The sequence below is a fragment of the Perca flavescens genome, chromosome 7 (assembly GCF_004354835.1).
Source record: "Perca flavescens isolate YP-PL-M2 chromosome 7, PFLA_1.0, whole genome shotgun sequence".
Taxonomy (NCBI): Eukaryota; Metazoa; Chordata; class Actinopteri; order Perciformes; family Percidae; genus Perca; species Perca flavescens.
The window spans coordinates 29,890,555-29,953,267 of NC_041337.1; the positions used below are offsets into that span (position 1 = coordinate 29,890,555).

Below are 62,713 nucleotides of genomic sequence, written 5' to 3' on the forward strand. Positions count from 1 at the left end.
CAGGAGATGGAGAAAAGTAAGACAGGTGGAATTCATGCATTGCTCTAGTTAGACATTGATTTTATGACATCAAATATGAGTAAATGCACCAACTATCCTGCTCTGACAATGCAAATCTCCATGCTGTTTAAAAGTCCAAATTAGACACATGTTTACCTGTTCCACATTTCTATTATTCCGCTGTTGACCTCCAACCTTCCATTATTTGCACGGCTGTCTTCCATCATGGGGTCTAGAGCTTTCAGCTTGCTGCCCCCCTTCTCTGATAGTCACTCTCACAAGCCATCTGTGACACTGACTTTCTCCCAACATTCAAATAACGTATAAAAACCTACATCTTCAAACTGGCCTACTCAGTGTCATTTTATAGTATTTGTCTGTTGTTGTGTATTTCTTCGTATTTCTGTGTGGTCTTTGTTGTGCATCTGTTTTTATCTTTTACTATTTGTAGATTTAAATTGTCCTTGAGTTTCGAGAAAGGCGTCCTTAAATAAAATGTCTTATTAATATTATTAAATTATAAGCCAAATTCCTTGCAGGAATGTGTCATATTTTTGTTGACTGGAGAGAGCTAACCTGAGTCATATCAACTTGTGATTTTCTGTCATGGGTTGAAAAACATCCTCCAACAGCATCTGCCACTGGAGGAAGGCCAGAGTGATATATCTGTTGCTAAGAAACCACTTTGACTCCTATTTTGTTGTGCAGGACCACTAACTAGATTTTCAGTCAAGGTTGCATCAGGTTAGTTTGATTCCTGGAAACGCTGGAAACATGCAGAAATCAAAGATGGTGTTATTGATGTGTCTATGTTAGCTCTCATTACCAAATATATAAGAAAACACAGTTAATAATGCATGAGAACATGGAGAAAATCAAGTTGTTGATCTCGATGCATTGTTTTATTTCTTACTAGGCCCTGAATCCCTGTGCAGTCCTCATAACTGCTTTCCCCTTTTTCTAGTTGCTTCTACTTAGGCATTCTGAAGAGTTTCTTCAAACTATTTACAATCAAAAATGAATTACTTAATGGTCCCATGGCATGAAAATTTCACTTCATGAGGTTTTTTAACATTAAAATGCGTTCCCCCAGTGGCTAGAAATGGTGATAGGTGTTAACCGAGCCCTGGGTATCCTGCTCTGCCTTTGAGAAAATGAAAGCTGAGATGGACCGATCTGGAATCTTGCTCCTTATGAGGTCATAAGGAGCAAGATTACCTCCCCTTTCTCTGCTTTGCCCACCCAGAGAATTTGGCCCACCCATGAGAGAGAGACATCATGGCTTTCAAATGAGCAAAGTGGCAGTTGCCCAAGGCCACTCCCCCCCTCCACCTTGCCCCCCCCCCCTCTCCTCCTTAATAGCTACAGACACAGAAATGGCACATACTAAGGAACGTTCATTGTGGGACTGGCTCTAGTGGCTGTAATTCTGCACCAAGGCTGAATTTTAGGAAAGAGACTTCAGATACCGTATTAGGGGACCACTAAGGTCTATATAAAAGCATCCAAAGAGCACCATGTCATGGGACCTTTAAAAGTGGAGTGTATGACAACCCCGACCAAAAGGGGCCAAGCCAGTTTTTGGGGTAATCTTTCCCTTTTATCTCAGGCTGTCTCAGAACAATGTTGCAGTGTCATAAAACACACAGTAACAAAAAGTAAGTCACAAACATATTTAGCACATAACTGCCGCAGCATAAAAAAACCCCAATCTTTACAAATGATGTCATCTAACTCTTGTTAAATGCGACATGGCAAAAGTCAACACAATCTATTTCCCAAAGTATATTAGAGTCATAAGTAGAGAGCTGTGACATTCTATTGTTCTAAGTATGGAAATATTAAAATCTCATTTCCAGCATTTTGTTGTTTGTGACAGGCAGGTAGCAGAGAATAATTCTCCTCATATCTGTTGTTTTGACTGCAGCAAGGAAAGCTCCAGATTGTTTTTGGCAAGTTGCTAATAGAGTGCAGAGCACAGTTTCAGCAATGACAAGTGTCTCAATTTTACATTACAGACAGGACAGACCCAGCGTGTCAAGTAGCAGAGAGGGAGCCTGGGAAATTTCCACCTGTGATATGAAACTGTTCACATAAAAAAACTATAAAAATAAAAACTTGGATCCAATATATAGCTTTTGAAGGAGGGAAGGGAGGAATGTCTCAGTAAAATGATCTTGCTGTCTGGATTTTCTTGTCTTTGTGAACCGTGCATTTTGTGTTTGAATAAGTTTCAACTATTTGACACATTTTCTCTGAATACCTACAATGACCCCTACCTGCCACACCATTTTTTTTTACCCCTGCTGCCGAGGGAATTGAATCCTTTCTCTTTATGAGCCCCTCTTTCATGCTGTTTCGGAAATAAAAGACACTGAGGAGAATTAACAAACTTTGCTTTTCTTCTGTAACTGTGTGTGTGTGTGTGTGTGTGTGTGTGTGTGTGTGTGTGTGTGTGTGTGTGTGTGTATGTGCGTGTGTGTAAAAGTGCAGCCGGAGCAAAAGTTTGTGGAACAGATGGCCTGTAAAGACTGTGTGGCTCAGCAATATTTTGTACAGTTTAAAGCTATACTTTCACTTGATACATTTGTCATGATGAAGAAGTGTGCAGTGTTTGGCGACTTACCTGAAAAAATGTTATCATAGTAGTGGCAATTTCAGGTACTCAGTCTGTAGAGACTTGGCTTGGCAACTGGAGGGTAGCTGGTTCAAGTCCACCACGGTACAGTACAGAGCTGGAGAGGTGCCAGTTCACCTCCTGGGCACTGAGGGGGCCCTGGGCTCTTCACATTGGTGTGTGTGTGTGTGTGTGTGTGTGTGTGTGTGTGTGTGTGTGTGTGTGTGACAGTGGCTCAAAAAAGCATTTTGCCTATACACAATCATTGGAAAAGGAGCAGCTGTAAAATGATGAATAATTTTTTTTATTAATATAATAAAAAAAAAAAATTTTATTTTATTATTATTTGATCCACTTGGTCCATTAACATCTGGAAAATCTAGAGTCGTATGATTGAATTACTGTATTTTATCCCATTCATGATTTGATTCTGTTCCTGTCTCTTACAGCCAAAAATAAATGTATTCTACAATGAAATTTCACTCACAAGTTAGAATTCTCACTTTCTGTTTTACAAAAGCTACTTTCCTTTCTGACATCAGGACTGGACATGGAGACTACTTCATAACAGGGGTGGCATGTATGCTTACTATAGTGAAGGAGACCTCTTTAACATTATCGGTGAGGAAAAACTGGAGTGGTGATGTACCTGCTGTGTACCTTGAACACAGTGCCCAGTTCTCAACTCGATGTATTAATTTATGTCATAATATAATTGTATATATCATAGTAAATAGTGTCACAGCAATGCATATTATAACCCAAAAGGTGCTTTTATAAGCTTTAGTGTAATATTTTGTACACTGGTGGTTGTTTTTGTTGTGATCAGCAGAGGTCATAGTTTAACCACCTTTACCAGGATTGGCCTCAGACCAGTTCTGGCTTTCAAGACATATTTAATGTGAACAGGCTCTGGTTTTCATTGCACTGACTGACAGAACTGGTCATGCCTGTCATTTTTTATTTCACTCAATATTCCACAACGCAGTCATATTTGATCAGGCTGAAACCGATTTGATTCTGTTCCTGTCTCTCACAGGACAAACGGCTGCTGTGCATTAAAGTTTTCTTCCAGAATCTCAGATACTGTGTCCTGTAAATCCACAGGGACTCCATAAGGTAAAGAGTCACAAGCCTTCTTCTTTGAAAACTCTCGTGGCTTTTATGTAGACCTTTGTACATGAAACATGGGGTAACATGTTGGAAGCACATGTTTCCTGCCTCATAAATCATGTTTATTGTAATATTTTGTAGTACAGTCCGTTGTTGTTACATCTGTCCCCTGAAATGAATGGATTTTGAATTGCAGCTTGCACATGACATTGAATGCAAAGACATTGTCTCACCCGGATGCATCTCGTTAAGTATTTTTTGTTTGTATGTGGCAGTCAGACCATCTCCACCTCCAGAGAAAAAGAAGATGAAGGTTTTGTAAGATGCTCATTGCATAGAAGCAGCCAACTGATTGTTTTCCCACTTATTTGAAAAAGCAAACATGAGAATAAGGAAAAAGTTGCGACTGCTGTAGTGTTAATTTCGTCAGACGAGACGAGACTAAATATGTTCGTCAACGACCTTTTTTTCCATGACTAAGACGAGATGATGACGAGACTGCGCCAATGTCCAAAAACGCTGACTAAGACTAAATTAATATGCATTATTGTTGACAAAAAAAACAAGACTAAAATTAAATGCACTTAAATGCCTGCGCTTCTGCGCTTGTCTCTGATAAATGGACATTAGAGTCAACCGAAATATCGCTGCACGGGACGCTAGTTAATACTACACTTGGCAGCAGGTAACGTTAGCCTACCGTTAGCTAGTTAACACCACACTCGACAGCAGGTAACGTTAGCCTACCGTTAGCTAGTTAACACCACACTCGACAGCAGGTAACGTTAGCCTACCGTTAGCTAGTTAACACTACGCTCGACAGCAGGTAAAGTTAGCCTACCGTTAGCTAGTTAACACTACACTTGACAGCAGGTAACGTTAGCCTACCGTTAGCTAGTTAACACTACATTCGACAGCAGGTAGCGTTAGCCTACCGTTAGCTAGCAGCTGGATTAAACACGGTTAAAATGCTGACAGCTAAACGGTGTAAAAGTGTGTCTGTATTTCACTGTAGAGGATTCCAACAGGGGGACGTACGACAGTCTGCAGCTGCCGTTGTCTGAAAAACAAAACAGATGTTGCGTTCACTTCAAACTCGCCTCGCCAGCCTCGTGCTGCGTTCAATGTTATTGTAAAATATCCTTTTCCTATTCAGTGGTTGTTTTTGTCGTTTAACAGGAATTTACTGGTGAAATAAGGAAGAGGCTCGGTATTTATATAACTTTATATAATTTATTTTTATATAACTATTTGACTCAGAAATCAGAAATAATCTCAGAAATAATTTATTTAAAAAAAAGACTCAAATGTTTTGACTAAAACTTGACTACGATATATTGAGTTCTCTTTTGACTAAAACTAGACTAAAATGACGAGACTTTTAGTCGACTAAAACTTGACTAACAAAAAAATATATGTGAATGACTAAATATGACTAAAACTAACAAGGATATTTGGCACAAGACTAAGACTAAATTAAAAATCGGTGACAAAATTAACACTAGACTGCTGAGCTACAAAACAGAACAGCATGTGTGACTGTTTGACTGCTTGCTATCCTGCAGGAGGTGTGGAGATCATATACCAATCACAGTTGTTCTGGCCACTGAGTATTTTCAACTTGAAACAGATGTGTCAAGGGACAGTACTGCCTATTGTTGCTCAATCTAACTACTCTTTTTTTGTGTTTTCTTGTTTGGATTCTCTGCTGCTCTTGGCTTTTGAAACAGAGTGAGAGAGTGACTGGTTAGCTGTGTATTAGTGGGAGGAGATGGATTGAAGTGTGGACAGATCCTTGTTCTGTTAGATCCTCAAGGACCCAAACAGGTGGTCTGGATGCCACATGGAGTACACGTGCTGGACTGAACAGTTATCTAACTTTGGCTACTCCTCTTCCTTAACTAGCAGCAGCCTTTTGGATAAATGTTGTCAGTCATCTTTTTTCTTCTTTTTTCGGTCCGTCACTCTTTCTGTCTCCCTCTCTGTCACTCGAACCTCATCAACCTCACTCCTGTCTTCCCAGCCTGATGGTGATGTCTGTGGGATGAACAACAGTGCCTCCTGGTGGTACAACTGGGCATCTGTCCAAGCTGTACACAACATCTTTTCTATGATCTTTTATAGGGCACCCCAAAACCATTAAAAAAAAAACATAAGTTTATGATTTAATCCGGAATGAAATTAGTTTTTTGTAGTATTACATTTTTCTTGAATCTCTCCAATGTAAATGAGAAATAATCCAACTGTAGAGTTGTCTAACAAAAATGGCAGAGGAAGGAATAAATAAGAAGGTTTTATGTGCAGTGAATCACATACAGTTATTCTCAATGTTTGATTCTAGAATGGATGGTCCGGAGGGACAGCGAAGGCATGACCCGTCCGCGATATTACGAATCCCACTATGGCCACGCCAAGACCCGCCCTTCAATAGCGTTCAGACACTACTATTGGCCAGGCGTCCATGCTTACATGTACAGGTCCTATCCCCTGACCAATCCCCTAACCCTAACCTTAACCACTCGAGGTGAAATGCCTAACCCCAACCAATCGAGCTGCTTTGTAGGGCGGGTCTTGGCGTGGCCATAGTGGGATTCGTAATTTTGTAACCCGTCCTACTCTGCCTCTGATTGGCTTACCCTGATGCCGTAGGGCTGTATATCCACAGGAATATTGTGTGTTATAATGTGAATTTATTAAAAGTAAGCTGTGAATTTAAAGAGAAATTGTTTGCAATATCTTGTCGGAGCCAAAATGAAGGACATATATATGCATGTGAAATGAAAGTCTGGCCCTAAATCATACATTAAGGCAAATATCTTTAGTTGCACTGTTGAGAGCTGGAAGAGATGAAAATAAAAGTAAAATGAAATATTCTGGTGTACGGATGATTCTTTCAAATCACTTCAGTGTACACTTTTCGGTAACATGTTACTTGAAGGTATCTACATAAGAGTGACATGACACTGTCATGAACACATGACACTCTCATGACACATGAACCCTAACCCCCTAACCCTAACTCTAACCCTCTCCAGGAAGACTGCAGCAACGAAAAGAGCTGCTCACTCACGTGAGCTAAATGTTCGCTACGACGTTTCCTAAGGCGTTTCCATATCCCATTTAGCGAATCAACTCTTTTTCCACAAAGGCAAAAACCACCCCAAGCGCGCGTAAAACCTTTTTTTGTGCAAGTTTTATCAAATGTTGCCGTTTCCCTACTTTTCTAATGTGATACTTAAAAATGTGCATAAATACACATGAATGGAAACTAGGCTTTAGATGAGAAAATTGTTACCACTTTCATATTTGTATATTAAATATGAAGCCCAAAGACTGGAAACTACTCTGTCCAAAAGTTTTTTGTATGGATTTAGCAAAAAAAGATATAACGTGTTAGATAGTTCTCTAATACATTTTGAAATGTTTTAAATTACTCTTTGATGCCAGATGTCAATCTCCCAATCATTTTACCCTAAAGTCCTTCATCTGGAGGATTTGCTTTCCCCTTGCCTGAATTGGGCATGCATATCCCTTAAAAGTTATTCTCTTGTATAATACTGTAGCTGATTCCTAGCAAAGTTCTACTTTTGTAATAGCTCTTCCATTTAGTAAACATACTCCTTAACTTACTTAAGTAGTTTAGATAGTACCCAAACAGAATGTCAGTTTGTAATCAGTCCATCCTTTGTGGTCACTTAAAGAGAAATCAATATTTCTTCTATTCTAATTAAGCTACACTTGTGTTTGATATACCTCATCCTCAGCTCGGATTGCTTAGGCCTGAGTGCCACATGAGTGAAGTTGTGTACTTTGGGAGCTATTTAAGTGGTTTCACTCTGGTTAGACAACCCATTTGCAATATACTCAGTGTAGTTTTACCTTCCAGCTGGACTGAAGCAGAATAAAGCTGGGCTTTATGGACGAAATGCAGAGGCATTCCACAGCCATGAGCTCCTCCAAACATTTGGATAGGTATGAGCAACAGTTTGCAGTGTCAGTGTTCCTTGTCAGCAATCCCAAGATAGTAATTCTGCTTCACTCTTGATGCACATAGACCATGTGCAGTAGCAATCAGGCCTTTTCTGCATAGGGTAATCTCTCCAAACTCGATTAGATCAATTTAATGACAAGCCCTGTGCCCTGCTATTGATGTGGCATCATAGAAAGTACCCATGCCGAAGCTTGGGCTCTCATTAAAGTTGGTGTGCCAAACCATTAGCTAAAATGCAGCATGTGGAAGTACTTAGGCTGTGTTAGGGCTACTCCCCTCTGAAGACCACCTATTACTGCAAAAGAGATAGTCAAAGCTATGTGGGGTAGCACAGATGTACTCGATGTGACACTTGTTGCCCTTTTTGTGTGTTTGTGTGTGTGCGTGTGAGAGCGTTTGTGTCTGTGTGTAAAATCCAGAGTTTATAGAACTATAAATCACGGTGGATAGTGTGTTCTCCTTTTTTCCCTTTACCATGACATCAATTTCTTAAATTCTACTTTCTTAGGTAAAGGTATTACAACTTCTTAAAGACACTCAACCAAAACCTTTTGAATGACAAGTCATATTCTATTTTCTTCTCACCGCCAACAAATCCTATTTAAAAACCAAACTATTCTCTGTGCCATAGAGCTCCATTGTTGTCCAAAAACTGTTAAAACACCTAAACCACACCATTGCACTGGGTGACATGCTCCTTCATTACTATAGGATACAACCACTGTAGTAACTTTTGGATCAATCCAACATACACTGTTCTGCTGCCGTAAATACTCACTCAAATACTGAATGTGTATTAATCCGCAACAAAAAAAAATAGTTTCAAAGAACTGCACTATTTACTCTTATTTGAATGTTTGTGGAAAACTACAGTGCCCGGCTGTTTAAGAAAATGTTTTGGTCTTTGTTAAAAAAAAAAGGATATAGTTGTTACATCCTTTTTTAAGAATGACATCTTCAGTAGGAAAATAAATGGGCTTGGGGATGAGAGCCACAGACAGAGATGTGTTAACAATATAAGAATATAGAAATTCAACTTATTCTTTAATTTGTAAATTCAGTTTTGAAGCAGGTGGTTTTTCCAAGGGGGTAATCGAGCGTCTGGCAAGCGTAGCTCCTATGGCGCCATTTTGATGCTAACAAGCGATCACCCACCGTTAGAATTCCATTGACTGCCATTCATTTTGACGTCACTTTGACAGCGAATAACTTTACATCTGAAGCATTTAAAGACTCTATTTGTCCATTGTTTATTTCTAAAGAAACATGACAATGTGTAAAGGCTCCATTATCTTGTACCTCACGTTATGGCTCTGCAGCAGACGTTTTTGTAACAATAGGCTAACGATTGTGTCATAACCACGCAACTTACTTTCGCATAGTAGAGGAATTACGGTATAGTACAGGAGAAGCTTGCAGGCAGTTTCAACTTACATTAGCTGTTTAAGTTTAATTACTAATGTTAACTAGCATTTTAGTTAGCAATAATTAGCCTGTGGCTATGTTATCTCCTTACATACACCTACGCTGTCCGTCTCTGCAAGATTGGGAATGATTGAGATTTCTCTTGGCACAGCTACCAGAAGACTTAACATTTTTCAGACAGGTTGCTCACGTCACATCTACGTCTTCAAGCTCAGTTGGAGGCTGCATAGTAATGCTCAGCCATCACCGGAAAAGTGCTTCTAATAGATTTCACTGGTCTCCGTCCAGAGCAACGGGATCTGTTGGTCCATTTATTTAGCTGTCTACTGACTTCAAATGTTTTCTACAACTTTGGTGTATTACTGTTTTCTGTTTGTCTAAGTTACCAACCAGTCAGTATCTGCTTTATGTTGGAGGTGTTCTACTGCGTCTGCATTTATTTTATTGCTGTCAGCTGCATCTTTGGTCAAAAAAGTGTTAATAGTTTAATCTAGCATCATCCCGAGCCTGCAGCAGGATTACAAGCCTGTAAAATGTTGAAGTCATATTTGGCAGATGCAAGTTGCCGGGTTTAAAAAGGCTTTTAAATGCCAAATGCTTGTCCAGTCTGTGGAAGCGTATTTATTTTCTCTGGTAATGTTTATTAAAATGAGGTCGAGCAGAAGCACAGGGATCTGTGGAATATCACAGAGTTTGCCCTCATATAGTGTAAAATGAAATCATAATATGCATGATTAATACAAATCCTGAATTCTTGTATTTAGTAGTTCAACCCAACTTTTACGTGCAGCACATATGAAACATTTTTACATTAGCATTGCCACAGATAATAAAGATTTCCTAGGAAACCTACAAAAAGCTATTCATTGGACAGTGTTTGATACTTTTGCTTTTGTTAGGCACGTCAGCATTTGTGATGGGTAATATTTTCTTTGTTCACAGGAAAGATCTGAAGTATTCATCAAGACAACACGTACTGATAGGGTTGTGGTGCACAAAGCCTCTACTGCAAGTTGAATCTGATTAGTTTCAATTTGCTTTTTCCCCATGCAGTCCATCAGAGGCAATATCGGAAAGGCTGCAGTGAAAAAGGCCATTAATAATCCCAATAGACATAGATTGTTTTGTAAGAGGCTGGCCGGGATTTAGTCATTGTTATAATTCTGCCACTATTAGAGGACGTAATAAGGGACAAAGATGTCTATGCTCTTTCTCCTGTCACGTCTTTAGCCAAACCTCCAGCAGTGGTGGAATAGTTGGCCAAGCACAGTCCTCATGTGAGAGCAAGCCCTGATCCAAAGACATAATGTCCTTGAAAATCAGAGACAGCCCAGAACTGTCGATGGAATTGTTCAGAATGTTGGCAAATAACACTTATTAGTTTTCTTGCCAAGAGAAAATCAATACCACTCTCATATCTCTCTCTCATATTTTTTGTACTGATTTAACAAAAGAGATGAAACCTGTTTATTGGTGAGCTTTAGAGGTGTTGCTGGGCTCACTGTTTCCTCTTGCTTACAGTCTTTATGCTGAGCTACGCTAACTTTCTTCTAACTATAGCATCTATCTATCTATCTATCTATCTATCTATCTATCTATCTATCTATCTATCTATCTATCTATCTATCTATCTATCTTCTTGATTCATTTGCACCAAAAAGAGCCAATACGTATTATCCAAAATGTCAAAAAACATTTTTTAAAAGAACAAGAAAGTAGCATTCCATAATGGAAATACAAACTGTAGAAGATGGCATGACTTGCTGAGAAATGCAGAAGCCAATCATGCTCTTGTATAAATGCAGAAGCCAATCATGCTCTTGTATAATTTTCCAACAAGGTAGATTAGGCTTGTAGTCTCTGTATTTATGCATTTTAAACAGCAATTTTTGTGGTGCTGTTGGCTTTTTAGTTGTTTTAAAATTCCGTTAAATTTTTTTTATAGTGTCAAATCATACCAGACGTTATCTCAGAACACTTTACAGATAGAGTAGGTCCACACTCTACAATTTACAGAGACCCAATAATTCCCATTGCATTTAGTAGCCGCATTCGAAACCACTCACTATTCCCTATATAGTGTTTATTAAATAGTGAACTTCATAGGGAACGACCAAACGAGATTCCGGACACTCACTGAAAACATATCGTTGCGTGACTTGCGTCAGGAGATGCGCCCGTTGTTTGTGTGATATAATTATAGCTGTGGGTATAATGATGAACAGTGGCTATTATAGTAACAGTAATGATAATAGAACTATGACTAATAACCAGGCCAAGTCCAGAAAGCCCAAGGACTCCGGGGAAGAAACTAAGTTAGTAACATGCGTTAATGGGCCATGGATGCATACAGATGGAGAGAGAGAGAGGACGAGAGAGGTGCTCAGTGTGTCATGGGAAGTCCCCCGGCAGTCTAAACCTATAGCAGCATAACTAAGGGCTGGTCAAAGGTAAAGCTGAGCCAGCCCTAACTATAAGCTTTATCAAAGAGACAAAATCATTTGAGAAAGCTTACAAGACGAGGGAGGAGTTGGTTTATATTTACAGCTCACAGCAATCCCGACAGAGTAATTCTTTACATTGTGGTTGATATTCAGTCTTGACAGGCCAATAAAAACATCCATTATATTTTCAGGCTAACATTGATTGATGTGTAAGAGATGTGTAACTTCTGCCTTTTGCTGTATATGCGTCCTCAGTCAGGCATTTTTCATAGTTTATCAGTCAAACTTGTTTTGCTCTTGGCTCTTTGCTTTTTCATATCAACTTACTATGTGTTGCACTTTCAAGTTAATCCTGAAAACAGGTTTAATCGAGCACCTAAATGCCAATTTAAATGCCATATTTTATAAAATCAAATCTGAAGGCCACGCTTTGAGTATAATGATTAAGAGTGCTGGCAGCATAGAATGGATTGTTAGTGGATCAATGGTGCACACGGTCTTGGAAGACCTGTGCAGAACAGACCACAGATGACAAGTTCTTGATTGACTTCACATGTGTTGGGATCCATCCAGTCTCTGTTGTTGGATATGTATTCAGCTTTGATCAATGTAGAACTTGTGATGCAAGGTTAAGTTCAGACCCACAATAGGCCAGACCACAAGAGGCTACAGACTGCTTAAAGAGGTTGAGAGACCCTGATGGCATTCAATGCACTGCATACCAAGCCAAGTCACACAAATCAGTCAACCAGGACACATCCAGCCTTCTGGAAAAGGATGGCGGTCTTGAATACCAGCTCCTACCACATTGAAGGTGTGGTAAACATAATCATCTTAACAGATGTTGCTTGGGTAGAATGAAACAAAAATACATATACAGTAAATGACAATCACATGCTGCCTTTGGCATACATAGCTGCAGAAATGGTAGCCCGATATCCCTAGGAGTTACGTTCATATTGGACGACTCAACACTTGCCAACGTTCAGAGCCAATGCAGTGCAGTCTGTCCGTTTTGTAGCGGAACTGAAAGGAATGGTTTGTAGGTTGGGTTGGTTGATGGGCGTACACTGTCTTATCTTTTTGTCTGCTAATTTTTGAAATCTGGACTAGAGGCTATGCAGCTTGAAAATCTTTCTACTATTGGTACAATTTTGGTGAATGAAACTTGCACACAAACGGAGCAGATCAGTTTGCCTTAAATGGACATTTTAGGTGCGTCAAATTATGCTAATGACAAAATCTCAAGTGCACGTGACCTGGCACACTCGTACAGGAAATGTATGGCTTTGGAGAGACCCTTAAGGGTCATGCAAGAGTCTGACGGCATCCGATGTCTATGAAGAATTCAGAGGGAGTATTTGGCTTTAACTCGTCATTTCCCCTTCATTTCCCTGATTTGACTGCAGTGGAGCTAATAGGTAAAGTCAGTAGAGGAACAATTGCTTCAGGTTAATTCATGTGGCATAGCGCTTTACCCAATTAGCACACCCATCTAGCCTCAAAATAACCACAGTATATTGTTAAGCTTTTATCAGGTTGATGTCTTCTGGCTGATTCTGGCTGTATTGTGAGTAAAAAAAAAAAGCATTCTCTTTCACGGGGAATGTCAAGATCACCTGCTTCTTTGTGATTGTAAATGATTTTGTATTTTCTGATGTAAAGGAAACAAGCTTGTCAGGTTGGAATTGTGAATTTAAAATGAAAAGAACAAGTGGAAATTTCAAAAAATCGAAATATAATATTCCATGCATCCCTGCTTTGTTTGCTCTAGTAAACCTTCCAGAGTCACTTCACACATCCAGCAGGACTGTTGGCTCTGCCACCTTCATAGTTTCATGCTCACACTTAATATGCAGCCAGTCTGTCAGACATACTTAACCAAAATGTGACGTACCCAACAAATCATCCTCACATGGATATTCTCAGTTCTTCAGAGGACCAGGGCCATTCTGTGTTCTCACTAAGTACCTTCAGTAGTGATTCAAGTCTTGATGGGTGTTGAATTTTGCCCCTAATCTGCAAGGGCCACAAATGGTCACCAAATAGTTTAATGGCCAAAACTTATGGCCCCTCAGATCTTGACCTAGCTGAACACTTTAGGGTAAGTCTGGCGTGCCATGCGAGAGATAGCATTAGTTGTTGTCATGGTTTGTGGAGGGATGGTCTCCAACTGAGTTCCAGACACATATTGAAGGTGTTTGGCATTGTTTGAAAGTACAACACCCTATTAAGACATAGTAGACATGTAGTGCTGGTCCGTTTTATTTTGGCAGTTATCTGCAAGTCATAAACACACATGTTCACGACGCCTTCCAGAGAAAGTCCCTAAGCTTTTTTGCAGCAGTGTACAGGGTGCTGTTTGCTTAATTTCTTCTTTTGCAGCTTTTAACATGTACCGATAACAGCTGAAAGGAAATGAGTGTGTGCACATTCACACACATTAAGTGATTCATGCTTTCCATGGTGCAAGTAATGGTTTAATAAAAGTGCTTTCACAGTCCAGTAATTTCCTAAACAGCCTCATCAGAGAGGGAAAAGAGTTCAAATTTCACAGCAGTGTTAGCTAGAGCAGTGGTTCCTAACCTGGGAGTCTGGGCCCCAACAAAGGGTTGCAAGATGAATCTAATGGCGGAGATATACTTGCTTTTTAAGTACACATTTGCATAGACAACCGCGTAGCGTTAATTTCTGAGGACGTGCACAGCCAGAATGCTTTGGCATGTGATAAATGACCTGAAGTCTAAAGTTTATGAATGTTTAGAGTCCTAATACAGCAGAGTTCAGAGTTCTAGCATAGTCTGACACACACACACACACACACACACTAATAAATAGTATGATGTGCTACGTGATGAGGATGTCTAACGTCAGCATTATAATCCACTAATCAATTAATATGTATACTGCACCATACACAGATTGCAATACAGATTACCATTTCTTATAGCCCTGACCAAAATACTATCAGGTCCTGTAGTTTGGGTTATTGTACTATCCCTCTCATTTCTTAAACAGTCTAATTGCTGAAGAAACAAAAGAGTTGCTAAACCTGTTCTTATTTTCCTTTGCAAATTCCTTCCATTGAAGGACAGCTTTAGTTGGAACTTGTTGTGCAGAGGGTGAGTAAGGGCATTGAAGATGCACTCAGAAAACCCCTAAGAATGAGTTCTTTACAGTTGCAAAACATAATAATCCATATTAAAACTGGACAGTTAAAGTGAGAAAAACATACACTGTTGCAGTTTTTTGACCTTTGCAGTGGCACACACATTAAACCTTAGCTGGTCGTCAATCTCGAGCCCTAAGTATCTGTAGGTAATACCTCTTCTATGTTTACCTTGGTGAGGGATATGTCATCTCTCTATGAATAGCCATGGTGTTTAATCTCTCCACTGCTTTAGTGTCGGATAGTAAGTAATTGTTAGCCTCGTGAGACCGTCCTGATCTCGCGAGCTCCAGTTTTCCACTCGCAGATCAGTCTGGCATCTTGAGGCAGAGAAAATTTGGAGCCGTTAGCCAAACGACCGGGCCAATCAGCGTTGGTTTTGAGGTGGGTTAGGTGGTGATAGACCGATGGTTTATCCAATCAGCTAACCAGTATTATCAGCCAGCGGTAGCCCTAATTCTGTTAGCCGCTCGCTAATGCTTTTTTTCTCTTGGATCCTTCTTTTGGAATATGGTCCGGGAACCTGAAATGGTGCCTTTTATTCCTAAATTCTCGTTACACAAATGGCAAATATCCTTTACCGACATGTTGTTTGCATGCTGAGCTTACGAGCTATGCTTTGCCTGCAGCAGCAGGGGCGGGCTTGTGGTTGTATTTTCATACGCTTCGTGGATCTGATTGGTTGATTTGGCCCGTCTATCACCAACATAGGTGATAGACAGATGGTTCATCCAATCAAATAACCAGTATTCCGCCCCTTCCCAAAAGTTCTCCAACGGAAAGTTCCCAGATGGATATGCCGAGCAAATGCGAAGCAATCCATCTGGCGGAGTCAGGTTAAGTAATTGTAGGCATAGGGTTATCTTTTCTGGGATGCCAATGTTAAGTCGGTTCTATTTCTGTAAAAAATGCAAACTGAAATGATTTGAGTCCATGTGTACGCTTGCTTATTTTATTTCATTCTTGTGGGACTTTGGCCTGGTAGTGTAGTTTAAGTTTGTTTTTTTCTTGAAGATTTTAGTTTGTATTCAGTTTCAAGCACCAAAATTATTTTCCACTGCTTGTCTCTGTTTTGGTTTGTGTTTCCTAAGCCTGATATGGATTGGTTGTGGCTCCCTCTGCTAGCTGTGGGCGATTAACTCAACCTGTGATGTATTTAATTAAACCCACCTGTGTGTGGAGTATTGGTTGCAATTGCCTGTGCACAGGCTGAGGAAGGGCGCTGCCCAAAATGTCTGTTGTGTGGCAATACAAAATATCAAATTGGAGAGCTGTCCTAGTAACTTTATCTATTCTCTACTACGTCTAACATCTATGACCATTTCTGTTGTTGTATTCACATTGACCTCAAGAAAATTGTCAGAACAATATTTAATGAAGTTCCCTACCTCTACCTCAAAATCACCCAATGATGAGTTGTCAGGCTTTAGAAGCCCCACCAAGGCTGTATCATCTGCATACTTAAAAAAAAGGCGTAAGTGGAGAGGGAAGCTCAACATTTATTGATAAACAGGGTATACAGTATGGGAGACTAAACACAACATGTTTCCATCACTGCCGATCGGAGCTTATTTGTCCTGGGAATGAATGCCAAACCTTTCCCACTTAAGACAAAAGCCAGATGTTAGTGGGTGTTAGTGGGTTTTTTTGTCCAGTGGGAAAGGGGCTTCAGATGCTGTGGACATAAGGCCTGCTCTTGTGACAAAGCACCCCCAACACAGAAGAGTCAACAGTCCATCACAAAGTGGAAATGCCATCATTTGAGTAGTCATCAAGCTGTACCTACGATTAAAAGCACATTCAAATATGTTGATTTAAATGTAAAACATAGACTTGACATGTTTTGAGATGTTTTTGATAGGATTTTAACCCTTATTAGACATATTTAATTACAGACAGGCAGATGACATTCAGCAAAAGCGCTGGTTGGGTACGAACCCCAGGTTATGATGATTACATGTGCAGCAGAGCAACCCTGAATGTAACATGTTTGCATAGGCAAAATCTTTTGGTTGCATTGATGTTGCCTCGATTAGTGGGTTGCCTGCATTTAAAAAGCACATACTCATTACACAGTAAACATTAAAGTACAAGCACGGTTTTTCATGTCATGAGGTTTTTGTGGGAGTTTTTATCTTGTTCTCACTTTGGGGCAGAGGGTTGAAGGCTTGATTGATTGAGGGAGAGTCATTTTCAGTTACCGTTTTCATAATTTGGGACTAGCTTGATGAGCAGCATCAAATGACAGCATACACGTTGATACAGAAGCATGGTCAGAATTAAAATTTAAAATTAGTAAAAATAGATAACAATAGATTTTGTTAGGTTTTTTCACTAATGTGACATGGTGCAGACTGTTTGTCTGAAACAAGCAGATATTATACAGTTGGTGTATTATAGGCTGGCCTTACAGGCTTATGATTAAATCTTTTCTAAGACATAAAAAACAAAAACCTATTCAAGTTCATGTCCAGGAAAACGTCTCTTTGTGCTGTACAGCATGTTTTAGGGCACTATTATTGTCTTTCAGTTTTACAGGGGATGTCTCCACACTAGGCCAGTCGTCCCAGCCCATCACAGCACCAAAAACAGAAAACCATATGAGATCAAAGGCTGGTAATGATGTTAACCGCTAACTGCAGGTCTTACAGCACATGTTAGAAGGAAAACTGCAAATGCTTGCTTCCCTGAATCACAAATTAAATACATGTTAAGGATGTGATTCCTTCCAGCTTGAATTCATTTACCTGCAATTAGTGCTCCTGAATCTTGAATCATTAGCTGTTTATGTTTATTTCTGGGTATACAGTATGTACGTATATGGTTGATTTTGGAACATCTATCATATTGAGGCCAGGGAGTCGATTGTCATATTTAAGCATAAAGATTGGAAGCAAAACAACTATCATGGCTCACTCTAGGGTTGAAAATCTGACTACCAATACCTCTAAAGCTTGGTAGTCATCACGTTTTACCTTCTCTCTTTAATCTGTACACAAACGACAAATTGTAGTTTTTTTTTTACCTTTGGACAGTGCCAAGCTAGCTCTTTCCCCCCTGCTTCCAGTCTTTATGCTAAGCTAAGTGAATCAACTTGTGGCTTTAGCTCCATAGTTAAAGGGATGCTTTGCTAATATTCAACCAACTTTGTCATAATAATGTTGGTATGTGTAAATTAATATGTTAACTTCCCCACCATCTTACTTGTACCAAGATCTCCCTACTCACAGGCCAGCAGAAACACTCCAAGTACCGTGTTTTGCGTCACTTGGAGAGCTAACGGCCATATTAAGCATAATGAAAATTAGATAGCTAGGGCGTTCGCAAATGTTAGCTTAAACTAATGACACAGTTTAGCTAATACTAGTCTGGCTCACCACATTGCTGGGATAAAGCCACGTACCAGATGTCAGGCTTTGTCCCTTCCCTTCCGCTATCTCCGCTATCTATTTTGCAAGAGGACACGGGGCAGCATCCAGAGCTTAGCACCAGCCAAGGACGATTGGGATTGATTTAAAGAAATGCAAACAAGCCAGAGCGTTCCCCCCTCCTATCCCAGAATGTTAAAATGGGTCCAATATTTACTTCGGTGACTATGGGACGAAATAATCGGTTGTAATCTGTGCTCACTTCTCCCATTGGGGTGAATAGACTGCCACTATAGTCTCCTAAAGGGACAGGGCATTGGCAAACCCACATGACAGGAAGGAAGTGTGCCGTCTCCTTTCTGAACCTTCTCTGGTATATAGAAATTACATATATATATATATATATATATATAGCTGACTACATAAATGTAGCTGTCAGAGATTATAACACCAATGCTAAAAGATAGTTGTTTCCTACAGTCTAAAGACACGTAGCCTCAGGCGAAATGAACGTAACATCGCCTGTTCAGAAGCAGCAGCCTTTGCCCGCAGTACTAGCCAGTGGACTGGTGATGATACTCCACCTCCTCAGTCTATGGGAAACTTGTCAGTGACAAGTAGGGAGTAGATCAAGACAGTGGGTGGTCAGTAAACCATCTGCTGGTGAGAGTTGTGTGGTAAAAGCTAACATTGGCCCAAACAACCACATAATTTGCCAAATCATCCCTAACCAAGCCTATCTCCTTCTCAAGGCTGAGCTCTCTGTTAAGTGTCTCCAAGAAACCCAGTAGGCATTGCATGTTTTAGGTATAATTATGGGCATGTGGGTAATTACAGCATTCATAGATATGGCAGCATGACTGGTTTGGTTGATCACACACTGAACTGGCACCTATACTCAGTGGCTCAGTTTCTGCCATGTCTTTAGCCTTTGATCAGGTTCAATCCTGCCTCAGCAGTGTGCAGTTTGGACTATATGTTAAAGGAGGAATCCACTATTAACCTTATAGTAATGTAGCAGACTGCCCATGGCCTTGCTTATATGCATTGGCACTTCATCATTCTGTCACTGATAACAATAACTCTACATGGAAGCTATTGATAAAAACAATCTTCTACAGCGGCCACAAGCTGACGTGTATTCATATTTTGAAAAGTTCCCATTTCATGTCTTACCTGTCATGTGCTGTTGTTCAGAAGGGTATTTTGTCACTACTATTAAAAAAAAAAAAATGGGGGGGTGGTGGGATTTGATCATGTTCAGACGGTGAAGTTATGTTACACTCTAAAATGCTAAGTAAATGTAGGCTACTGTTACATTAGGCTACATAATGTGATGTTTTTTGTAATTAAAAACAGTACAAATTGATGAATTGTAAGTAGGCCAATTATCTCATTCTGAATGATGGTGCAGCCCCCATAAAACGTCTTTATTTACGCTAATTGAACTGCCAGTTGGTGCATGAGATAGGACATGTTGTACCTTAGTCCATGTTGAAATCTCTGTGAACGACTGTAAGGCTTCCTTCATGTGCGTCTCCCTTGCTTCTGAGATCGATAGCCATACGCTTTTTAGCCGCAGACTGTGATGGAAATAGCTACAGTGGGCGCAGTTTTTTTTTTTTAACCCGAAAGTGGTGACACATCTTGCATTCACTATAGGCCTACATGCTATGCACAACAACTGAACGCTGATAGAAATGCGTGATTCTCATTCTACATTCAATATTTCCGACAGCACCCGAAGGCAACGTGCAAACGGACTGAGAGAGAGAGAGAGAGAGAGAGAGAGAGAGAGAGAGAGAGAGAGAGAGAGAGAAAGAGAGGTGGGTCTGACGTCATGGCATGGTGCCCCGTCCATGTTTGGCGATGAATAAGTTTGTGTAGTTTCGACAAACTCTAGACAACACCAGCAACTACAGCTTAGGAGAAAGCAAAACTGTATTTTCAAACCTTTTCATTTTGCTTTAGGGTTTTTTCACATCAACGCAACTTTCTGAAATGTTTTATCAAAGGTGACCTTACTTAATTTGTCATCATTACTAAGTTAGAGTTATCTAAAAATCCGTCAAAGACCAGAGCAGGGGGTTCTGGATCGATGTCCCACTCACCTCAACATTAACGGCTAATTGCTGTGTCGTTCAATTGTGCAGCTAACGTTATACCTGGATGGGCTCTTATGTTGTTTGCTTTTTTTTTTTTCTTTTTTTACGTCTCCCGCAATTAATGAATAGGCTCCTAATTCTTCCTAGAGTCTCGCATCCTCCGCCGGCTGGTCTCGTATGAACCGCGTCGAGGTAGCGACGACGGGTCGGGGGCTCCGCCAGCAGAGCCGGGCTTCAGGATGAGGATGCCCAGAGGAGGACGCCTGTTCCTGGCGACGTGCCTCGGCTCGCTCTTTGTTCTCGTGCTTTACTATCAGAGCATCACCAACGCAGGTAAGACCCGACTCATATTCTGCTACTCGACAAACAGAACTACCAAACCTTATTGTGGGCTAATGCTATTTGGCTGACATAACGCTTTAGTATTTTAATACAACAGCATAAGCTTTAACGTTAGAGATACAGTGCGCTCGCCACAAATAAAGTACAAGTATAGAGTTTGTTGTAAAGTTTCATTCAGTGAAAATGGCACATTGGATTTACGATTATCAAAAAATAAGTTGCTGTAGGAATATTACAATATTTGAATGTAACAAGGATACATACGAACAATATAGGAGTAATAACTAGTGGATAATAGAGTTGCTTTTAAATAGAGCTGTGTGGTCTTACAGTGATCTTGAGGCAATTAGCAACACTGTTACATCTGTCTTTGTGTGTGATCTACATATATGAAACAGAGGGAATGTACAGAGACAGTGTGAAATGAGAATGAAATGAAGGATGAATAAGCCCACTGTGAACAGTGTAATGTTTTGAAAGCCCCCCCTCCTAGTGACCCCCTGCATTCCTCTGCTTTAACCCTCCTCTCCTCTTATTACCTCTGCTCTCCCTTTTGTTTCCTGGGCTGAGCCATTCTAGACATTGAAGGCAGATTGGTCCACAGGGGACTGCAGACTCCCAGGGAGAGGAGTCAGGGAGAAAGAAAGGTAGAGATGATTGGTCTGTGCAAAATGGCACATGGGCATAGAGGAGATGGTGGAAGAGCATTTAATATAAAGGCTTTCCATGTGGATAGTAAAGAAGACAGGAGGAGGAGGAGGAGGAGAATGGTGCAGAGAGGGGAAACCAATGCCCAATTTTGGTGATACTGTAGAACAAAGGGGCTCGATCAATGTGGGTTTTTGTTGAAATAGAAAAGTATTGAGGCGAACTGGGAGATTTTCCACAGCTAAGCACGTCAAGGCACACACTGAATCATCTGCAGTTGTCATATGTGTTATAATATATAAGAGATAATGGTTAAGAAATAGTACAACCTTAAAAAGCATCATTAAACCCATACCTTCACCTGGATTGTCTCTGGCACACACACCCCACGATGGAGCAGTTCACAACCACAGCAATAACTTAAACATGTGTGTTTATAGACCACCACACACGGAATATATGCATAACTGTCAGTGGCAGACACACAAGCCACATGTAGCCAAACCTACAAGCAACACACTTAAGCACTCCCATTGACCCCCCCCCTCCACCAACTAGGTCTATATTACCCTAATAGCCTGCCTTGTTCAGGCTTGTCTGCTTTACAGTCCCACCAGTAGACTCGCAAGCCACATGAGAAGCATGTTGGAGCCACACTAGAGAGGACTTATTTCACAGGATGTCAACAAAGCACAGGGATTCCTTATTTACTGGGTATCTAGTTAGAGACAGTCAAAAAGCCAACACCTAATGCCTTGTTTAGTTCTCTTCTACCCTGGTTATTTCCCTTCCCTTTCATTTCATACTTCTACTCTTTTATATCTGACTGGAGCATTTCTGTAACATTTCTGTTCTCCGGTATAAAAGTTCCATCTGGTATCATGATAGATACTGTGATGAATACAGTTTTATAACCTGAAGGTACTTCAGTAACAACAAATTAAAACCCCAGGATGACTTTTTTTTAAGATTATTTTTTGGGGCTTTTCCGCCTTTAATTTGACAGGACTGCATCGAGGCATAAACCTCTAAGTATATGTGCGCCTGTTCTACCCACTGACCCAACCCGACCACGCGGAAGACAACTTTAAAATGTGAGACCTGATATATCAACATCTCAGACGAATCATTAGGCTGTAACACTTCCTGGAAATATCTTGACCATGACATGATGTCACACCCCAAACTGGATCATTTTGTGCCAACAATCCATTTCCTTTAGGTGTCAAACACCGGTAGTTTTTTAAAATATATTTTCACTGTGTGTTATTCATACACCAACTTTCCATACAGGATTTCTGCACAGCTGTGATCAGACAGCATGATTTAGCATGGTGGAGGTTTGCCTGAAATGTTGCCTGGTTGTTGATGGAGATTGATGATGGGCCCTTGTTTGAGAGAGTTGGCGTAATGTCGTAACTGTCCCAGTTTCACGAGTTACAAAATAATTATATACACTCTCACCTGTGAAGCCCTATAGTTAGGGCTGGGCGATATAGAGAAAATCAAATATCACGATATTTTTGACCAAATACCTCGATATCGATACCGCAACGTTATTGTAGTGTTGACTATTGGTGCTTTCACAAAATATTTACACAATGAAATTTCTGATAAATAATCATCAAGTGGGGAAAAGGCAAATAATAGAACAGTTACAACAGTCTGGTAAGTTCAGAAAATGACATCACTTTACTGTAATGCAGCCTTTAAAATAGAGGTTTGAATCTTCACTGATCTCCCGATTCAATTCGATTACAATTATCAGGTCAGCGATTCAATTCGATTCGATATCTCGATGCGTCACGATACGTCAAATACATTTTTCTATTAAAGCCATGCAGGATATTTAATTCATAGCTTTTCAAGCTTCAAAAACAAAACATTCTGCAGTGCTCTAATACTAAATAAATTGGATACATAAAACTATACAGCACTGAGCACATGGCACTTCCTGAATGTGCAAAACATAACAGAATATGTAAACAGAAATGTTGTTAGGCCTACATTAAATTGTAAACAGAAATAATCGATAATGAGCCTGCCAATTATCGATGCAGCATCGTCCATGTCCACGATTCGATGCATCGGTTATTTGAATAATTTCAACACCTCTACTTAAAACCAGTAAAAGACACCACTTATGCCATATTACGATATTACAATATCCAAAATCTAAGACGATATCTAGTCTCATATGATGATATTGATATAATATTGATATTATATTATATTGCCCAGCTCTACCTATAGTCGTATATGATAAGAGCTTATTTATCGTACGTCTCCTCCTAAGCCTCCTCTGATCTGTCATTTGCCAATTTCATTGGTTTCATAAAATCCTCATTTAACACCAAGCTCTCCCTCCCTAAAAACAAGAATACTTGCCGCCGCTGCATAGACAGATGAATGCTACAAAAATCATTTAGTTTGAAGAATGTCCTGTACGTATAAGTTGAACACAGGCATTTTAGATGTCATTTTGAAATAACCCTCCTGTTTCCAGTTCACTTGTCTTCGAAACCACACCTCCTAATTAGGCTTACTGTTTAATACTGGACAGGAAGCACGGTGCATATTATAGTTGTGCTTCTATTGTCTTAACTTCCTGCGCCAACACCCTGGGTTTTGGCACTCAGGAAAACATGAGTCCTATCTAGTGTGCTATTATAAACTCATCAGTTAAGTGATGTCAGATTTGTTGCTCTATTAACTGTGAATTTGTTTAGGAATTTGAGTTGGTTAGATCCAGAGATATGTCACCTTAATTTGAGCTTAAATTGTAGTTCCTTTGTGGGCGAGATGGTGTCATTTCAAACAGATACAGCACTTCCTCATTTCTTTTGTTGTTGTTGTTAAAATTAAATACTGTAACTCAGTTACAGCCAGGTTTATGGCGTGAGTGCATTAACTTTAGCGATATGGCTTGACAAGGTTTTTGACTTTAATGACCATAAATCATTTGTCCAAAATGACCAACACTGATGCAATTTACAGTGTATGGTGAAGTCTAGGTGTGGACCAGAATCACTGGCCAACTTCCATACAAAAAAGAAATGTGGTTTGCTGTGTTGAGGTCCACAGACTGCCAGGAGTACTTCTTTCATAAGCTGATAATGTATGTCTCCAGTTTCTGCTGTGTATTGACTTCATGCGGAATACTTTCAATGGCAGCAGCCATTGGATTGTAGAACTGAAACAATTACTAGTGAATTAATCTGTGAGTTAATCCACAGAAGAAAAAAAATCTGCAACTATTTTCATATTTTTTTTAGGCTAAAGCGCCAACCATTTACTGGTAAAAAATTTGATGGTTTTCTTCTCCCTCTACGATAGTGAACTGCAAAATGACCACCTTGGACTTGGAAGATTTTTGTTTGATTTACATTTCGACGGATTCAGGCTGCGTCAGTTGTATTGGCCAACATATCACCCAGTAAAGGATCGGTAAACATCTCAGCAGAATCTGTTTCGTGCGTTGATTTAAAGTCATGAATGTAGATCATTGCTGTGCTTTGCGCTGTTGACATAGTCGTAGCTGATGGCCAAGAGGAAATCCACTCGGTAATCACTGCCCCCTTCTGTCCAAACTTGGGCCCAGAAACATTGAACTTTTGGGATCTTTCCGTATCAGAGAAGTGATTCTCTCCCTTTGTCCCGTTTCAACAATGAAATGCGAACCTTGTGCATATTCATCGGCTGCATTTTGGCAAGTAATAGGTTTGCTGAGTGATTCCAGAAACGTTTTCCCCATTGCTACTTAATTGTTTGATTTCCAGAAAGAAAAAAATTCTCCCTCAAGCCAGTGTAAAACCGCTCTTCACATACTGAGGAAAATCCTCTGACATGTGCTATTTCCGGTCTGCCTCTCTTAGTAGATACATCCTAATTAGAGCAAAAATAGAGATGAACACCCAGTTTCTATTTCCTCTCAGACTCGCTTTTATGTGGTTCCATTGACTAGGCGGTGTCATTGTGTGTGTCATTTGAGCATGTGTTATGATGCCAAGTATCTTACCTCGGCGTGGAGGTGGGTGATGCGCGGTGTGTGTACTTGGTCAAAGGTTGAGTGAACTTGTCAGCATTTACAAGATACTAAAAGTGAAATCCAAACTTGTGCGAAGAGTGCTCATTTCAAAATGTGTTCAGCTCTGCTGTTCGACACAGGAAACCGTTTTCTATCATCACATTTTTGCTAACAACAGGGGAGACAGCACCACTGAATTGAAGAAGTACAACATGTCACTCTGTAATTAACCCGTCCACTCAGCATATGGTTGTACTTGTCATAAGATGTCGTGTTTTGGCTTGGAAACTAAACTGACATATTATGTCCCTGAGCAGAAGCAGGACTTGTGTCTGAGGTTTACTCTTGGTAGACTCATAATTTCTGAACCATGAACATATTCTCTGTTCATGGTGCTGTTTGCTCTACATTCGCCCTCTCCAACATTTCCACTTCATTTGCTGGGGCATGGCTTTGTGGCTTCACATACTAGAGGGTGGGAACACTCTTCTCTCTTTTTCCCAGCTATAGGAGACAATAGGGAATTTATCTGATTGAGCTGCTTAGTAACACATTTTACAACAGTGGATCTCTTTCACACCATGCCACTGTTCTAGGCCTTGAGTGTTCTGTCACAACTCTTATCACACACACTGATCAAATCTGAGCTGAATTAAAAAAAACTAAACTGCCGCAGATGGATGACAGGTGTTTGAAGATTGTTTTTTTTTTTGTTGCCAGATATCACTGATGCTCTGCACTCCAGTTCACAAAAGCAGAATCCACTTGGCTGCTTCTTCTGACAGTGATGGATTCCACCTCACAACTCTAAACAGAGGCAACATCAAGGCCTGCTCTGATGTGTCTTGCCCATGCACAGAGTCAGCGCACAATTTACGCTGTCATTTGTTTTACCTAAACCTGCTGTAGGCACACATACACACAAGCACACACTGTTAACACATATTTACCCACAAACTCGCTTGTTCACCGCAACGTGTAATCCTGTCACACACCAGTGCCACTTTATGCACATCCATGCACATCACCACTTATAATCTGACTTTGACATCAGTGCAGCTGTTGTGAAACCAAAAACAAAAAAAGAATGTTGTGATGCCTTTAATGTCCCCCACAATGCTGACAGCTCTTTAGAGAGCGCTGTACACTACATGCTACACCTGCTGGCTATTTGTTCTGCCTTACACTGTGTGGTGTATCAAAAGTCTGTTTGTTAATTTCCCTGACATGTTCTATCTTGTAAATCATGAAGCCTTCTGACTGCCTTCTTTTTATAATCGCTAACAGTTAGGACTGTTTCAGATTGAAGGAAACACTAAAGCATAAGTGGATTTATATGCAAAGACAAGAGCTGGAGGCTTGTGTCTAAAGTAGTTGAAGATGATGTGGTATATGTGCTTAATGGTGTGGTCAAACCATGCCTCTGATCTTCTATTGTAAACTCGTAGCACTGGTAGTTATTGTCACGTGTTCTGTTGCAGGTTAGCTGTGATCCATTTGTAGCTTCTCTGTCGTTTCTCTGATAGAAATATGTGTTAGTTTAAAATCGACACACTGCCACTGTATAGTGATATAATACACTGATATTGAAGTCCTTAAGGAGTAGACAGCGTACTTCCCCAAAAAAAACGTTATTGTGTCGCCACAGAAAGCAACCGCTTAATAGTCGCAACAACCTTAAATGTAGAGAAGTTGTGGTATCAAGACCTCGGTGTTATGGCGAAACTTTAAAGACCTGTTTGGTCAGAAGGTGGATGAGGGCGCTTACACTCTTACCAGCAATTAGACTCATTCTCTCAAACGAGTTGCAAGGCTCTCACAGAAACGCCCTAGCAACAAACTGTAACATTACGATGTGCTTTTCCCTGGTTAACACACACATCGCACATACTGTTGCTTTTTTTAATGACAAAAGACAAATTGGTTGAAAATGAAATATTTTAAGATTATTTTTGGGCTTTTCCGCCTTTATTTGATAGGACAGGTAGGTGAGAAAGGGGAGAGAGAGGTGGAAGACATGCAGGAAATCGTCACAGGTCGGACCCGAACCCCGGACCTCTGCGTCGAGGCATTCACCTCTCAGCACATGTGCGCCTGCTCCACCCACCGATCCGACCCGGCCACGAAAATGAAATATTTTAACCGCTTAGCATAACTGACCCAAGATAGACACTTTACACATTTATACTGGATTTATTCAGACAACGTTGAACTTTTCACTTTTCTAGTTCAGAATCTACTACTACTAATTTTAAAGCTTAAGGGATTTTTGAGCTCAACAGAAATAGTGCCTTGATTTATATTGTGAGTATCGGCTGATTTAAAAAAAAAAGTAGGGCTGTGAAATCGATTAAAAAATGTAATCGAATTAATTACATACTCTGTGATTAATTAATCGAAATTAATCGCATACATAATTAACGGTGCCTGAAGCTATACTTTTTAAGAAAGTTTAAAAAAAAAAAAAAAAAAAAAAAGGGTACTAAACAACAGTCTGCGACATTAAAGAACAGCTTGTTCATTACTAAGGCCACATGGTCAAAATTAAATGATTTAATAATAATGTAATAACTATAACAATAACTTATTTCACTAGTAAATTGCTGTTGAACAACAAAAACAACCACCAGATGGGAAAAGGACATTTAACAACAACTACGAATGCAACACGAGGCTGTAGTTTCCCACCTTCGTTAAACGTACCATCTGTGTTGTTTTTCCAACGGCAGCTGCAGACTGTTATGAACACATGTTCTATATCTATGGTTATATCAATGAATGTATTAAGAGAACGGTTATATCTCGGTGTTGGAATCCTCTACAGTGAAACACAATCAAACTTCACACCGTTTAGCGTTAGCTGTTAGCATTTTAACCGTTTTTAATCCAGTTACTAGCTAGCGGTAGGCTAATGTTAGCTGCTGTCGAGTATAGTGTTAACTAGCGTCCCGTGGAGCGGTGTTTGTGTTGCCTGTTTTGTCTGTCTCAGAGCATCAGAGAGAAGAGCAGACATATCAGGGGCACCAGATTAAGAAGATTACTACAAGTAAATGTTCCAATCAATGATCCAGGCAGCACATTCTCGTCTCCCTTCTTCATTTTACAGTCGAATGGTGGCTAGAACGTCTCCGGGTTAATCGTCAATATGGAATCTGCGTTATTTTTTTTAACGCGTTAATTTCGATTAATTAATCTGAGAAAAAATAACGCGTTATTTTGACAGCCCTAAAAAAAAGTTATAATAAAATGTTTTACCATATCACCCAGCTTTATCCCCTTTGGCTTTTTCTACACCCTGGCCCTAACATGCATGCTGATTAAACATACCGTGGTGAATCATTTGTTAAGGCCTCACCAATTGAGGGGAGCCTCTCTACCTTAAATGAACTCATAGTCCATCAAACTGCTGATATATTTCAGATCAGTCTGAACTTTGACATATTTTCTGAAGTGCAACTTTCTGAAGTGAGAAATTAGCTGGTTGATGTAGTAACATAATCCACATATCTGTTATAGGCGGCTGCATATATGAAAAAAAACACCTAACCCTAAAAAAATTCTAACAAAAGGTTTCTCAGCTGTTTTTTTGTAGTATTAGGTGTCCTTAATAACATACTAAAAGTTTACCAAAGTTTGACCACTATAAAAGTGTAATTTTCAAGATGGCGTCCAAGATGGACAGGAAGCCCTCAAAATATCCTAACTCCTTCATTATTTGACCTAGCCAAGTAATCTTGGTGTCTAACCCCATGTTTTCTGGGTCTATGAATCCATTGGACTTGTCTAAATTGCAGTGACATGATGACATACTTATGGAATACATTTTGTGAGATAACTGTAAGGTTTTATGTTTTTTGGGGTGAATCAGAGATTTAAACGATTTAACCTATGTCATGTAACTCCTATTCAGTATGCGTTTTTGGACACATACCCATTTTTTGCTAAAACACAGACTTGACATTCAATGTAAAAGTTATTCCACCCAAAAGTAACTTAAATTACTTTTACCCCCCACCACCACACCCCTCCTCCGTGTGGTGGGTAAAAAAACTAATTTACACTACGGTCAAACGTTTTAGAAAACCCCAGTTTTTCCAGGTTTTAATTGAAATTCATGCAGTTCAATGTCTTATTGTACTCTGAAATGAAAGAATAGAACAAATGAACAATTTAAGTTAAAAAAGAAATCATGGAATCAATTTATAAACCAAAATTTAGTCTACATTTTTGGCAGATATAACAGCTGAACACACTCGTGGCATTCTTTCTACAATGGAAATCAAATATTCTTCAGAAAGTTCTTCCCAACTCTGTTGCAGAAGTTCCCATAAATGTGTGGCACTTGTAGGTTGCTTTGCTTTCACTTTTCTGTCCAGTTCATCCCAAACCAGCTCAATGGGGTTTAAGTCTGGTGACTGTGCTGGCCACTCCATGTTTTTAAGCTTAACATCTTGTTCTTGTTTCCTAGGTAGTTCTGGCATAGCTTGGACTTATGTTTTGGGTCATTATCTTGCTGTAGGATGAACCCCTGTCCAACTAGACTGCAAAATGCTGTGGTAGCCGTTTTGGTTCAGGGTGCCTTTCACTCTGTACAAATCACCGATCCTGGATCCAGCAAAACAGCCCCAGACCATCATGCTTCCTCCTTCATGTTTGACAGTTGATGTCACACACTGAGGAACCATCCTTTCACCCACTCGACGGTGTACAAAAATCCTGCATGATGAACTGAAGATTTTGATTCATCAGTCCATAACACCTTCTTGCAGTCTTCAGTAGTCCATTGACGATGTTTCTTGGCCCAGGCAAGCCTCTTTTTCTTATTCTGATGTCTTAGCAATGGCTTTCTTGCTGCAACTCGACCTATCAAACCTGCAGCTCCAAGTCTTCTCTTTACAGTTGAAACTGAGACTGGCTTATTACGACCACTATTAAGCTGTGCTTGAAGCTGTTGTCCTGTGAGTTGCCTATCACACAAGCTGTTGACTCTCAGAAACTTGTCTTCTGATTCTGTTGTTGGATTAGCTTGAGGAAAAAGTACACTCCAAATGCAATTTTGACTCATATTGTTGTAAACCAAGAAACTTGGCCCCATTTGCTGTGAAAACTTAAGAGATGGCTCTGATGTGGTAGAGGTTCATCAGAAGGGAGCTGATGGACAGAAACCACTAACACTAGGCAAAACGATATGAGAAATATGCAATTATATATATAATATATATATATATATATATATATATATATATATATATATAAAGCAATTGGTTACAAGCATATTTATGCGAAAAATAAGGGCAAATACAATTACAATTTAATAATATTTATTTAATAATCCCTTAAGTAATTGCATATTTCTCATATCGTTTTATTATTATCATATCGTTATATATATATATATATATATATATATATATATATATATATATATATATATAATTGTGCTTGTAATCAGTTATTTATCATACAAATATGCTAATTAGATTATTAAATGGCCAAAACATGTATACGGTACCAGTATTCATGGTGTAGTAGGAATACAAAGAAGTAATGGTCTTTTTAAGGACCTGGTGGCCACCATTTTGAAAATGGGGCCTTTCCTGAAGTCAAACTTTGGTAAACTTTTAGTATGTTTTTAAGTACATCTGATACTACTGTAAACCACTGAAAAATCTTTTGTTTGAATTTTTTTGGGGTCAAGCCATATTTGCAGCTGACTATTAACAGGAACTGTGCGCGTGAACATAAGGAGGGTAAGAGTGAGATTAAAAGGAACTCCCTGCCCAACTACAAAGGATATCACCGATCGTAAAGTCACCTCATGTTGTTGGTCTAATTACCACCATGTGCTGCTCTGAGCATGTGGATGGTGTAACACCTTTGAATCAAGCTACACTCAAAACAAACACAGAAAGTCTGGCAGCCCTGTTACGCCTTTTGTCTCTTCTTGCCTTCAGTGGTTTTCATTTGTGACATCCTAGTTTCACTTTAAGTTGTACAGTGAAACAGACTTTATATACCTCAATCAAAGGTGGCTCCGCTCATGGAAACTTCCATTACGTAGTCCTCATAAAGACAGGCCTTCATTTCAAGTGCAATTAAGTGTAATTGTACCTCTTTAAGTAAATATTGACATTATTGATGCCACAGAATCCTTTTTGCCATTATTTATGATCACAGAGGGGAAGAGGTTTTTCAACAAAAAGAGAAGCTTATCTTGATGCATTGGGACCACACACACACACACACACACACACACACACACACACACACACACACACACACACAGTACAACATTCTAGTATACTTCTTAACAAACTTGGTCACTAACTTTCAGTCAACTGTTAGTCGTAAGATAGTGCTGTCTGTTTATAATGCTATAGTGCTGTCTGTTTAGAAGGCTTAACCTAATGGAACCTTGTTTGTCTGTGAATATAACATCAGCACTGCTTCACAAGCCTGACAGGCTGTTAAACCAGACAGAACCAGGTTCAACATGAGCCTGTTTGTGTGTGTGTGTGTGTGTGTGTGTGTGTGTGTGTAGTAAGACTGGGGCCTCTTCTTCTCATCTTCAACTGTGAGAATTGTGTCACTTCCTGGGTCTGAGAGGAAGTGGTGGTTTCTGGTGCATGCGATAGCACACATGATACAGAAAAATATGTGGTTTATGATGATTGGAGTAGCCTCTGAATGTATTTTTCCATTAAACAGAGAACACATTGACCGTGTGAGTGCAGGTGAAGGCTTTGCTGCATTATAAAGGATAGAAAAAGCATTTCTGAGTTTAAAGGTGCCCTGCGACACATTTCATTACTTTGTGGTAAGGTCTGAAGTTCTACCATGGACTCAGTAACAGTTTTTGTGGAAATAATGCCTGGGTTACCTTGTTTCAAGCCATTCAAGCGTGGTAAAGAAAGCCTACAGGAAGACTCAGCTCGATTTCTGCCAGTTCTCATTAATATTCAACAAGCTAAGCTGTTTGAATCTGATTGGCTAACAGCTAGCCAATGAGAGCGTGGCTGTCAGAATCCTTTACCCAGCCCAACTGGGCAAGCTAATGAGCTCAGGCAATATGATGTCAGTCTGACCAGCTTTTGTAATTGGCCTGATTTCTCTGCTTATTTCTTTTCAGTGGCTAGAGCTGACAGAGGAAGTAGCAGTTAATTTTCACATTCACTACATAACACAAACGCATATTTAAAAAAAATGCAAGTAAAAACGGTTTTGTCTGGCAGGGCACCTGTAACTTTTTATACACAACAAAAGCAGTGCACTGCTAAAGGAAGAGAACATCTAGGGTGACTGATGTTATGTGGCGCCAGTAAGTAATAAGTAAGTAAGTAAGTAAAGCACCTTTCAAAACCATGGTTACAAGGTGCCGTATAGAGCAACATTAATTAACATTAATAAAACGGGAGGAAACAGTCTGACTAAAAGCCAACATTAATGTAATGATAATAATAAAAGCTAGAAAATGGCAAACAGAAGTTAAACAGACGGACATAGAGACCTTTATACAGCCTTTAAATAGGAGAAAGGATCTGTAGAATGATTTTAGCTAGATGTTACAGGAGGTTTCAGATCTACAAATCAAGTGACATGTCAGAAAAAAAGCCAACATTCCTTTAAGGCAGAGCAAGAAACAGGGACACCATCCTCCCTTCAACAAGCTTACACGTTCACATTCATATAAACACTCACACATTGGAGGCTGTGTCCATAATTATGTTATGTTAATGGTTCTATGAGGCTCTACTCAGGCACAGTGGGGCTTTGAGCTAAATGCTAACATTGGCATGCGCAACATGTTGATGTTTAAGCTGGTGTAATGTTTACCACGGTTACCATCTTAGTTTAGCATGTCAGCATGTTAACATTAGCAAAGTAGCACTAGACACAAAGCACAGCTAAAGCGGATGCGAATGTCATTTGGTCTTGGCAAAAAGTTTTGGGCAAAGTCAGATTTTGACCGGATGACGAAAGGTCAGGGGATCATCAGAGTCAGTAAGCTTCTTACCGTGCACGGCAGCCGAATTCTCGCGATATCACAAGAAATCCCATATCATGAAAAATCCATCTTGTCAGGCTCCAACCAAATGTGTTTGCGTCTGAACTAACTGCTTACCGCACCAATCAGCGTCCGGTGAGGAGCTCCTGGCGTGGTTTAGGTGTGTGCGATGGCCGCAAATGTTCGTTCAAAACAACAGTGGCGGACGTGATAGACAGATGGTTCATCCAGTCAGCTGCCAGGTCATTTTTGAAAGTGCCTGCCCCTTTCCCAAACTGTTTCCAGTGGCGGCTTCTTGGATGGTTCTGTGTAACAAACCATCTGGCGCTTCAGATTAGCAGGCTTCATCCTCAGGGGACAATGTATGTCTGTACAAAATGTCATGGCAATTCATCCAATTGCTGTTGATATATTTTAATGTGGATCAATGTGGCTATGCTAAATAATAAATATATGTATATGTATATTCAATTAAAAACGCAATAGAGGAATATCAGTTAATCGACGAGCATGAGCACAACCACTGAGAGACGGCGTAGCGGTGTAATGAAGTGGGGTGATGTCGAGATCACAAAGCGGCTGATATGTCGCTGCCGTTCTCCTGGCTTATGGCACTTATAAACAATATGTCACTCACATTTCACTGTCATAAACCACTTCTCACTAGGGCTGCACGATTCAGAAAATGTCACGATTCAATATCAATTTTTAGGCTCAAGATTCGATTCAAAATCGGTTTTCGATTCAAAAACGATTCACAGTATGTAAATGTTGTTACTTTTCCCATGTGATTGCAGTAGACATACAATTTGTTTTTTTAAATATGAATAGATTTTTGCAATTCTATGGATCGTTTTTGAATCGGTAGACAGTGTTTCCTCTATGTTGATTGGCAAGTGGTGGTCCGCCACGGTTAAATTTCTCCCGCCACGGTATCAGAAATATATATACAAAAAGCCGTCTATCAGCAGTGATTGTAAAGAGCACGTCGACAGAGAATAAGCGCGAACACGCTTCTTCAGCGCCTTGATGGCACGCGTGCCACTCGGAGAAAAGGGAGACAAAAAAAAGAGACAGGCTCTCCGGAGGACCCGGTTGAGATGGCATGTGTGCATTCTTGACAACTGTAAGTCGTATAACTTATATTGTCAGTTCATTTAAGCCTGTATTAGTCTATAGTTGTGGGGGGGGGACACTGCGGTAGAACTGCGGTAGAGCTTGAATCGCGATTTTTTAATTTTTTGCACTGCCCCACTTCTCGCCGTCATCATAGCAATTCTTATCGACATACAACCTGCACCATTTTAGGGCACACACATATAGACTGTTTAATTTATTAAATTGTGTATTTTCTTAAAGCACACAGTCGTTTCTGACCTTTTCAACAAGTTTACAGAATATTCAGGTTTTAGGACTTGAAACATTTTAGTTGACAGATTAGCTCTTTATATACTTTGCCCTTTTCCTGTCCTACCCCTTGAAATATCAGTATGGATGAATCACTTAAATGTTCCCCCCAGTACTCATGCTGTGTTTGTACTTGAAAGCAGACAATAAACCATTAATATGAGTAGAGGCTCCACAAGTGTCTCTTGACCTACTTCCCAGCTTCCTGAGGAAGTGCCCTGAGTTTGAGGAAGGCTTACAAAGGCTTCTCCTGATGTGAACTTAAGTGCGGTTGACTGAGAGATTAGACACCCATATCATTATTTGGAGTTCTACCTGAAAATTTAGACTCATTTCTACGCATTATGAGGTTTTACAGTATGTTTCAAACCTCTGGGATGCAGTGTTTGTGTGACTTCTCTAAACTACTCCATTCCCCTCAACATTACGCCCTAACACCGTATATATTTGACTCTCTAATTGCTTGTGCAAAACACGTTATCATATACAGTACAGGCCAAAAGTTTGGACACACCTTCTCATTCAATGTGTTTCTTTATTTTCATGACTATTTACATCGTAGATTCTCACTGAAGGCATCAAAACTATGAATGAACACATATGGAATTATGTACTTAACAAAAAAGTGTGAAACGGTGAGAATCTACAATGTAAATAGTCATGAAAATAAAAAGGAAACGCAGTGAATGAGAAAGTGTGTCCAAACTTTTGGCCTGTACTGTATGTATACACTTCATATACTGTACATAAACTAGCATATACATTTGATGTAACTGTGCGTGTGCCTAAGATGTGAGTTAAACAGTAAAGCGCTCAACATGGTCCAGCTCGACTAGCTCTGTCTATCTCTGCGTGATAAGATGATGTGGCACAGATCTACCCAGAGGAAGCTGGGGATTTTGATGATTCATGTGACTTCAGGCAGAGAGGCGGGACAGGGAGAGGCTGCATCAAGGCAGTATCGGTCTCACCGTCTATCTCAGATCCTTTTATACTAACATGTTTTACCAAATTTCCCCAGTACAGCGGCTGTTCTCCTTTTTTTGGTTTTCTGCTTCCTCAAAATGGCAGGAAGCAGATATGATTTACAGTTTGCTATTAATCTTGCACAATAGTTTGTAAACAGTAGTGGTTTTTATGTTTTTTTTTTCTAGGGACTAGAGTCCCAGGCTGACACAGATTAATCACATTTGGGTAACGTTTTAAAACAGTGACATTTCAGTCTTTTTTGCTTAATGTGAACTCAGCAGAAAGAAGAGAAAGAGTGGGAGAGAATGAGACTCTTCAGAGACTTCTGGGTTCCATACTTGCATAGCATAGCCCTTCAACTTGCTTTTTTTTTTCCTAACTGATATGCTTTCCATATGATGGTATGGCATTTCCCCATCACTTTCAAAAAGATTCCCTCATGCTAATATACATAAATCACACTCCCCACCTCTCTCCACCTCCATCTCATTCCAGCTTTTTGTAAGATGTAAAGCCCTATGCATTGTTGAGCCACATGTGCAAAACAAATCACTTTTCTTGCTTAGTACCATTAGCTGCAGACCCAAACACTGACTGCCATCAGGCTTGTGGGGGGGAGAGGAGGAGAGGAGTGGGGGATGGAAGTGGAAGACAGATGTGTTTATAGAGGCTGGAGGAGGGAGGAGAGACGATAGCAAGGTCACCAACAAGATATTTTATAGGGGTGTAAGAAAAAATGTATACACTTAAATATCACAATATTTTATATTGCAATACTGTATCGATTTTCAAAAAGGACATTTTTTTTATTTTAACGTTCAAAAATATTCATGTAAGACAGTGGTTCACGTTTGTGTTGTGTTTAAACCCCCTACCGCTAGATGGCTATGCTGATGACTTTTTGCTAGAAGCTAACAATGTAGCTATGGCTGAACTTTGGCCTACTTTAGCATATAAACATTAGCTCACTAAGAACCTGTGAACCACAATCCCAAACTGGCAGTTTGATTTTCTGTGTACTGAATTGTTTACCTAAAGTAATCTTCTTTGACTTTTATGAACACCATGTCTTTTTTTAAATATTAGTTTTTCTAAAATTATACTTTAAAAATATCCCAATATATCGCCTTATGCACAGTATTGAAATATATTGCAATATATTGAATCGTGACCCATGTATCGTGATACATATCGTATCGCCAGATTCTTGTCATCACACAGCCCTAATGTTTTAACTTCCTAAAACTAGCAGAGCCTCCAGCAGCTCCATCATTACAAATACATGTTATGCAGCCATGTGTTGTTCTAACCCACAGCTAACCAGTGATGCATACTTTTCATTGTTTGGTTGTGTAATGTAAAGATGTTGGTAGTTGGTAAGGTGGGTGGTAGTGGGTGTTCTCCCAATCTTTTTGGTTTTGTATTGTGTCCTCCAGTTTATTTGCTGTGGATAGATAACTAAGGGTTAACATTGAAATTGCAGCTAGAGCAAAGGGAGACCTAAAAGGGACAGATGTAACTTATGTAAGCGTTACAGAGAGAGTTTGGAAGGAACACACTGTTCCTACTACTGTATGGAATCTATAAAAGGAAGGAAGGAGGATCACGTCATGACAAAGGCAGAACCAGAGGATGGTTGGAAAGTTGGCTCGGGCTGACCTTTCCCATAACTCTGTATGGACATCCTTAATGTGTAATTTAAACCTCTGCAAATACATGACTCATTGCAAAATAAAAGTGTCTCTCTTGAGTGACCTACATGTAGGCTTATGAAAAAATAAAAGCGGTGTGGTCGTCAGAGTTAAACCAGTGATGACTAGGGGAGGGAATTGATTGGCACCTCACAATTCGATTCCGATTCAGAGGCCAACGATTCGATTCTAAACCGATTATCGATGCAACAACTTTTTTGATGCACATTTCAATGAATGCGTAATTTTAAAAAATATACATATAAAGTGAGTGAGTTTGCTACTCAGAGTTTGCTAATCACTTCCTAGACAAAGCAGCTACAAAGCAGCTAGACAAAGCTTAGATTTCACAAGTTTTAATGAAATGTTTTGTCTACTGAGGCTTTTATTTTGTAGTCATTCCATGCTTAAGCCTTAAACATGCTTGTGAAAGTCACCTTCTCTCCCAGTAATCTTCCATGTCAGAGGCTCAGTCATGTTTAAAGGTGGAGAATTGGCTTCTTAGAACATGAAACATGAGGTGGTCAGATGTAATGTGATCATGTGTAATTATACAAGATTTAAATTTCTTTTCCTTTTGGCCATTTTTGTGTGTGTGTGTGTGTGTGTGTGTGTTGCCCTCTTGCCTAAACTCTAAGTTGTTGTCCATTATCCCATCCTCTTTCAGTCCTTCTGTTTTCTGATTTATACTTGTCTGGAGACAGTAACTTTTAAATAAAAATCAACACATTTAAAAAAATATATATATCTTTTTTTTATTTTTTAAAATCAATTATTAACTTATCAGAATCGATAATCGAATTGTTCTAGAGAGAATTGCGATGCATTTAAGAATCGATTATTTTTCCCACCCCTAGTGGTGACCACGTTAACAAAGCCCCCGCAGTAAAAACAATTCTTTTGTTTGACATATAACACACATACAACATGTAACTGAATGACCATGGTGTTACCCATTTCACATTTTCACATAAATCCAGTGAAAAAGTGAGAAATAAATGAGAGCAATGGAAAGATAATAGAAGTAGAAGTCTTTCGTGAAAGCATAATCTATTTTTCTTGCTAATTAGGCACTCGATAAATGTGGTGAGCAGCAGCTGTCATCACATGGATTTTTGATTTGTCTTTCTAACCGTAGAACCTGGTGTGAAGACCGACAGCAGACCAGGGAAAAGCAGGAGAAGTCCACTGCAGACCCTCTACAAAGGAGACCAGGTGAGAACACGTAAAACATTACATTCATTTAGCTGACGCTTTTATCCAAAGCGACCAACAATAAAGTGCATTCAGCCATGAATATACGACCCAAAAATTGCAAGAATCATGCAAGTACATCAAATTCAGCAAATAAGCAGAACTGCTTTAAGCGCTAAATTTCTTCTTTTTCATCTTTTCATGGGCCAAGATGCAGTCTGAACAGGTGAGTTTTCAGTCCGCGACAGAAGTGTAGATTTATGTTTTTTGAAACTATAACGAAATGTGGTTTTAGTTGTTAGTTGTTATAAAGACAAGAATGCAATGTGATTTTATCTGGTGTATCTATACACGTGTTTGTATGTTTTATGTTGTGCTCATATCATTGCTTTTTAGGGAGCCTATTGTAACAACATCTGGCCAGGGACTTTAGATGAAAACTAGCCTTTTGGCTAATTTTAGCATATTTACAGAAATGTTTATTAATAATATGCACTGTCCCTGTCAAGAAAAAGAAGAAGAAAGAAGATGTGTAGGGTTTCTGCTGTCCTGATGTCAGTGGGAATCTCATTCCACCATTGTGGAGCCAGGAGAGCAAACAGTTGAGCGGTAGCTGGGACCCCTCGTAGTAACGGAGTAGTAAGCAGTATCAGAACGTAGTGGACGGGCTGGGGTAAACATCTATTTGCTAAACTAGAAGCTTTGCTAGCTTTGTGATGATTGAATAAGTCCTGAAAACATGTTTCACAATCCCTGCATGCTAGTTTAAGCAATGTTAGCTTTTAGCAATGTTAGCTTTTAGCAATGTTAGCTTTTAGCAATGCTAGCAGCATTTGTTGTCCTTGCTATTAGCTGTATGTCTATTTCCACCTTAGTGTAAATTAAAGAGCACCAAAAAAAGGTCCTTGGCCAATAAAGCTGATTCTTATTCGGATCATTAGCGGTTTTTAGCTCATTGTTGAGATGCCCAGCCCGGAACATTGTTTTGATTCACTCTCACGTTTTTCGCCAAACAGGCAGCTGTGAAAAACCACTGTACACTACCTGCTCAGCACCAAACAGCAGACACAGTTAGCTACTGGCTGGTGAACATAGTGGAGCATTTACTATAGCAGCTTAAAGCAGCAGATATTTCCCTTAAAAAAAAAAAAAACTGCTACCTGCTGTTTTTTTTTTTTTTAAATCTTAAATTAAAAGGAGAAATATACTGTATGTTAAACCTGATCGACCTAAATTTGTCTTGTGATAGTCTCGCTTTGCCAGACCATCCTCCGCAGCGCTACGGAGGAGGGTCTGGCTAGTCCACACAGCATTCCGGGATGGGAGAAAAACTTGCTCTGTTTTATTGCCATTTCTTCAAACCAATCACAATCGTCCCAGGTGGCGCTAAGCGGCGGCAGCAGGCTCAGTGTCACGGCAAAATAGCCTCGGGAAGGAACTTGTTTTGGTGCTAACGTGTACGTTTAAAAACTCACATTGGACAGATAGTCTAGCTAGCTGTCTGGACTTAGCCTGCAGTGATCTGAGGAGCAGTTAACCATGGTCCTCATAAGTCGACTGGAGTTTAAAATTCCAACACGAAGAAAGCGGAAGGTAACGGGACATCTGGCCGAAAAGAGTGAAATCCGGCGGAATTTTCGGCGGCAACAGAGCAATCCCGGAAATGGAACGTCGTGGATATAGACTATTCTTGTGATAACCGAACTGTTGTTTCACTCTTATTACCAGCACAACTTGCTGGCATTTTTTATGTATTTAAAAATTGAATGTTTTTTCTATTTCTGCTTCTTCTTCTCTCACTCACCCATCGCGGCCCTCTTTCATCGGCCCTGCATCGTCCTGATCACATCTTCACAAGCAGCTGGAGCTGTTGGCAGCTCAGAGGTCCCTCCACGGTCGCAGGGAGCTGTTGGAGCAGGCGTGTCTGAGCCACACGAGGAAGCGCCAAGTGCTTTCGCCGGAGGATCTCAAACACCTCATTGTGGATGATAAACACAGCCTTATTTACTGCTACGTACCCAAGGTTGGTTATATTAGGATTAAGTATAAGATTTAGTATATGTAGTTATTAAAATCCTACTCAGTTGATGTTTTTATAGAACTGTTGAGATAGGGCTGGGCAATATATCGATATTATATTGATATCGTGATATGAGACTAGATATCGTCTTAGATTTTGGATATCGTAATATCGTGATATGACATTCAAAATGACATCTAAAATGCCTGTGTTCAACTTACACGTACAGGACATTCTCCAAACTAAATGATTTTTGTAGCATTCGTCTGTCTATGCAGCGACGGCAAGTATTCTTGTTTTCAGGGAGGGAGAGCTTGGTGTTAAATGACAGTTTTATGAAACCAATGAAATTGGCAAATGACAGATCAGAGGAGGCTTAGGAGGAGACGTACAATAAATAAGCTTTTATCATATACGACTATAGGTAGAGCTGGGCAATATGTCAATATTATATCAATATTGTGATATGAGACTAGATATTGTCTTAGATTTTGGATATTGTAATATCGTGATATGACATAAGTGGTGTCTTTTCCTGGTTTTAAAGGCTGTATTACAGTAAAGTGATGTACTTTACTATACTTTTTCTATTATTTGCCTTTTCCCCAATTATACATTATGTCCACATTACTGATGATTATTTATCTAAAATCTAAGTGTGAAGATATTTTGTTAAAGCACCAATTAGAATATCGCCGCAATATCGATATCGAGGTATTTGGTCAAGAATATCGTGATATCTGATTTTCTCCATATCGCCCAGCCTTATGTTGAGATTAAAAGTTTGTCGAGGTGTATAAAAAGACTTGAGCTCTCACTTTCGAGATGTACGAATGTGTATTTGGTCTTGAAAGAGAATCTTCCGGTCTTGTATCACTTCCAGGTAGCCTGCACCAACTGGAAGCGTGTCCTCATGGTCCTCACCAGCGACGGCCGCTACACCGACCCCCTTGCCATCCCCGCAAACGAGGCCCACGTGGCGGGCAACCTCCGCACACTCTCCGAGTTCTCAGTCCCCGAGATCAACCAGCGCCTTCGCAGGTACCTCAAGTTCATCTTTGTGCGGGAGCCCTTCGAGCGCCTGGTGTCCGCCTATCGTAACAAGTTCACCCGTAGCTACAACACCGCTTTCCACAAGCGCTACGGAACCAAGATCATCCGCCGGCACCGTCCCGACCCGGAGCCCGAAGCGCTGGAGAAAGGAAACGACGTTTCTTTCCACGAGTTTGTCCAGTACCTCGTGGATCCTCGGACCCAACGCGAGGAACCTTTTAACGAGCACTGGGAGCGGGTGCACTCCCTCTGCCACCCCTGCCTGATCCACTACGACGTAGTGGGGAAGTACGAGACTCTGGAGCCAGACACTCAGGCTGTGCTCAGGTTGGCTGGAGTGGAGGGGACACTTCAGTTTCCAACGTCTGGTAAAAGCACCAGGACTGACGGCAACATGGCAGCGCGCTTTTTCAAGCACATCAGTCCTTTCTATCAGAAGAAACTGTTCAACCTGTATCGAATGGACTTCCTGCTCTTCAACTACTCCACACCAGAGTACCTCAGGACTCGATGAGGGGGGGCAGAGACAAGAGGATGGACGTCAGCGCCGTGGATGTGTGATAGTTGTGATGGTTTTCCTTTCACATCCCATTTAGACTTTCTTTTTTCATTAGTGATGATCATTTTTGCACTTTTTGGTTGCCATGGACAGTTGTCGTCGCTGCCTGGAGTGGTCCATCACAAGCACCGACTTGTCACCGTGACGCTCCGACAGTAACGGCTGTGGAGATTGACTCGATGTTTTGGTTTCAGTGAACGGAACTTTTGTAAATGCAACCCAATGTCTTCCTGAGAAAAAAAAGACAAGACACTTTGTGCTGTAATCTGCAACGCTTCTGTCCTATGTGTCCGTTTGCCTTCTAGTGTGAAAAGGGTGTTTTGTTTTTAACAGTCGGCAGAACAGACGGCTTGTTCCCACATGCAAGCGACGCATTAGCTGTCTTTACAAACAGGTCCAGTTGGAAATTCAGTATTTATTTTGTATTCACCTGATTGCCATTCGTTACAAATTGTCAAATTGAGAGAACCTTTTTATTGACTTTCACCTCTTTCGTCTGTTAACGCGTAGTCGTCGAGTTGGTGTAATTAACGGAAGTTAAAGTGACTCCCATGGCTTGTTCCTTTGGGAACTAATGAGGCATAAATTAAAGTCACACTTCCGAGGAGCAGGTTCTCCTCTTGCATGGGTGGCGTACAGGTGGAATGGGCTAACTGTGAAACTAAACACAGCTGATTCATTCACTTACAGGAGAATATCTCTGGATGGCATTTATTTATGTATGTCAGTGCATAAAGTATTTATTGTTATAGAAACGTGTGTGTGTGTGTGTGTGTGTGTGTGTTAGTAAGGATTTGGGCTCATGATTTGGTGAAAATTAATTTTATATGAAAGAACAGTTCAGAGGGATTTCTTTTTTATGCATGAAAAGTTACTTGCTTTCTTGGCTTTTGCACGTACATAAACTCATCACATCCTATTTTTTTTTTTTTTTTTTTCCTTCTCTGATCAAACCCTAGTTCCAAAACCGTTGCCTGAGCTTGTCTTATCTTAATTGTCACAGCACTCGCTGACAGTATCTTAAATGTGTATCTGAGAGTCATTTCCAGGGGAACTTGCAGGCACTCCTTACTCCTTAATTCCAGTAAAAGTCAGTTACCATCCCTCCTCTATCACTCTCTGTATTTAGCTCTGGGCAGGTAGGCTGAACAAACAAGCACATAGCTGTGGTCAGGGCTGGGTCCGGCCCAGCGCTAGCCCTGGTCAGAGCTCCCCTTGTTAGCGTGAATGCAGTCACATCAAGGGGTTAATCCACCTATAGGCATCTCCACTGCAGGGCCTCGTTCAGCAAATGTGACGGAATTTACATCAAGAATAAAACAGGTGTTGATATAGAAAAGTGGGTTACACTTTACTTGAAGGTATCTACATAAGAGTGACATGACACTGTCATGGACGTGTCATAAACATTATAAACAAGTCCTAAACGTTTTAACGCTTCTGTCAGTAAGTGTCATTCGGTTTTTGTCATAACAAGTTAGGGTTAGGGTTCATGTGTTCATGACAGTGTCATGTCGCTCTTATGTCAACATGGCATCATGACTTTGCGTAAACATACACGCCACTTTCCTTAAGCCAAATGGCGTGTTATCTGCATACGCATTTTGAGCTATCCACGTGTATGTCTACGCTCTATACGGCAGAAACATGCATCCACGTGGCGTGTTATCGAGAGAACGTGCCGTGCTATTGCGAGAACAACGTCGCACGCGGCGTGTAAAAAAAAAAAAAAAAAAAAAAAAGGGTTTAGGAAAAGAACATTGGGAAAGGCTTTAGTAACGCAAAAAAACAACAAAAAACACGAGAGAAAAAAAGAAAGAAATGACGATGACCAACGTCACACACTTAGGAAAACAATAAACGGTTGGGTTTAGGAAAGAAACATTGGGGAAGGCTTAAAGAAAAAAAAAAGAAAAACGGTTGATAAACACCACACGCAGGATGCGATCCCAGCTCTCCTACGTGAAAGTCCTGTGTTTTACCCATCAACCTCATTCTGCAGACTTCCGTCCTTTCACACTACTCGCTAGGGTGATAATTCACACGTAATGTAGGTCAATGGTAGCCGAACGGCGTCGATAAACGCGCTAAAAAGCTGTTATGCGTCTTGATAACACGCCAAAATGGCATACGAATTGCCGTGCCACTTTATGAGATCAGTCTGCTTATGTAGATACCTTCAAGTAAAGTGTTACCGAAATTTGTTCATTAATGGCCGTTACTGTGAAAATATCAGTTTTAACAAATGGCTTTATATAGTCTTAAATGTTTAAAAGGACACGCCACCGATTTTTACCCATCAAAGTCTTTTTTTACAGGTCTTAAGGAGTACTTTATAAAGCCTTTTGTGACTCCAGAAGTCTGATAAATTGCACTTGAGTCAAGTGCTCTTACCAGACCTCTGTAGCCTGCTCCTCGTCTCTGGTTAAGGCTAATGGCTTGAGGCTACATTAGCCACTACTAGCATAACACACTTGAATTTCAGACCAAACTCTTGGCAGTTGAGTTACATTGTGGGTAATGTAGGCCAGGCTGTGACAAGGAAGAAGAATGTGTGGAATTAAAAAAACTGTCCATCAGGAGTCCTACAAAGAATGCTGAATCCACTGAGTGCTCATTTAAGGCCATTATATATTGAAGCTAGAGGTAAACTCATCCAAAAGTAAATATTTGTTACTTGAAACAGTCTAATTTGCCAGTGCATTTGCAAAACCAATATCTTTTTGAAAAATAGTGGAGTATACTACGCTACCTACCTTTGTGGATTAAAAGATTTATTTGTTAGAGTAAAAATAGCAATGCTTTATTTTTCCATCCCTGTAAATTACTGAGCAATTTTTAGTTGGTTTCATTAAAGATTGTGTAATTTGGCACTAATTGTAGGTAAAACAGAAACTGGGGTTCCAGCAAACTAATTCAAATTAATGAAAAATGTACAAACTGTCGACAGGTGAGCATACAATTCGGATAATACTTAAGGATCAAGTTTGCAATAATACAGGAGTGATATTCATTCTTTCATTTTTATTTTTTTATTTATACCCTATGATAAGTACCAAAATATACACTATGAATAATGGACCTGTTAATTAAGTTTTGAGCGGAAGCGTTGTCCTACTGATCTACTAACTAATGTATTTAAGCAGACAACATTTGGGTCCCAGTTTGTCAGGTAAAAAGTGATACCACGTGCATATAGCCATACTACTCTTACTAATGTTTCTTACATTTCCCACTGTAAGAAGTAACTTTCTTTCTGTCTACGCAAAGACTCAGAGCATCTTTGAGCTACTCTGTTTATCAAGATACCAAAACAGCCTGAGTGAATTGGAAACATGTAATGCTGAGGTTATTCTGCACATCCTCTGGACATGTCTTCGTTCATATATATATATATATATATATATATATATATATATATATATATATATATATATATATATATATATATATATAGGAAGAATTCACGCCAAAATAACAAATCAACATTTCCATTAAAAAAGACATGTCCCCCCAGTCAGAGTATCAGTTCCAGTTTTGCTTAAAGAGCGTGCTAGGGCATGCAAGACAAGTTGACATTGATCTAGAAGAACGGTATTAAGTTTAATCTCTTTATCTCTATATTTTCCATGTTACTTTTTCCGAAATATTTCATCTTGCTGACGAATATTTTCAGGCCCAGGCAGGCCCACTCTGTTCTGCCTGTAGTAATGCTTTGAAAAGTGCAATATCTTTATGTCAGTTACCTGTCTTTATATGTGACTTCCTTTTCTATTGAAGCCTTACAATTGTGCCATCATGCTTATGCCATTTATGTTCATGCCATTTTTGTTTCTGTTTGCTATGAATGCAGCCATGGATTACAGGGTTTTCATTTTATACTCCCCTTTGCAGCAGTGTGTGATTTAAGCCTCATCATTTGCAAGATGTGACTTGCCAAAACCCAATCACAGCCTTCCTTTTTCTACATCCTACTGGCGAGATGACATGCCACGCAAAATATATGTTTTACCTTTTAATTTCTTTTTTTTTTTTTTTACTGGAAAATACAGAATACAAGTAGCTTGTTCTTTCAAAGGGATAAAACCTAGCGTATATCCATCTCAAATGCCCAGACGCTGCTGTGAATGAACACAGCTAGTCAGACATCTCCAGCCATTTCTGTAGAAATGCTCCATTAGTCAGACCTGTGACTTTGTGAGTGTGTTGTGAAATAGTCAACAGCACAATCTGAAAGAATCTCTCACGCACCAGTTTACTTGTGTGCCACAAAACTGTGAATGTGATAACTTGATAACTGAAGTGCACTTGCTGCATATATCTGTGTGTGTTGATTGAGTGGCTGGTTACCTTGACATGTCTACACATAAAATCCCTTAACAGCAGCACTGAGTATGTGTGTTGTGTTTTCTGTTTGCTGTTGTCTTTGTTTCTCATCACAAACAACGTTGAAGTGTAACTCTGAGATGTTCTCCCGAGGGCAGAACTTCTTCCTTTCACGGTATGAACAAGTTTGTCATTTGAATTTTCAAGTGCAGTACAGGTGCTTGAATGGGCCAAAAAGGATAAAGAAAGACTCATGTGACAGATCAAATAAAAAGCCCTTTAAATTTTTTAAAATGTCTTAAATACTATTTTCCGAGGTATTAAATTTCAAGCTTTTTTTTTTTTTATATTTTGTCCAAAGAGGTTATATGCTTTAAAGCAGTGGTTGTCAAGCTTTTTTCAATAATGTACCCCCTTTGAACAGTTTTTTTAATTCATGTACCCCCTGACTAACGTGAATACATTTTAGAAGAAAAAAAATACTATATAAGAGGAACAATACAGCGATGTCAGCGATAGATTTATTAAAAAGCAGCACCTTGTACCTTGAAAACATTTACATGCTAATGGGAAAAGGCGGTAGAAAGAAGGACATAAGACAAGAATAGGTCAAAAATAGTTATAAAAAAATATATAATAGTAAAAAAATAGAGTAGAAAGAAGGAAGGCAACACTAGGACGACAAAAGTGACAAAAACTTTGAAGAAAAGCAAAAAAAAAGACTGAAAAAAGAGACAAAAACTTTGAAGGAAAAGACAGTAGAAAAAAGTAGGGAAGAAAGGCAAGAACAGGTCAAAACCAAGGGGGTAAGCGAGCGTCTGGAATGCGTAGCTCCTATGGCGCCATTTTGATGCTAACAAGCGATTACCCGCCGTTAGCATCCCATTGACTGCCATTCATTTTGACGTCACTTTGACAGCGAATAACTTTACACCTGAAGCGTTTAAAGACTTTATTTGTCCATTGTTCATTTCTAAAGAAACACGACAATGTATAAAAGGCTCCATTACCTTGTACCTCACGTTATGGCTCCGTAGCAGACGTTTTTGTAAAAATAGGCTAATGATTGTGTCATAACCACGCGACTTACTGTCGCATAGTAGAGGAATTACCGTATAGTACAAGAGAAGCTCACAGGCAGTTTGGACTTACATTAGCTGTTTAGGTTTAATTGCTGATGTTAACTAGCATTTTAGTTAGCAATAATTAGCCTGTGCCTATGTTATCCATCCATCCATCTTCGTCCGCTTATCCGGTGTCGGGTTGCGGGGGTAGCAGCTCCAGCAGGGGACCCCAAACTTCCCTTTTCCGAGCAACATTAACCAGGTCCGACTGGGGGATCCCGAGGCGTTCCCAGGCCAGGTTGGAGATATAATTCCTCCAACTAGTCCTGGGTCTTCCCCGAGGCCTCCTCCCAGCTGGACGTGCCTGGAACACCTCCCTAGGGAGGCGCCCAGGGGGCATCCTTTCCAGATGCCCGAACCACCTCAACTGGCTCCTTTCGACGCAAAGGAGCAGCGGCTCTACTCCGAGCTCCTCACGGATGACTGAGCTTCTCACCCTATCTCTAAGGGAGACGCCAGCCACCCTCCTGAGGAAACCCATTTTGGCCGCTTGTACCCTGGATCTCGTTCTTTCGGTCATGACCCAGCCTTCATGACCATAGGTGAGGGTAGGAACGAAAACTGACCGGTAGATCGAGAGCTTTGCCTTCTGGCTCAGCTCTCTTTTCGTCACAACGGTGCGATAGATTGAATGTAATACCGCACCTGCTGCGCCGATTCTCCGACCAATCTCCCGCTCCATTGTCCCCTCACTCGCGAACAAAACCCCAAGGTACTTGAACTCCTTCACTTGGGGTAAGGACTCATTCCCTACCTGGAGAAGGCATTCCATCGGTTTCCTGCTGAGAACCATGGCCTCAGATTTAGAGGTGCTGATCCTCATCCCAACCGCTTCACACTCGGTTGCGAACCGATCCAGTGAGAGCTGAAGGTCACAGGCCGATGATGCCATCAGGACCACATCATCTGCAAAGAGCAGCGATGAGATCCTGTGCCTATGTATTCTCTTCCTCTACTTTGTGGAATATGCAGGTCATTAACTTCATATGGACCAAAAAATAAATAAAAACTGATAAACTTTGGGGTCAGAGGTGCTTGCAACTGATGGTTTCGAGTGCGGGGGGCGTAGCTAGGCGGAACAAGGAAATGAGAGAATACCATTGCAGTATTGAATAATTGGAGCCCAGACGCAATTTTGTAATTTTCTAAATTTCTGATCCTCTGAATAAAAACAGAAAATTGGAAAAGCAATTTAAAGATCCAATTTTTTATTTGTTAAGGTGGAAAAAAATGAGAAATTTGATATTTGAACCCATTTTTCTGTTTTTCCAAATGTCTGTTTGTGCTTAGAAAATTGAACTGATAAGCGTTACACTGACCACCCTAAACTACAGCCTTGTAACTGAAAAACATTTTGCAAAAAATGTCACGTACCCCCTGCAGTCCTCCAAAGTACCCCCATTTGAGGAAAAACTGCTTTAAACTAGACTTTAAAAAAACACTGGGCTGCTGTCTGCTCTCCTCCTGACAAAGTCTCTTATAGAGGAGGGGAATAAGGCACACGGACCACACGGACACAACACTAGATGGCTAACTTAGCATTAAATTAGTCAAGTAACAATACAGCTAATGTTACATTTTTTATGGCATACTATAGTATGACATGTTATATTATATATTATTATGATATTTTTCATGGCAATGACTTTTTTGATTTTTATGAAATACTGTACTATGACATTTCTATGACTTTTATGATTATGACATTTTAATAACATACTATGATATTTTTGATGACATACTATACTATGAAATTTTTGATGACATACTATATTATGACATTTTTGATGACCAACATTTTTTTCAACATACTATACTAGTAAGTCGGACTCGTTTCAGGTGAGGGTTGGCCTCCGCCAGGGCTGCGCTTTGTCACCAATCCTGTTTGTAATATTTATGGACAGGATATCGAGGCGTAGTCGGGGTGGGGAGGGGTTGCAGTTTGGTGGGCTGGGGATCTCATCGCTGCTCTTTGCAGATGATGTGGTCCTGATGGCATCATCGGCCTGCGACCTTCAGCACTCACTGGATCGGTTCGCAACCGAGTGTGAAGCGGTTGGGATGAGGATCAGCACCTCTAAATCGGAGGCCATGGTTCTCAGCAGGAAACCGATGGAATGCCTTCTCCAGGTAGGGAATGAGTCCTTACCCCAAGTGAAGGAGTTCAAGTACCTTGGGGTTTTGTTCGCGAGTGAGGGACAATGGAGCGGGAGATTGGTCGGAGAATCGGCGCAGCGGGTGCGGTATTGCATTCAATCTATCGCACCGTTGTGACGAAAAGAGAGCTGAGCCAGAAGGCAAAGCTCTCGATCTACCGGTCAGTTTTCGTTCCTACCCTCACCTATGGTCATGAAGGCTGGGTCATGACCGAAAGAACGAGATCCAGGGTACAAGCGGCGAAATGGGTTTCCTCAGGAGGGTGGCTGGCGTCTCCCTTAGAGATAGGGTGAGAAGCTCAGTCATCCGTGAGGAGCTCGGAGTAGAGCCGCTGCTCCTTTGCGTCGAAAGGAGCCAGTTGAGGTGGTTCGGGCATCTGGTAAGGATGCCCCCTGGGCGCCTCCCTAGGGAGGTGTTCCAGGCACGTCCAGCTGGGAGGAGGCCTCGGGGAAGACCCAGGACTAGGTGGAGGGATTATATCTCCAACCTGGCCTGGGAACGCCGGATCCCCAGTCGGAGCTGGTTAATGTTGCTCGGGAAAGGGAAGTTTGGGGTCCCCTGCTGGAGCTGCTCCCCCCGCGACCCGACACCGGATAAGCGGACGAAGATGGATGGATGGATGGATGGATACTATGACTTTTTGTAATAATTTTTTTCGACATACAATACTATAACTTTTTTCCACATACTATACTCTGACTTTTTTATAACTTTTTTCCACATCCAATACTATGACTTTTTCATCACTTCTGCTGACATACTATACCATGACTTTTTAATAAATGTTTTCGACATACTATGACTTTTTTCGATATACCATGCTATTACTGTTTTCAACAAAATCTCTTTGGTGCAACAGTGGCATGGTGGTTTGCACCCCAACAGGTGAGTACTCACTGCAGAGTCTGACCCAGGTTTGATTCCTGGTCCAGATTGGCCCTTTTCATCACTTTTTTCAACATACTATACTAGGACTATTTTTGATATAGTATACTATGACTTTTTTATCACATTTATCACTATGCTATGACTTTTTGGACATACTATGACTTTTTTCAAGATATTATACTAACTTTTTTATGACTTTTTGCGACATACTATACTATGACCTCTATTTTAATGATCTAAGCGCACGGCGTGAAGCGCATGGCGCCGGTGCGTTTAAGGCGTTTCCAAATCCACTTTTGCTAGTTTGACGGCAGAAAAAAGGGTCTGTGTGCCGGGCGCGTCTTCATTCATTCATAGGTGTGTTTTTGGCATAAAATGCAATAAACCAATCAGAGTGTCATCTCCCATTCTCTTTAAAGGCCAGGCGCGTTTGTACCTTGGCGCATTGCTATTATGATGGCAGATTTGCAACGTAATATTTTTATTTGTAATCTTTTGCATGTTTGTGTGCTGCTGGGCTTCCCTGTGTGTGTAACAGGCATAGTGTGCGTGCACTGTGCATAAGCCTAGGTGCATTTTACAAATTTGCTGTTAAAATAACAATGAAACGCAGCGCTATTGACTTTAGACCAGGTGTTTGTTGGTCAATGGCACGATCACTTCCCGCTGCCTCTAGATAGCAATACACCAAGAATGCACCTGAACACACCTCCCTGTAAGACCAGCACGCCCATGGGCGCAAAGATGACAAAAAATTGACAACTGCGTCGGTCTTAAACTAGCAAAGACACTTGACCTATGACTTTTTCATCACTTTTGTTGACATACTATACCATGACTTTAAAAAAAAAAAAATTTTCTACATACTATACCATGACTTTTTTATGACCTTTTTCGACATACTATACTATGACTTTTTCATCACTTTTGTTGACATACTATACCATGACTTTTTAATAAATTTTTTCGACATACTATACTATGACTTTTTTTGATATACCATGCTATTAGCTGGTCCTACCAGACTCTCGTACATTTCATTTGTACAGAGAGAGTCTGGCCTCTCTCCATTGACAAGTGTTAACTTCCTTAAAGGCGGGTACTCTGTTGAAGTTTAAAACTATTGGATCTGCCCAGAGCCACTCTGGATCTACCGTAACCAATCGCTAACGTTTGGTTGTGACGTATGTCATGCGCATGTGCAACAAGAGGGGAGACCGACAACTATCGGCTTATATTTAGCATTAGCATTGCTAGCGTTAGCCTTAGCCAACTCCTTCACCACTAACGGAGCGAGCTGGAAAATCTAACTTTTCCCAAACCCCGTGGGGAGGAGGGCCACAACATCATGGCCACCAACAAAACTCAGCAAAGATTGTTCTTGCTCAGGCTTTGACTTCTGGATATTCTGCAGCGTTGCCACAACGGACCGAATGGCTTCGCTCACATCTTTCTAGCGCAAGTCCTCAAAATCATCGTTCTCAGCCTCTCCCTCTCTTCGCTGATTGGACTGCAAAATATTTGTCAGGAGAAAACCCAAGAATATACCGCAAACCAAGACGGAGTACTGAAGGGAAATGAAAATTGAGTGGAAGTATGTAGGAGGGTGGAGCCAGGCTACCACGCTATTACTGTTTTCAACTAAATTTTTCACTGCAGACTCTCACCCAGGTTCGATTCCTGGTGCAGCTTGGCACTTTTCATGACGTTTTTTCAACATACTATACTATGACTTTTTTATAACTTTTTTCAACATACTATACTATGACTTTGTTATCACTTTTTTCAATATACTATGGTAGGACTATTTTTGACATACTATACTAGGGCTTTTTCGAAATTTGATGCTCTCATTGTTTTATGACTTTTTTCAACATACTTTACTATGACTTTTTTATCACTTTTATCGACATACTATACTATGACTTTTTCAGCATTTTGTTCGACATAATATCCTATGATTTTTTTCGCCATACTATAGTATGACTTTTTACTATACTATAACTTTTTTATAACTTTTTTTGACATACAATACTATAACGTTTTTCCACATACTATACTATGACTTTTAAATTTGATGCTCTGACTTTTTTATAACTTTTTTCCACATACAGTACTATGACTTTTTCATCACTTTTGTTGACATACTGTTGACTTTTTAATAAATTCTTTCGACTACTATACTATGACTTTTTTATAACTTTTTTCAACATACTATACTATGACTTTGTTATCACTTTTTTCAATATACTATGGTAGGACTATTTTTGACATACTATACTAGGAATACTTTACCATGACTTTTTTTTATCATTTTTATCGACATACTACACTATGACTTTTTCAGCATTTTGTTCAACCTAATATCCTACGATTTTTTTTCACCATACTATACTATGACTTTTTTCGACATACTATACTATGACCTTTTTCAAGATACTATACTATAACTTTTTTAGAACTTTTTTCTACATACTATACTAAAACTTTTTATGACTTTTTTCAACATACTTTACCATGACTTTATTCGACATACTATACTATGACTTTTTTCGACATACTATATACTATGACTTTTTTCAAGATACTATACTATGACTTTTTATGATTTTTTTTCGACATACTATACTAGACTTTTTAAGACTTTTTTCAACATACTACACAACAACTTTTTCATCACTTTTGTTGACATACATACTATACCATGACTTTTTAATTTAAAAAATTTGACATACTATACTATGACTTTTTTCGATATACAATGCTATCACTGTTTTCAACAACATTTCTTTGGTGCCAGAGTGGCATGGTGGTTTGCACTCCAACAGGCAAGTACTCACTGCAGACTGACTATTTTTGATATACTATACTATTTACTATTTATAATTACTTTTGTTGACATACAATACGATGACTTTTGATACATTATTTCGATATATTATACTATGCTCATTACCCATGCCCTTGGAGCCGAGTTGCACCAATCATCGGTGTATCTGATATAGGCGGGCCAGAGGCGAGCTAAAAATGTTTTCGATATACTATACTATGACTTTTTTAATATACCATGCTATTACTGTTTTCAACGAGCTTTCTTTGGTGCAACAGTGGCATGGTGGTTTGCATTTCAACAGGCAAGTACTCACTGCAGAGTCTGACCCAGGTTCAATTCCTGGTGCGGGTTGGCACTTTACAATACTACAACTTTTTTAGCATTTTTTTTCCAACAAACTATGTCATGACTTTTTTCGACATACTATACTATGACTTTTTTAGCATTTTTTTCAACATACTATACAATGACTTTATTCAACATACTATACTATGACTTTTTTCGACATACTAAACTATCACTTTTTCAAGATACTATACTATGACTTTTTTATGATTTTTTTCAACATACTATACAATGACTTTTTTCGACATAATATGAAGTTTTTCAAGATACTATACTATGACTTTTTCATCACTTTTGTTGACATACTATACCATGACTTTTTAATAAATTTTTTCAACATACTATACCATGACTTTTTTATGATGTTTTTCGACATACTATACTATGACTTTTTTTTGATATACCATGCTATTAGCTGGTCCTACCAGACTCTCGTACATTTCATTTGTACAGAGAGTCTGGCCGCTCTCCATTGACAAGTGTTAACTTCCTTGAAGGCGGGTACTCTGTTGAAGTTTAAAACTATTGGATCTGGTCGTGACGTATGTCATGCGCATGTGCAACAAGAGGGGAGACCGACAACTATCGGCTTATATTTAGCATTAGCATCGCTAGCGTTAGCCTTAGCCAACTCCTTCACCACTAACGGAGCGAGCTGGAAAATCTAACTTTTCCCAAACCCCGTGGGGAGGAGGGCCACAACATCATGGCCACCAACAAAACTCAGCAAAGATTGTTCTTGCTCAGGCTTTGACTTCTGGATATTCTGCAGCGTTGCCACAACGGGCCGAATGGCTTCGCTCACATCTTTCTAGCGCAAGTCCTCAAAATCATCGTTCTCAGCCACTCCCTCTCTTCGCTGATTGGACTGCAAAATATTTGGCAGGAGAAAACCCAAGAATATACCGCAAACCAAGACGGAGTACTGAAGGAAAATGAAAATTGAGCGGAAGTATGTAGGAGGGTGGAGCCAGGCTACCACGCTATTACTGTTTTCAACTAAATTTTTCACTGCAGACTCTCACCCAGGTTCGATTCCTGGTGCAGCTTGGCACTTTTCATGACGTTTTTTCAACATACTATACTATGACTTTTTTATAACTTTTTTCAACATACTATTCTATGACTTTGTTATCACTTTTTTCAATATACTTTACTATGACTTTTTTATCACTTTTATCGACATACTATACTATGACTTTTTTCTAACTTTTTTCAACATAGTATTCTATGACTTTGTTATCACTTTTTTCAATATACTATGGTAGGACTATTTTTGACATACTATACTAGGACTTTTTCGAAATTTGATGCTCTCACTTTTTTATGACTTTTCAACATACTTTACTATGACTTTTTTATCACTTTTATCGACATACTATACTATGACTTTTTTCAAGATACTATACATTAACTTTTTGTAATAATTTTTTTCCACATACAATACTATGACTTTTTCATCACTTCTGTTGACATACTATACCATGACTTTTTAATAAATGTTTTCAACATACTATGACTTTTTTCGATATACCATGCTATTACTGTTTTCAACAAAGTCTCTTTGGTGCAGCAGTGGGATGGTGGTTTGCACCCCAACAGGCAAGTACTCACTGCAGACTGACCCAGGTTTGATTCCTGGTCCATGTTGGCCCTTTTCATGATGTTTTTTCGACATATGACATATGACTTTGTCATCACTTTTTTCAACATACTATTCTATTACTTTTTGATGACATTTTACAAATTTGCTGTTAAAATAACAATGAAACGCAGCGCTATTGACTTTAGACCAGGCTTTTGTTGGTCAATGGCGCGATCACTTCCCGCTGCCTCTAGATAGCAATACACCAAGAATGCACCTGAACACACCTCCCTGCAAGACCAGCACGCCCATGGGCGCAAAGATGGGCGCAGGTGCATTTGCCATTTAAACGACAGGGACGCTGGGAGAAATTGACAACTGCGTCGGTCTTAAACTAGCAAAGACACTTGACCTATGACTTTTTCATCACTTTTGTTGACATACTATACCATGACTTTTTAATAAATTTTTCCAACATACTATACCATGACTTTTTTATGACGTTTTTCGACATACTATACTATGACTTTTTCATCACTTTTGTTGACATACTATACCATGACTTTTTCATAAATTTTTTCGACATACTATACTATGACTTTTTTTGATATACCATGCTATTAGCTGGTCCTACCAGACTCTCGTACATTTCATTTGTACAGAGAGTCTGGCCGCTCTCCATTGACAAGTGTTAACTTCCTTGAAGGCGGGTACTCTGTTGAAGTTTAAAACTATTGGATCTGGTCGTGACGTATGTTATGCGCATGTGCAACAAGAGGGGAGACCGACAACTATCGGCTTATATTTAGCATTAGCATCGCTAGCTTTAGCCTTAGCCAACTCCTTCACCACTAACGAAGCGAGCTGGAAAATCTATCTTTTCCCAAACCCCGTGGGGAGGAGGGCCACAACATCATGGCCACCAACAAAACTCAGCAAAGATTGTTCTTGCTCAGGCTTTGACTTCTGGATATTCTGCAGCGTTGCCACAACGGGCCGAATGGCTTCGCTCACATCTTTCTAGCGCAAGTCCTCAACATCATCGTTGTCAGCCACTCCCTCTCTTCGCTGATTGGACTGCAAAATATTTGGCAGGAGAAAACCCAAGAATATACCGCAAACCCAGACGGAGTACTGAAGGAAAATGAAAATTGAGCGGAAGTATGTAGGAGGGCGGAGCCAGGCTACCATGCTATTACTGTTTTCAACAAAAATTTTAACTGCAGACTCTCATCCATAGACAGTATATAATGGAACAACAAACCCCCTTGCTCTGGACGGAGACCAGTGAAGGCTATTAGAAGCACTTTTAAGGTGATGGCCAGCTTTACTGCGCAGCCTCCAACTGAGAGAATGTGACGTGAGCAACGTGTCTGAAAGTTGTAAGTCTTCTGGTGGCTGCGCTAAGAGAAATCTCAATCATTCCCAATCTTACAGATACGGAGAGTGTAGGTATATGTAAGGAGATAACATGGGCACAGGCTAATTATTGCTAAATAACATGCTAGTTAACATTAGTAATTAAACCTAAACAGCTCATGTAAGTCGAAACTGCCTGCAAGCTTATCCTGTACTATACGGTAATTCCTCTACTATGTGACACAATTGTTAGCCTATTTTTACAAAAACGTCTGCTACGGAGCCATAACATGAGGTACAAGGTAATGAAGCCTTTTATACATTGTCATGTTTCTTTAGAACTAAACAACGGACAAATAGAGTCTTTAAACACTTTAGATGTAAAGTTATTCGCTGTCAAGTGACGTAAAAAAAAATGGCGGTCAGCGGAATGCTAACAGGAGGTGATGGCTTTGTAGCAACAAAATGGCGCCATAGATGGCTCGAGTTCCGAAGCGAAGCTTACCCCCTTGCTCTCACCCAGGTTCGATTCCTGGTGCAGCTTGGCACTTTTCATGATGTTTTTTCAACATACTATACTATGACTTTTTTATAACTTTTTTCAACATACTATTCTATGACTTTGTTATTACTTTTTTCGATATACTATGGTAGGACTATTTTTGACATCTATACTAGCACTTTTTTGAAATTTGATGCTCTCACTTTTTTATGACTTTTTTCAACATACTTTACTATGACTTTTTTATCACTTTTATCGAAATACTATACTATGACTTTTTCAGCATTTTGTTCGACATAATATCCTATGATTTTTTTCGCCATACTATACTATGACTTTTTACTATACTGTAACTTTTTTATAACTTTTTTCAACATACTATACTATGACTTTTTTCAAGATACTATACTATAACTTTTTTATAACTTTTTTCGACATACTATACTATGACTTTTTTCAACATACTATACTAAGACTTTTTGTAATAATTTTTTTCGACATACAATACTATAACTTTTTTCCACATACTATACTATGACTTTTTTAAATTTGATGATCTGACTTTTTTATAACTTTTGTTGACATATTATACCATGACTTTTTAATAAATTCTTTCGACTACTATACTATGACTTTTTTATAACTTTTTTCAACATACTACACTATGACTTTGTTATCACTTTTTTCAATATACTATGGCAGGACTATTTTTGACATACTATACTATGACTTTTTTCAACATACTATACTATAACTTTTTTATAACTTTTTTCGACATACTATACTATGACTTTTTTCGACATACTATACTATGACTTTTTTCCACATACTATACTAAGACTTTTTATTACTTTTTTCAACATACTATACCACGACTTTTTTATGACCTTTTTCAACATACTATGACTTTTTTCAACATACTATACTATGACTTTTTTCAACATACTATACTATAACTTTTTTATAACTTTTTTCGACATACTATACTATGACTTTTTTCCACATACTATACTATGACTTTTTTAAATTTGATGCTCTGACTTTTTTATAACTTTTGTTGACATATTATACCATGACTTTTTAATAAATTCTTTCGACTACTATACTATGATTTTTTTATAACTTTTTTCAACATACTATACTATGACTTTGTTATCACTTTTTTCAATATACTATGGTAGGACTATTTTTGACATACTATACTAGGACTTTTTCAAGATACTATACTAGGACTTTTTTTAACATTTTTTTCTACATACTATACTGTTTCTTTTTGTAATAACTTTGTTCGACATACTATACTAAGACTTTTTATTACTTTTTTCAACATACTATACCACGACTTTTTTATGACTTTTTTCAACATACTATGATTTATTTCACCATACTATACTAGGACTTTTTACTATACTATAACTTTTTTATAACTTTTTTCAACATACTATACTATGACTTTTTTCAAGATACTATACTATAACTTTTTTATAACTTTTTTCGACATACTATACTATGTTTTTTTTCGACATACTATACTATGAGTTTTTGTAATAATTTTTTTCGACATACAATACTATAACTTTTTTCCACATACTATACTATGACTTTTTTAAATTTGATGCTCTGACTTTTTTATAACTTTTGTTGACATATTATACCATGACTTTTTAATAAATTCTTTCGACTACTATACTATGATTTTTTTATAACTTTTTTCAACATACTATACTATGACTTTGTTATCACTTTTTTCAATATACTATGGTAGGACTATTTTTGACATACTATACTAGGACTTTTTCAAGATACTATACTAGGACTTTTTTTATAACATTTTTCTACATACTATACTGTTTCTTTTTGTAATAACTTTGTTCGACATACTATACTAAGACTTTTTATTACTTTTTTCAACATACTATACCACGACTTTTTTATGACTTTTTTCAACATACTATGATTTATTTCACCATACTATACTAGGACTTTTTACTATACTATAACTTTTTTATAACTTTTTTCAACATACTATACTATGACTTTTTTCAAGATACTATACTATAACTTTTTTATAACTTTTTTCGACATACTATACTATGTTTTTTTTCGACATACTATACTATGAGTTTTTGTAATAATTTTTTTCGACATACAATACTATAACTTTTTTCCACATACTATACTATGACTTTTTTAAATTTGATGCTCTGACTTTTTTATAACTTTTGTTGACATATTATACCATGACTTTTTAATTTAAAAAATTTGACATACTATACTATGACTTTTTTCGATATACAATGCTATCACTGTTTTCAACAACATTTCTTTGGTGCCATAGTGGCATGGTGGTTTGCACTCCAACAGGCAAGTACTCACTGCAGACTATGACTATTTATGATATACTATACTATTTACTATTTATAATTACTTTTGTTGACATACTATACGATGACGTTTGATAAATTCTTTCGATATACTATACTATGCTCATTACCCATGCCCTTGGAGCCGAGCTGCACCAATCATATTGGTGTATCCGATATAGGCGGGCCAGAGGCGAGCTAAACATTTTTTTCGATATGCTATACTATGACTTTTTTTTTTATATACCATGCTATTACTGTTTTCAACAAACTTTCTTCGGTGCAACAGTGGTATGGTGGTTTGCATTTCAACAGACAAATACTCACTGCAGAGTCTGACCCAGGTTCAATTCCTGGTGTGGATTGGCACTTTACTATACTACAACTTTTTTAGCATTTTTTTTCCAACAAACTATGTCATGACTTTTTTCGACATACTATACTATGACTTTTTTTAGCATTTTTTTCGACATACTATACTATGACTTTTTTCAACATACTATACTAAGACTTTTTATGACTTTTTTCGACATACTTTACCATGACTTTATTCGACATACTATACTAAGAATTTTTTCGACACACTATAATATGACTTTTTTTCGACATACTATACTATGACTTATTTCAAGATACTATACTATGAATTTTTGTGATTTTTTTCGACATACTATACTAAAACTTTTTAAGACTTTTTTCAACATACTACACCACAACTTTTTCATCACTTTTGTTGACATACATACTATGCCATGACTTTTTAATTTAAAAAATTTGACATACTACACTATGCTGCTCCCCCCGCGACCCGACACCAGATAAGCGGACGAAGATGGATGGATGGATGGACATACTATACTATGACTTTTTTCGATATACAATGCTATCACTGTTTTCAACAACATTTCTTTGGTGCCATAGTAGCATGGTGGTTTGCACTCCAACAGGCAAGTACTCACTGCAGATTCTGACCCAGGTTCAATTTCTGGTGCGGGTTGGCACTTTACTATACTACAACTTTTTTAGCATTCAAACTATGTCATGACTTTTTTTGACATACTATACTATGACTTTTTTATGATTTTTTTCAACATACTATACAATGACTTTATTCAGCATACTATACTATGACTTTTTTCGACATACTAAACTATCACTTTTTTCAAGATACTATAGTATGACTCTTTTCAAGATACTATACTATGACTTTTTTATGACTTTTTTCGACATACTATACTATCTCTTTTTGTAATAATTTTTTTTCGACATACAATACTATAACTTTTTTTTGACATACAATACTATTACTTTTTGATGACTTTTTTCGACATACTATACAATGACTTTTTTATGACTTTTTGCAACATACTATACTATTACTTTTTGATGACTTTTTTCGACATACTATACTATGACCTCTATTTTAACGATCTAAGCGCATGGCATGAAGCGCATGGCGCCGGTGCGTTTAAGGCGTTTCCAAATCAACTTTTGCTAGTTTGACGGCAGAAAAAAGGGTCTGTGTGCCGGGCCTTCATTCATTCATAGGTGTGTTTTTGGCATAAAATGCAATAAACCAATCAGAATGTCATCTCCCATTCTCTTTAAAGGACAGGCGCATTTGTACCTTGGCGCATAGCTATTATGATGGCGGATTTGCAACGTAATATTTTTATTTGTAATCTTTTGCATGTTTGTGTGCTGCTGGGCTTCCCTGTGTGTGTAACAGGCATAGTGTGCGTGCACTGTGCATAAGCCTAGGTGCATTTTACAAATTTGCTGTTAAAATAACAATGAAATGCAGCGCTATTGACTTTAGACCAGGTGTTTGTTGGTCAATGGCACGATCACTTCCTGCTGCCTCTAGATAGCAATACACCAAGAATGCACCTGAACACACCTCCCTGTAAGACCAGCACGCCCATGGGCGCAAAGATGGGCGCAGGTGCATTTGCCATTTAAACGACAGGGACGCTGGATGAGAAATTGACAACTGCGTCGGTCTTAAACTAGCAAAGACACTTGACCTATGACTTTTTTTTCAACATACCATACTATGACTTTTTATGACTTTTTTTCGACATACTATACCGTGACTTATTTTTTATAATTTTTTTCAACATACTATACTATGACTTTTTATAATTGTTTTTGACTTTGTCATCACTCTTTTTTTCTGAAAAACTATACCAGGGTACAAGCGGCCAAAATGGGTTTCCTCAGGAGGGTGGCTGGCGTCTCCCTTAGAGATAGGGTGAGAAGCTCAGTCATCCATGAGGTGCTCGGAGTAGAGCCGCTGCTCCTTTGCGTCGAAAGGAGCCAGTTGAGGTGGTTTGGGCATCCTTTGGGCGCCTCCCTAGGGAGGTGTTTCAGGCACATCCAGCTTGGAGCTGGAGTCCTCGGGGAAGACCCAGGACTAGGTGGAGGGATTATAGCTCCAACCTGGCCTGGGAACGCCTCGGAATCCCCCAGTCGGAGTTGGTTAATGTGGCTCAGGAAAGGGAAGTTTGGGGTCCTCTGCTGGAGCTGCTGAAAGCAACCTGACCCAGGATAAGCGGACGAAGATGGATGGATGGAACATAAACTCTTTGGTGTCACAGTGGCTCGGTGGTTTGCACTGCTCTAACAGGCAAGTAGTTACTGTAGACTTTGACCCAGCTTTGATTCCCAGTCCAGGTTAGTCCTTTTCATGACGTTTTATCGACATACTATACTATTACTTTTTTATTACTTTTTTCGACATACTACACTATGGATTTTTTATTACTTTTTTTCGACATACTAAACCATTACTTTTTTATCCCTTTTTCAACATACTATACCATGTTCCTTTATTGTAGTATGTAGTAAAATGACTTTGTTATCATTTTTTTTGACATACGACATTTTTGACATACATTTTTATAACATACTATACTATGACTTTTTATGTCTTCATACTATACTAGGACATTGTTTTATACTTTACAATTATATTTTTGATTACATACTACTATACTATACTATAACTTTCCATGACATACTATACTATGACATTTTTATGACATACTATACCAAGACATTTTTGATGGGATACTATACAAT

At 39.2% G+C, this 62,713-nt stretch overlaps 1 protein-coding gene across 6 annotated transcripts; it reads left to right on the forward strand.

The window, feature by feature from the left end:
• The first annotated feature begins 19,969 nt into the window (after positions 1-19,969).
• Positions 19,970-43,662, forward strand: LOC114558868 (carbohydrate sulfotransferase 11). 6 transcript variants are annotated; one of them, XM_028583140.1, is made up of 6 exons: positions 19,970-20,142; positions 20,362-20,565; positions 38,460-38,536; positions 38,727-38,741; positions 40,377-40,538; positions 41,419-43,662. In XM_028583140.1, exons 2-6 carry the CDS (start codon positions 20,472-20,474, stop codon positions 42,100-42,102), a joined length of 1,032 nt encoding a protein of 343 aa, XP_028438941.1. In that variant the 5' UTR covers positions 19,970-20,142; positions 20,362-20,471; the 3' UTR covers positions 42,103-43,662. The 6 variants fall into 6 exon arrangements, 5 of the variants coding, with proteins under 5 accessions (XP_028438941.1, XP_028438940.1, XP_028438942.1 ...); XM_028583139.1 differs by having other exon boundaries at positions 20,380-20,565; XM_028583141.1 differs by having other exon boundaries at positions 19,970-20,565; positions 38,733-38,741.
• Positions 43,663-62,713: the final 19,051 nt, after the last annotated feature.

Excerpts from the sequence above, each read along its gene's own strand:
- LOC114558868 (XM_028583140.1), top strand. The coding sequence starts at position 20,472 with ATGAGGATGCCCAGAGGAGGACGCCTGTTCCTGGCGACGTGCCTCGGC. Across the intron at positions 20,566-38,459 it reads TCAGAGCATCACCAACGCAG|AACCTGGTGTGAAGACCGAC; the intron begins GTAAGACCCGAC and ends TTCTAACCGTAG. Across the intron at positions 40,539-41,418 it reads TTTACTGCTACGTACCCAAG|GTAGCCTGCACCAACTGGAA; the intron begins GTTGGTTATATT and ends TATCACTTCCAG.